The sequence below is a fragment of the Notolepis coatsorum genome, assembly GCF_963971535.1.
Source record: "Notolepis coatsorum genome assembly, chromosome: 13".
In the NCBI taxonomy this organism is placed as follows: Eukaryota; Metazoa; Chordata; class Actinopteri; order Aulopiformes; family Paralepididae; genus Notolepis; species Notolepis coatsorum.
Genome location: NC_140177.1, coordinates 9,397,179 through 9,469,267, shown reverse-complemented (window position 1 = coordinate 9,469,267; position 72,089 = coordinate 9,397,179). Strand labels below are relative to the sequence as shown.

Genomic DNA, 72,089 nt, shown 5'->3' with positions numbered 1-72,089 from the left:
GAGCCCCACGATTCCCTGGAGACGTATATGAATATGATATAGGCTATACATGGGTCTGTCAGCGAGGAGATTTGGCCATTTGAGAATAGGCTATTGTGGCCAAACGAGGGCCTATAGCCTATAAATATTATTAAATGTTTTCATAAGCGTAAAGATACAAGGACAATGCAGGCATCGCGGGGCTCCGTGTGACATGTCTGTGCCATGCTGCGTTATGTGCAAATTACTGTTGCTAATGTAGGCTATGTAAGGGATAATGTATAGCTACAAGGTCATTGTCGCAAAATAATTGACCGACACAGAGTTTAAAATACCGAGCCGCCTCGGCGAGGTGTTTTAAACGTCAGTGAAGGTCAATTATTTTGCGATGATGACCGAGTATAGCATAACAATGATACGAGAAGCCATGAGACGTGATAATGTTACCTAGTGATTTAGTTACGCCTCAATTTACATGACAGTCTGCCATCCTTTCCTTCCAATGCTCGCTCTGCCTCTGATTGGCTCTGACCCTCTGGAGGGGCACAGGTTCACCCACCACCACAGTCTCACTAAATCCTGTGGGAAACACTGAGGATTCACATTTAGTTACGGCTGTGGATAGGGCGTTCCACATTGTTGTGGCATAATTGCGAAACGTGTTTAGTCCCTTGTTTGTATGATAACAAGCTTTTTAGTTCATGGTTCAAAGTAATGGGAAAAGGGTGCTAGCTCGCCATCAATCAGAAGCTAGCCACAAGACTTGCATTCACGCTCTCCAGCACACAGCCTCCCTGCCTGGCACAACAACCACAACAGTAGGGTCTATAGTCACAGTCAGGACAGTAGGCTCTACAAGTAGGCTCCCTTAAAACACTAACGCTATTAAAAAAAAATACAGTGGAGGTTAAAATAAGAACAGACTTGGCCACATAGAACTGCTCCACATGGATTTTAATATATCATGCTTTAAGTACTGTAGTTTTAATGTAGTTGGTGTTTTTTTTATATAGTGGTCTTTTTACTGTAGTTTTAACGAAGCTTGTGTTTTTTATAGTAGTGAGTGTATGTATTGTGACTGTATGTTTGTATTTTAACCACTGCACAAATTAAGTTCCGAAAGGAAAATAAAGTAATTTGAAATTTAAGTTGAATCTGTCTGTGCCGAGTCCGACCTCATCTTAAATAACAAACGGCAGCTTGTTGTAGTTAACAAAGAGAGGCAGAGTTAGAACGTGAACGTGAACGTGCTCTTCATTCTGGGCCGCTCCTCGTAGAGGGGGTGAGAGGGGTTCTCCAAGATGGCTTCTAGCTTTTTCCTCATCCTCCTGTCAGCCACCACCTCTAGGTTATCCAGCTCACCACCCACTACTGAGCTAGCCTTCTTCACCAGCTTGTTCAGCTTGCTGGAGTCCCTCGAGTTGATGTTGCCCCCCCAGCACACCACAGCAAAAAAGAGGACGCTGGCTACAACCGACTGGTAGAACGATGGCAGCAGTCGGCTGCACACGTCGAACGACCTGAGCCTTCCCAGGAAGAACGACCTACTCTGTCCCTTCCTGTAGAGGGCCTCAGTGTTGTCCGACCAGTCCAGATTCTTGTTCATGTGAACCCCAAGAAACTTGTAGGACTCCACCATCTCTACCTCCTCCCCTCCAAGGATTATGGGAGAAGGGGGACCCTTCCTGCCTCTCCGATAGTCCACCACCAGCTCCTTTGTCTTGCTGACGTTGAGTTGGAGCTGGTTTAGGGCTGGGCGATATGGCCTAAATTAGGGGTGCACCGATATATCGGTCGGGTATCGGTATCGGCCGATAAGTGCCTTGTTGACTGCTATCGGCCTATCGGCCGATAAGCTCAAATGTGCCGATAGCAGTCGCCGATAAATACCCATCAATTTGTGTAGCGTCAAAAGGCAAAAAAAAAAAAGTTCACTCGCGACCTACCTGCACAACGCCCGCCGTCCCCCACACACACACAAGCTACTGCATCAAAGTAACTACTTATGATTAACAACGCATTCGTTTTGTGGCATTAACGTTATATAGTTAGTGTTACACGGACAATAACATCAGCATATTATTATTACCCATAGCAGCAAGGCATTACTCCGAGTCCGTTCATTAGCTACCGGGAGATGCAAGACTAACGTTACTGGTGAAAATGTGATTTGCGTTGGAATACTCCTTTGCCAACTTGCTGTACTTTGCTTGCAGGTCTGCAGCCATTATTGCTGCATTATGAATAGCCCCAACTTTAGCCAAGGTAACGTTATGGCTAAACCTTTAACAATAGTTAACGCTAGCTTTCGGTTAGCTGTTCAATGCTATTAATAACACAACTCCCCGTCAACACCCTCTCTCGGGAAGATGGCATTTAAGAAAGTATCTGCTGTTAAAATGACACAAACATTCGTTTTGTGGCATAACGTTATATAGTTAGTGTTACACGTTCAATAACAAGCATATTATTTACCCGAAGATAGCAGTAAACAAGGCATTACTCCGTTAGCCCGTTCATAGCTCGGTTCCATTCCGTTGCTCATTCCGTACCCAACTACACATTCTGCAATCTGTTAATAAAGTTTTCAACCAGACAAATGTATAGAAAGGCTTTGTTTTATTATAACATTTGTTGCAGTAAAATCATTATGTCTCATTTGGTCATGATGTGGAGCGCCGGTCGGCGGGCCGGGCAGCTAACGTAGCTACGTTAAGTGTGTTCTGCTCTCGCAAACAGAACAATGGCGGCATGCCCGAAAGTAGAAACGCTTGCCGATTGGTGGTAAGGACAGCAGGAGGTGGGTGCTAGCGGTGTGGCGTAATTGGCCGAATCGACTGTCAATCAAAATGGTTCCATTGCATTGGTTGAAAGCTCTGGTTGAGAGAATAGTATCCCGCTGCAGGCCGCAAGAATGGTTCCATTGCATTGGTTGAAAGCTCTGGTTGAGAAAATAGTATCCCTCTGCAGGCCGCAAGACGATACTGGGAGAGAGATAGTGATACCATAAACATATTTCTTGATGTTTCCTTTTTTTAAGTAAGTAAAGAGGCCTACAAATACAAACATACACATACAAATATACAGTAGTTTCATTAAAAATATATATATATATTTACAAATACTTATATACAAATATCGGTATCGGCCGATAGTGTTAGTTGAACAATCGGTATCGGCGGCCAATTTTCATATCGGTGCATCCCTAGCCTAAATATGATATCACGATATTTTCTGACCTTTCGGCGATACGCGATACGCATCACAATGTTTTTCTTTTTTTCCCCAAACAATTCATTATGAGGCTTACCAAGACAGTATTTGAGTTTGCAAGCTAACATTAAAGACAAAATAAAATACCCATGCATTTATCATTTTTATATTATATATTAGATTTAGATTATTGGATTATTAGATTATATATTGCATATATTTAGCAATGAGATATTATATGATTTAGATATGAAATATGATTAATTGAAAATGGGGGACCCTGATGTAAACAAGATGAAAGTCTTTCTCTGGTCTGCATCTTCCAATCTGTTAATAACGTTTTCATTCATTCAGACGGCAAACAGAATCATTTTGATTGACAGTCGAGTCTGCCAATTACGTCACACCGCTTGTACCCGCCCTGCTGTTCTTAGCACCAATCGACAAGCGCGTATTAATTTTTTACTTCCGCTATATCCGCCATTGATTTTGACGAGAGCTCAATGACAACAACAATGGTAGAGCCAGCCACTCCCATTCCTGCGAGGGCTGAGTGTGGTATTGTGCTTTGTCACCAGATAAAACATTTGACGCTATAGGAGAGGAGACTGTTGTGGTCTTGGTCCATGAAACAACTATTACTTGGCATTTATAGGACAGCACGCCTCAAAAAGAATTAAATAAACCAGACAAATCATCTCTGTCAAACGTCTTTAATTTTGCAAACGCCTCGTCAACAGGTACAAGCCGCGCCGGTTCACGAACGGCAAGTTTGTTGGTAAAAGACGACACGCCGCCGGCTCCTTTGCAGCAGCTTTGGATTCGCAGCAGCTCAGCCTTTAGCTGCTCGCGCGCCGTCGTCGGATTCTAATACACCATCGTAGCGGTGGTGATGTTTCAGGTGACTTATTAGGTTGTTGCCCCTTTCCCTCCTCGTGAAACTTCTGCATTTGTTACAAATGGCAAGCGAACTGTTTTCCTCTGAAACTTTGAAAACGTCCCACACTACCGACGACGCCATGTTTGTTTACCATCTGTGCTGCTTCTGAAACTACGTCACAGCCAGGCGTGAGAAAGGGAGCGCTGGATTTGTGAAAAACTCCCTCTTCCTAAACCACACGCTATCAGTCGTACCACAGTACTGGCAAAACGGGAGGAGCCTACAGTAAAAACAAACGCCCTTCATCCCAATCCACCCACACCGCATTTCTTTTAACCAAAAAATTTATTATAGGAGCTATCAATAATGTTATCGGGTTTATCGGGATGACGTCATAATTGCTGATATTGGCCCGATAATTATCGTGCATCCCTACTTAAAATAGACTCCCCCTTCCACCTGATGGACATATACAGGCATTAAAGCGTTCCGTCTTGAGACGGATTTCCGTCTATTTGATTATATTTATATAATATTTTAATTAATTAAAAAAAAAAAATTGGTGCAGGGGTTAGGGGGTAGGAGTTTTTATTTTAAATGAGGCAAGGGGCAAGCCAATGCGTGTAATTGGCAAATAATTTAAATTTATGTTTTATGTGCATTGTAAGCCTGTACCTGTGCCTTTTCTTCCAAAAAATGTAATAAAAACAATATATAAAAAAAAAAAACGATAAGAGTAGCGATAAAGTACCGAACCGTTAAGCAGTATCGATAAGAGTAGTAGTATCGATAAAATCCTAACGATACCCATCCCTAGTGTCTAGTCGATTTTGTGTTTTGAGCACAAAGATCATCAGGCCTAACAAAATTAATAGTTGGTTTCAGGTTGCCGACCGACCCTACCGATTTAGGTGCGACCCAATATATTTTATGAGTTTTTGAAAAAAATTAAAAAAAAAAACATTTTTTTTTTAATAAAGTTTCATAGAAATCTTAGTCAAACATTTAGTATTATGGATATTAAACATGCTGGCAGAGTACATGCATCCATGTTGTTGTGAACATTTTAATTAAATAAAGAAATTCCCTATCCATAGTCGCCGTGGGAAAGAATAAAATAAAAAAATAAAATAAAATAAATTCCCTACCTACCCATGGCCAAACTGACAACCAACCTGAAACCAACTATTAATTTTGTTAGGCCTCATAGATCTAGCCTCTTAATTTTGCTCTCAAAGTGCACCAGATTGATGCATTTAACTTTAAAACGTAAAAAAAAAAAAAATCCGAGGGGGCATGCCCCCGGACCCCTCTGGAGGGGCACAGGTTCACCCACCACCACAGTCTCACTAAATCCTGTGGGAAACACTGAGGATTCACATTTTGTTACGGCTGTGGATAGGGCGTTCCACATTGTTGTGGCATAATTGCGAAACGTGTTTAGTCCCTTGTTTGTATGATAACAAGCCTTTTAGTTCATGGTTCAAAGTAATGGGAAAAGGGTGCTAGCTCGCCATCAATCAGAAGCTAGACACAAGACTTGCATTCACGCTCTCCAGCACACAGCCTCCCTGCCTGGCACAACAACCACAACAGTAGGGTCTATAGTCACAGTCAGGACAGTAGGCTCTACAAGTAGGCTCCCTTAAAACACTAACGCTATTAAAAAAAAATACAGTGGAGGTTAAAATAAGAATAGACTTGGCCTGAAAAAAAGTTCAGTCAGGAGATTTTTTTTGCTTTAATCCCTGGACATATATCACCTGTACTACTATTATTTATTATTTATTTACACATAGAACTGCTCCACATGGATTTTAATATATCATGCTTTAAGTACTGTAGTTTTAATGTAGTTGGTGTTTTTTTTATATAGTGGTCTTTTTACTGTAGTTTTAACGAAGCTTGTGTTTTTTTATAGTAGTGAGTATGTATTGTGACTGTATGTTTGTATTTTAACCACTGCACAAATGAAGTTCCGAAAGGAAAATAAAGTAATTTGAAGTTGAAGTTGAATCTGTCTGTGCCGAGTCCGACCTCATCTTAAATAACAAACGGCAGCTTGTTGTAGTTAACAAAGAGAGGCAGAGTTAATGAGGCATATGATGTTCGTTGCATTGTATCTGGCATTGCAAGATTAATTTATTTTATTTTTTTATATATATATATATTCAAATTTTATTTTCCCATTCGAATCCCATGCCCACCGAACAAGGCTTTGAAGTATTTAAGACGGGCCTAAACTAATTTAAATCTTAAATTTTTAATTCAAAAGATGTAATAATTAAATATTTTTTTTTGTTTTTTCAGCAATTCTTTGTCGTTGCCACCATCTTTAGTGTTACAGCCCCTCACACTCCAGTTCTCAGGCTGCAGCTGGTTTGAAAGCGAAAGTAAACGGGCTTCTCTGCTGGCTGTGGCTCCAGGGGAGTTTTGAGACCACAACATCAGTAAGTACAATTATTTATTTGATTGTTTCCATTAGGGATGCCCCGATCACGTTTTTTTGCCACCGATACCGATCACCGATCGTCTTGAGCCATATCGGCCGATACCGATCCGATACCGATCGTTTTTGATTAAAAAAATATTAAAAAATTATTTTATATAAAATATATATATATATTTTTTAATAAAATATATATATTATATAATTAGACTTGTAGTTGTATTATCTGCGAGACATCGCCACCACGCAACAAGTCAAAATGCTCGCTATCTGCAAACAGCTCCACTGTCTGTGTGTACTGAGTAGCCTCCAGCTACGGCCAGGATTCTCCGGCGCTGCAGCTGGACCCTAATGGTATAAATCACATTCACAAGCCCTCAGCTCGAATACGCATCATAATACGCGTTATAAGACATTGATATCAGGAGCTATCTGTAGCTACTGCTAGCCGACTAGATAACGTTAAGACAACGCCTCAGTGAACTATTAACTATTTTAGTTTCGAGCTAACGTGAGCTAACGTGAGCTACCGAGTCAACGGAGGTAACTTATCATGCACTCGACTATTGCTGGAGCATTTGTTGATATCAGCAGCTATCAGTAGCTAGCCAGCTAGATAACGTTAGACAATGCCTCATGTAGTCACTGGGTGATTTAGTTTAAACAGTAACGTTAGCTCGGTAGGTAGCCAACGTTAGCTCACATCGCATGCACAGTGACCAGACTATAGCAGACTGCGAGGCATAGCCTCTTGTTTACACGAGTGCGGGAGGGGCTGGGGAGGAGGAGTCCGTACGCTGCAGGCAGCTGTGTGTCTGAGAGAGAAGTCTGCAGTGAGATCTCTGCTAAGAATTGGATCATGTTTTTCGATCGGTTTTGAATTTTTGAATCTGTTGTTTATTTCTCTTCAATATATGTAAGATAAGATAATCCTTTATTGATCCCCTAGGGGAAATTCAGGTGTCAGAGCAGCATGGGGGGGGGGGGGGGGGACAGTGTGGGGGATGCATAGATTCACAGTACAGTACAATATAGTAATATAAAATATAATAATAATAATAATAATAATAAAGTACTATAAAAAGTAATAAATAAAGTAATATAAAATATAAAATAGTAATATAAAGGTACAAACACAAGAGAGACCAGTGTTATGAGTCTCTAGCGCAAAGAATCAAGATAGAACCAAGGTAGTCGTTGAGTCTCTAGTTCTCATGTCCCGAGTTGAGACAGTGATAACTCTGCAGCAGAACCGGCCGCCCGAGCCCTTGGTTGTGGAGCCTGATGGCTGCCGGTATAAAGGACCGGCCCAGGCGGTTTGTGGTGTGTCGGGGGGGGGGGGGGGGGGGGGGGATGAACGTGCTCTTTATTCTGGGCCGCTCCTCGTAGAGGGGGTGAGAGGGGTTCTCCAAGATGGCTTCTAGCTTTTTCCTCATCCTCCTGTCAGCCACCACCTCTAGGTTATCCAGCTCACCACCCACTACTGAGCTAGCCTTCTTCACCAGCTTGTTCAGCTTGCTGGAGTCCCTCGAGTTGATGTTGCCCCCCCAGCACACCACAGCAAAAAAGAGGACGCTGGCTACAACCGACTGGTAGAACGATGGCAGCAGTCGGCTGCACACGTCGAACGACCTGAGCCTTCCCAGGAAGAACGACCTACTCTGTCCCTTCCTGTAGAGGGCCTCAGTGTTGTCCGACCAGTCCAGATTCTTGTTCATGTGAACTCCAAGAAACTTGTAGGACTCCACCATCTCTACCTCCTCCCCTCCAAGGATTATGGGAGAAGGGGACCCTTCCTGCCTCTCCGATAGTCCACCACCAGCTCCTTTGTCTTGCTGACGTTGAGTTGGAGCTGGTTACTGTCCCACCATCCTACGAAGCTCTCCACCAGAGCCCTGTATTCAGCCTCATCGTCATCCACAATGTAGCTGACCATGGAGGAGTCATCGGAGAACTCCTGCAGGTGGCACGTCCTTGTGTTGTAGCGGAAGTCGGAGGTGTAGAGGGTAAACAAAAATGGTGACAGCACGGTACCCTGGGGAGCGCCGGTGTTGATCACCAGCATCTCTGATTGGCTGCCCTGAAGTCTCACGTACTGAGGTCTGCTGGTGAGGTAGTCAGTGATCCAGGCCACCATTCCCTGGTCCAGCTGCATCCCAGTGAGCTTCTCCTCTAGCCGCAGTGGCTGGATGGTGTTGAATGGTCTCTCCCAGGTGTGTATAGGCCCTGTGGAGCATGTAGGTGATGGTCTCTCCAGGTGTGTATAGGCTCTGTGGAGCATGTAGGTGATGGTCTCTCCAGGTGTGTATAGGCCCTGTGGAGCATGTAGGTGATGGTCTCTCCAGGTGTGTATAGGCTCTGTGGAGCATGTAGGTGATGGTCTCTCCAGGTGTGTATAGGCCCTGTGGAGCATGTAGGTGATGGTCTCTCCAGGTGTGTATAGGCTCTGTGGAGCATGTAGGTGATGGTCTCTCCAGGTGTGTATAGGCTCTGTGGAGCATGTAGGTGATGGTCTCTCCAGGTGTGTGTAGGCCCTGTGGAGCATGTAGGTGATGGTCTCTCCAGGTGTGTCTAGGCCCTGTGGAGCATGTAGGTGATGGTCTCTCCAGGTGTGTATAGGCCCTGTGGAGCATGTAGGTGATGGTCTCTCCAGGTGTGTATAGGCCCTGTGGAACATGTAGGTGATGGTCTCTCCAGGTGTGTATAGGCCCTGTGGAGCATGTAGGTGATGGTCTCTCCAGGTGTGTATAGGCCCTGTGGAGCATGTAGGTGATGGTCTCTCTAGGTGTGTGTAGGCTCTGTGGAGCATGTAGGTGATGGTCTCTCCAGGTGTGTATAGGCCCTGTGGAGCATGTAGGTGATGGCGTCCTCCACACCAATGTTTGCCTGGTAAGCAAACTGCAGGGGGTCCAGGGAGTCACTCACCAGGGGCTTGAGGTGCTGCAGGACCAGCCGCTCAAAGGTCTTCATGACGTGTGACGTCAGAGCGACCGGCCTGTAGTCATTGAGGGCACTTGGGCGCCCCTTTTTGGGCACCGGGACAATGCAGGAGGTTTTCCATAGCTGGGGCACCCTCTCCAGTCTCAGGGAGAGGTTGAAAATGTGCTGGAATGGTGCCTCCAGTTGTCCAGCGCACACCTTGAGCACCCTGGGGTTGGTGTTGTCAGGTCCTCTGGCTTTGTTCACGCTGATTTTGGAGAGCTGCCTTCGGACCTGGTCATTAGTGATAATCAGCGGGGGAGGGGGGGTGGGGTGGTCCGCCTGTCGTTGCTGGTGGCGGTGGGGGTTGAAAAACCGGTTCAGCTCATTTGCACGTTCAAGGGGCCCCTCCACGGCCGTGCTCTGTTGTCAGAAGCCTGTTATTTTCCTGACCCCTCCCCACACCTCTCTAGCGTTGTTTGCCTGTAGTTGGCCCTCCAGCTTGTCCTTATTGATGTGCTTGGCGGCTCTGAGTTCCTTTCTGAGCTCCTTCTGTACAATCTTGGCCCCCTCAGTGTCCCCAGCCATGAAGGCTCTCTTCTTCCTGTTCAGGAGGTATTTGATGTCCCTATTGATCCAGGGTTTGTTATTAGGAAAGCAGCGTACCTTCTTAGTGGGTACGATGCTCTCCTCACAGAACCTGATATAATCAGTTCTACATTCGGTGAGTCCATTGATGTCCTCACCGTGGGTCCGTTGGAACAGGTCAGTCTGTGGAGCTGAAGCCCTCCCTTAGCTCTTCCTCAACATCCTCCGACCACTGTGGGACAAGCCTAGTTGTTGCTGGCTGTCGTTTGATCACAGGCTTATATATTGGATCAAGTCTGACCAGGTTGTGATCTGAGCTGCCAAGCGGGGGGAGGGCAGTGTGGCCGTATGCTTCCTTGATATTTGCATACAGTAAGTCCAGGGTCTTGTTGTCTCTTGTTTTGCAAGTGACATACTGCGTGAAATTGGTCAGGGATCTGGATAATAGGGTCTCATGCTCAGGGCCAACAGCTCAATGTCCGGAGAACATATACGCTCTTTAACCGTGATATGACCGGGGTTACACCGCTCTGTTTATTCCTGTCAGCTCGCACCACGGTGAACCCTGTTGTTCCACGCTGCTGTCCGGGATGTTGTCGTTCAGCCAGCACTCCGTGAAGCACAATAAACTAGCTTCTCTGTGTTCCTGCTGGTTATTAACCAGGGCTGAGAGCTCATCTGTTTTGTTGACCAGCGCCCGCACGTTACCCATAACAACGGAGGGCAGGTAAGGCTTGGATCTTCTCTTCTCCCTGGTCTTCCTCTCCTTCACGGTCACACCAGCTCTATTGCCCCGTCTGTGAATCCTCATTTCTTTAGGTAAATTCCTCTGTGGCTCTATCCTTGAAACAGAGTAGCTCCTCTCTCGAATACACAAGTGTTGCTGGCTCTGTTGTCGTTGGCAACAACAACAACAATATCGTTGGCGTCGTCTTGTTGTTCCATTTTCTGGCTAGACCTAACTTAAACTAACTCTTAGCTGTCTAACTTCATGGAAGTGTTTAGCCTAAACAAACCAAGTACTGTTACAAAGTGTAAAAGATAAATGAGTTAAAAAATAAAGAGTATAATCAAAGATAAATGAGTTAAAAAAAAGGTAACGATGGGGAGAGGGGAGGAGCTGCTCTAACAGGCTGCCACTCTCTCCAGGCGCCATGACAACGTAGATGTATGATGTATATGTAAAGGTATATTTGTACAGTAACAACCACAATGACAAATTGCAGATAACTGTCCATGCAGTTTTCAATATCCATCCATGGAGCAGATTCACTTCCAAAGGTAGAATCTGTAATGCCACCAAACAGTGACCTCTAGGTAACAGAGCCCTGCTTGATACTGCACTGCCCATTTAATGCTCTAAAGATAAAAGATCTCCCAAACAATCTGATTATGTATAAAAACATAATTGCTGGACACACCTCAGGCTCTGTCAAGAAACTCACACTATAATAAGTTACTAAACTCCAACCCACACATCAGACCAAAACTATATAAACAATACGGAATTACAGATCTGAAATCTTCAATGCAATGTTTCTCTCTATTCCAGATACAATTGTTCCCCAACAACAAATACAATAATGGCTGAGTCAAGGCCTCACTGCTGTGACCAATGTGGAAGTAGCTTCAGTCGCTCTGGATACTTAAAGAGACACCAGCGTATTCATACAGGAGAGAGGCCCTACCGCTGTGACCAATGTGGAAGTAGCTTCAGTCGCTCTGAACACTTAAAGATACACCAGCGTATTCATACAGGAGAGAAGCCCTACCACTGTGACCAGTGTGGGGAAGGCTTCAGTCAGTCTGGAGACTTAAAGAGACACCAGCGTATTCATACAGGAGACAAGCCCTACCACTGTGACCAGTGTGGGAAGAGCTTCAGAGACTCTGGTACCTTAAAGAAACACCAGAACATTCATACAGGAGAGAAGATCTATCCATGTGATCAGTGTGGGAAGAGCTTCAGTACATCTGGTAACTTAAAGAAACACCAGAACATTCATACAGGAGAGAAGATCTATCCATGTGACCAGTGTGGGAAGAGCTTCAGAAAGGTTGGTAACTTAAAGAAACACCAGAACATTCATACAGGAGAGAAGATCTATCCATGTGATCAGTGTGGGAAGAGCTTCAGTCAGTCTGGCAGCTTAAAGAGACACAGAACATTCATTCTTGAGAGAAGCACTATCCCGTTGACCAGTGTGGGAAGAGCTTTGTTCACTCTGGAATCTTAAACAAAAAATCACCAGCGTATTCATACAGCTGTCAACATTTACATATTCAACAGCGCATTCATACTGGACATAAATCAAACATTCCTCTCTCTATTGTATAAACCTATGCATTTAATTTGGTTTTATCTGTAAATCTCATAATTACATGACTATTATGCTGTTAGAACAGTGTTATGTTTGTAGATTGAATATTTAATGTTCTCTTGGTCATTTTCATGTTTAACAACCAGGAAATGCATGAAAGAACATTGTATATACTTTATTTGAAATCTAGTAATCCATTCATGAAATTGGTATTTTCTGTTTAGTTCTCTAGTTATGTTTATACATGATACAATGATCACTTTAGTGAGACAAAACAAGGCTTTTGCTTTGGGAGAAAGAGAGGCAATACTTTATTTACAATGGCTCCTTGCTGCCCTCTACTTGTCTGAAAATTATTATTGCAGCTTTCATATTATTTTGTAATGCACATTTCAAGAGGTTAATGCATGTACATATCCAACATTGATTTTCTTTTTGGATTTGTCAATAGTTCGATTAAATTTTTTTAAAGGAACATTTCTTCCATTTGAAATGTTATTTTAAAGGTACAATATGCAGTTTCTGAGAAAGTGTTTTTTGTTTGCAGAGCCTGCAAAATACATTTACTGTTTTTCTTTATTTTTTCTCCCCATTTTCCCATTTTTTCTTTTCTTTAAATTTTTTTCTCCCATCCCAATTGAGTCGTTATGCCAATTCCCTTCCTGGTCGTTGCACGCCTTTGCCCTCTACTGTCTGGGGAGGGTGAAGACTACCACATGTCTTCCTCCGATACATGTGGAGTCAGCCAGCCGTTTCTTTTCACCTGACAGCGCGGACTCTCACCGGGGGAGTGTAACGCGTGGGAGGATCACACTATCTTCCTCAGATCCCTTCCCTGCTGAACAGGCACCCCGACCGACCAGTAGGAGTCGCTGTTTACAACGGCCAGGACACATACCCCACCGGCTTCCTACCCGCTAACACTGCCAATTGTGTTAGTAGGGACGACTGACCAAGCCAGAGGTACCGCTGACAGCTGGATTTGATCCCAGAGTCTCTGCGGTGGTAGATGAACGCTTAGTCCACTGCGCTACCCAGCTGTTTTTCTTCTCTCGTGTTATTATAAATTAAAACAAATCTCCATAGTGGACCTTTATGCCAAATAACCGTAAGATCACATATTTGAATATAGAAATCGTTTATACCCACAAGTTGTACCTTGTAGATGTAAAATATGTATTTTACAATGGTTTCATTATGTTACTCAAAATATGATGCTTATCATGAGAGAGGCCCTACCACTGTGACCAATGTGGGAAGGGCTTCAGTCACTCTGGAAATGGTTCAAATGTACAGTATTTTTCAGACCATGTGCTATCAGAGGCCAGTCTTATTATTCCATTTATTTATTTTTGTTGGCCCATGCTTTACCTCTGTCTATTTGATGACTGTATGCAAATAAAAAAGTATTACATCAATACTGTCCTGTCAGTGTTATTTTTAGATTAAGTATTTAACATTCTCTATTGGCCATTTTCACCAAATGCCTAAGAGAAGTTTCAGGTCTCAGGGTGAAGAGGGTTTGTCACTACAGAATGAGATGCACTCTGCCTTCCTAGGACAGGTGGAGGACTTGTTAAGCCTCACATTTATTCATTATGTAAAATTACATAATTGATTAATGATATGTTCTTGGTTCTTCCATTGAAAAGTCTCAACTCAGTGTTACTAGATTTAGGATGAAAATATGTAAGTACTATGTTGAACAAGTTAAAGATTCCATTAGATTATTGTTGTTTTTTTAAAGCATTTTTATTTGTTTTGGTTTTGTTGAGATGATTGATGGGGACATGTTCAATCACATGTATTTCCTTCTAAAAACACAACAATACTGATGACATACCAGAGCCAATGGCCCAGGCATAACGTAATAAGCATTTGTATAGCAGTGGGATACACTCCTTAATTTATTTGCAATTGAAAAGTCAATGGGAGCAGACTGGAGCACCCTACAGATGGTTTGATGGCACTGAAACCAAACCAGGCTGAAATGGTGGTAGCATTGTTCTCACTGAAAAGCTACCCAAATACCTCTGATGGGCTTAACGTTACGCCTCAATTTACATGACAGTCTGCCATCCTTTCCTTCCAATGCTCGGTGCCGCGCCCCTACTCTGCCTCTGATTGGCTCTGACCCTCATCCCCGGGTGGGATGACAATAGGGAACATATCACGTCCTGTATTGATTCTAAACGGAACTCCAGATTTAATTGTCAAAGACGGACAATTCTGTATTTTATGAGACGGGTGGAAACCCTAAACCTCCTTGGCCTGTATTGCCACATGCTTCATTACAGAGTCTTTGGAGCAGAGTGTCCACATAGTTTGCAATAGCAGCAGCTTTCATAAATCTTGAAATTAAATCTGCAACCAGATTACTCCCTGGTAGACAATATCTTGGTCTGACAAATTAATTTTTTTTGTAATCTGATGCCATAATCCAAGAATCACAATTTCAGTCACCAGCCAACTGGATGGTCAGTAATGTAAGTAATGTCAGACTCAATGTTTATAAAAAAAAAAAACATGGCATACATCAAATCAATACATTTCCTAAAGACACTTAAATGTCCCACTGAGGATTATGTTTGATTTGGAACCTGAAATATGTCGATATTTAAGGATTTGGGCAACATTCTGATCATCCAGTATCTTGTAAGGGAGAGGATATTGAAATAATGAAAGTACAAAAATATATGCAGGTGTAATACTGATTGTACAAAGTGTACCATAGTTGTCTTCCAAGGTGATTATAAGAGGACCTATCACCTTGTGTTTGATGGATGGGGTGTCTATTCTGATTGGCCAATCAGTTCAAAGCAGCTAACTGCTCAACTATTGGCTCAGTTGTATAAGAACAGGCTGTTTTCCAGACTGAAGTAACTCATTCAACCAGAAACACTGGATAGTCTGCTGGTTGACTTGAACCCCTCTCTGTGGCAGAACACATTCTCTACTGGAACAAGACTTTATACTAAAACCATCTGGATCCAAACTTGCTTCTGATAACATATATCAGACTTTTGACACCACAACATCAGTAAGTACAATTATTTATTTGATTGTTTCCATGGCATTGCAGAGTCTCTTATTTTCTGTCTAAATATGCTGTCTAATATTTTGAATCTGTTGTTTATTTCTCTTCAATATACGTATATGTAAAGGTATATTTGTACAGTAACAACTGTAAATATTGTAGTCTACTATCAACCAGACAGACGTTAGATCTTTATGCTTCAGCCAGCTGTTTATTGTCTGCAGGTTGTACACAGGTGCCCTAATTATATAGCCCTACCAGTAACCATAGTAACAGCTTGCATGATGTTATACTGCCACTTAGTGGTAGCAGCTATGATAGCACTTATCATTACACCCTCTTTCCAAACAGGTGAGCATAACATCAGTCAAATAAATCACCTTAACACTTTAGTTGCCAAAGGACGAGTTTAGGCGTCCTTCCCCGCCATGCTCAAGTTGCCGAAGACGCCGTAACTCGTCTTTGATATCAATATTTCAAAAATCTGTGATCGGAATCATATTTTCCATCCGCAGCCTTCACACACAGTTCAGAGCTCCTCTCAATCCTCTAGCGGTTCAAGAGCGCCATCTGGTGGCCGATCGGCAGACCACTGGTGGCCACTCTCTATAGCTCCCGCGACTCCATCTTGACACAATACATAGCGATCCGTTGCCAATAACTCGTTAAACATGATTTGGACGTATATACCATTATACAACCTGAAAATGGACCGGGTATTTTTACATCCCATAATGGAAAACTGTCTACCCCACGCTGATCGCCCAACGGCCCGCGGAGACTGGGGTGAGTTTTAGCGTGTAATATTTCCGTGTTCGATACTAACTGATCTGATGAACATATGTCCCACATTAGATGAATGGTATAACGCTGCCCACGGAATTATAAACGCCCCCTAGCCCATCCGGTCAACATCAGATGACGTGTAGTAACTTCCAGAAGTACTTCCAGTTGGAATTTTTTATATCGCGCTGATTGCTATCAAACTGTATTTCATCATCAATATAATTAATTTGGGGCTATAAATCACGTTCTGGAGAAAGCTGCAGAAAGAGATGAAAACATACTTATACTTTAGATCATATTTTAGTATGAATATGTGAATGAAAAAGTTTAACGTTGCTACACAATGAACAATACATATAGGACCTTGAATGGGCCCTAATAATGGCAATCTAGCAATAGAATTTAAAAAGTTATAGCCCTGCAAATAAGGGGAACTTCTCCATGTTAAATAGAGCTGGCAACGGATGGTATATCATGAATTTAGCCTTAGGCAATCAAAGTGTTAAAACACTGTCAACCATACAATAATACATAACCTTCTCCATCACCAATGTAACTGAGGGGTACAATTCCCTGACTGTATTGATAAGTATGGTATCATTAAACCACTACCGCTTTATGTACTTTAATTACTGGCCATACAGTACATGATATATAAATATGATGAACACTTCCCACAATGAATCGGTTCCACACAAAGGTGTAATCAAGTATTTATTGCAGCAAAAGGTACATAATATACTTCTCTGTATTTTACTTTGGATGCGCTTATAAGGCAAAGGAATGTGCGTAGGCAAATCAATAATGAATGTCCATTCTCTGGTTACGCAGGAGGTAATTATACAACCTGAATCTTAGGGAATTATATCTATGGTACACTAGTAATATATAGCGGGAGATACTGGAAGGGTCCCCCCGGTTGTAAGCCAGCAGGGGTAGAGGATCTGTCGGTAGTAGAGAGTCTGGTCAACGATGACTAAGGAGACTCCAAGTACAGGAGACGGTGCAATAGCCTCTTGATCCACAGACGAATACAGCTGTTCTCCGTAGACTGTAGCTCCACAGTGAAGAAAGCTAGCCGGCCTCAGGCTCTCTGAGGCGCAGACTCGACTGGTCTCCTCACAGGGTAAATCCAACACGTGTAGGCGTCGGCGATTCTCCGCTCCATAAATCACAGGACCAAAACAAATATAATCCAGCCGCAAAGGGCTATGTAGTCGTCGGGTAGATTAATCCAGTGTACATGTCCACACGGTTCTCGTCTAGGTCTCCTCGGGTGAAAGCGCCATGAAAGCAGCCCAGCCTGGATAAGCACTCTAGCTGATACGAGGAAGCGTTGGTGATGCTGGTCACTGTAGAACTTTAGCCGCACGATACACTATACACAAATAGACTATTACTGACTTAATAGAAATATGTCGCACTCGACGGTATAGCGCCAAACTCTGACAATTCAGTTATTAATTCGCATGCGGTCTCAATGCTCTATTTTGGGGCCAAACAGGCCATACTTCACCGCACGGAGTATCGTGGGTGAGGCTTCAACTTATTGGGTAACTCTACTTCTGTATTCACCTGCGCCATATTTATATGCACGGCGAACAATCTAGTGCCAACCTCATTTCTGTCTCGTATCCCTGGGCAAGGCCGGGCATGTACAGACATGTCTTGACGGTGGCCTTGAACCTGACTCTGGAGGCACAGCCCCGGCGCCTGTGGACCGCTGTCCAATAGGAGAATGAAATACCATGGTCTGCACTAGGCTAAAGGGATATTCCGTGTATATGTACAAGGAATATACAAGGGATATCAAACGATATACAAATACTATGCAATATATATCAATCAATAAATATATATATTCGGTTTAATCTGATCCTTTGTAACAGCCGCCTCCTAATTAGTCCCACCTAATTAGCTAAACAGAGACAGATTAACCGCACTGTCCACTACTCAATGTCTGTTGTGAGGGGTCGGGCAGTTCACAAAGTCATGGGGTCATGGTCGTCATCGATAGTATCGGGGAGCCTTGGCAGTTCTATTAGCCTCGCCACGGGTCGGGTGTAGATCCGTCCTTGGACGAGCACTTCGGCTGCTCGGACCTTTCCGTCGGCACCGGTGATCACTTTGCTTACGCGGCCAGCCGGCCACATAGCTCAGGGTAGTGACTGGTCGATAATCATGACGACTGTTCCTTCTGTCAAATTGTCTCTCTCTTTCACCCATTTCTGGCGGGTCTGTACAGACGGTAGATAGTGGAGTAGGAAGCTGTTCCAAAACTTGTCAGCCAATACTTGACTGTACCTCCACATTCTTCGGCCGTTCGCTTCTTCAGGCCTGTACATTGTCTGTGGTAGCGCGGGGTCCAGCCGCCCCATCAAGAGTGTGTTGGGGGTGACTGGGTCGACATCTGCTACATCACTTGAGACGTAACCGAGGGGCTTTGAGTTCAATACTCCCTCGATCTCCGTGAGGACTGTCATTAGGACTTCTTCCGCCACGGTCTGGGCCCCAAGCACGGCGTACAGGGCTGTCTTTATTGAACGTACTTCTCGTTCCCAAGTTCCACCGAAGTGAGGTGCGTTCGGGGGATTAAACTGGAAGTCAATCTGGGATGGAGTGAGGTGGGTCTTAAGTTCTGGGCCCATAGCTTGGAAGCTCTCTCTCAGCTCTCTTTCTCCGCCTTTGAAGTTTGTCCCGTGATCAGACAATAATATAGACGGTTTGCCTTTCCGCGATGTGAATCTTCGGAAGGCCATAAGGAATGAGTCTGTGCTCATGGTTGGAAGGAGTTCTATATGCATCGCTCGGGTGGTCATGCATTTGAATACAATACCCCACCGCTTCTCGGTTCCTCTTCCTTTCTTTATATACAGCGGGCCGAAACAGTCCATACCGGTGGAGTGAAACGGCTTGTCGCCGAGTCGGAGGCGACAGGGAGGTAGGTCAGCCATCCGGGGTATACTGGGCTGCGCTCGCCACTTACGACAGTCTAGACAGGTTCGCTGGAAGCGCCGCACTGCTTCTCTCCCTTGCAGTATCCAATAACGACGTCTGATCTCCGCGAAGACTCTCTCTGCCCCGGCGTGATGCACATCCTCGTCGTATTTCTTTATGATCAGCTCTGTGACCTTGTGTCGGCTGTTTAAGACTATCGGGTACTTGACGTCATCCGGTAAGTGGAGCTCTCCGCAGACGACCACCCACTCTGATGAGACCATGGGCGTCGCTCTCGGGGGCTAGGTGGAGCAGTCTGCTGTCTGATGGGACGGGCTTTGCTCCCTGTAGACAGTCTAGCTCATCGGGGAACGAGTCTCTCTGGGCTCGTTGTAGTAGAAGAAGTTCTGCTTCTTCGTAGTCAGCTGCTGTAATGTCAGTAGTGAGCTGAACCTCTGGGTGGTGCCACAGGAATGTCTTTAGCTGCGCACTCTCTAGGGTGAGGCAATCGTCTATGTCGGGGTCTGTGGAGACGAGTGTGTTCAATCCACAGAACATAGATTTCTTGTTTTCGGCCTCCTCTTTACTCGCTTCCCGTGGGGTGGGTGTAGGCCACTCTTCTTCCGGGAGCTTGAGGAACTCTGGCCCGTCACTGTATAGGTTGTGACGGGTGAGGTCATCTAGGGACATTCCCCGGGTGATGACGTCAGCTGGGTTGTGTTTTGTGTCCACATACCTCCAGCTTGCTACTTCTGTTAAATCTTGAATCTCTGTGACTCTGACTCCCACGAAGACCTTGTATCTGCACGAATCAGACCGGATCCATGTGAGTACTGTCGTGGAGTCTGACCACAAGATTGTTCTTTGCACCGGAATGGTGAGTTCACGTTGGATTAACGTGGCGAGTTGCGCTCCTGCTAGGGCTGCGCAGAGCTCTAGACGCGGGATAGATTGTTGCTTTCGTGGGGCTATTCTTGAGCGAGCCAGGATGAAAGCAGTATGTATTTCTCCTCCCTCCTCTCGGGCACGCAAGTAGGCCACCGAACCGTAGGCTACTTCGGAGGTGTCGCTGAAGACGTGCAGGTCCATCTGGCACGTCTCCGGCCTCACTGTGGGTGGGAAGTAGCTGCGGCGTATGTTGACACCTGGGAGTGAGCTGAGTTCCGTCTCCCACTCTCTCCATGTGGATGCAAGGTGTTCGGGTATGGGGTCGTCCCAGCCCTGGTCCTTGTCCCATAACGCTCTTACAATCATCTTTGCCCTGGTGGTGTAAGGTAGAATACATCCCAACGGGTCATATTGTCTGGCGAGTGTTCTGTATACACTCCGTCTGGTGGTCGGTAGTGCAGTCGACCTTCCCTGCTCCTTGGTCAGGGGTGTGTGTTTATAATGGAGCGAGTCTGTTTTGAAGCGCCAGACTAGTCCTAATGTCATTTCTTGGGCTTCTCCTGGGATGGTCGCCATCCAGGTCTCGCTGCTTGCTGCCTTGTCCTCGGGGGAGAGGCTGCGCAATACTTGCGGGTCGCTGCTGGCCCACTGCCTGAGATCAAAGCCGCCTTTGATCAGGGAGGCGCGGAGCTTGAGTAGAAGGGCCTCGGCTTCTTCTGGCGTCGAGACGCTTTGCAGACAGTTGTCCACGTAGAAACTATTTCCTACACTTTGTCGGACCTCTTCATCAGCTGCTGGGTCCTCTGCGACGTGTTTTTGCAGTGCAAACGTAGCACAGCATGGGCTGCATGTGGTTCCGAAAGGGAGGACTTCCCATTGATAGATGGCCGGTTGCTCATCCCCGATCCTCTCTCTCCATAGGAACCGCAGCAGGGGCTTGTCCTCCTCCACTAGTCTCACCTGCAGGAACATCCCTTTGATGTCACCGCTGATGGCCACCTTGTCTTGGCGGAAACGTAGTAACACGCCTAGTAGAGAGGGGCCGAGTGTTGGGCCGGGCAAGAGCTCTTTATTCAGATTTTGTGATCCGATGTGGTAGCTGCAGTTGAACACAATACGATCCTTGCCGTTGTGGTGGACTTTGTGGTGCGGCACGTACCATGATTCGGTCGTCTGATCGGCCTCTTTAATGTCAATTTTCTTTATGTGTCCCGCTGTGATTAGCTTGTTAATCTCAGCGCGGTACACAGTCTCTTGAGCGGGGTCTCTGGCTAGGCGCCGCTCTGTGTTCAATAGATACCGCTCCGTCGCTTCTTTTGGGGCGTGGAAGGTAGGCATACCCTCTCGCGCTCGGGGCACCTTGAGGTGCTTCAGTAGGATAGCATACTTGTACGGTTCATCAGCTACATCGGACATCATTGTCTCTAAGCACATTCGTAGCTCCGTGTACTGTGCTCTGTTCTCGTGGGTGAAGTCCGGAAACGTCGGTGTGCCAATGTATGATGCCATGGATGGCTGGCACATCGGTGAGCGTTGGAAGAGAGGCCTCCTAGGCGAGTCTCCTCTTACGCCTCTTGGTGGGCTGGTACCTGCTGGGTACCATGGCCCGCGTATCCAGGTGCTGTTCCTCGGGGCTGGTCGTGCGTCAAGTTCACCCGTGAATTGAGTCGGGGGTCTGTAGCGCAGAGCCGCGGGGGTAGAGCCTGGGCTGTACTGGACCTCCTGGTCCTGTGGAGTACTGTGCTGCTGTCGGGCTTGACTCTCCTCCTCTCCCTCTTCTTCTTCCTCTGGCAGGTCCTCTAGATCCTGTAGTCGTCTATTTAGCCTCTCCGCGGTGTAGACCGTTTCTTCCTTGTAGCTGGGTCTCACTTGGACCGGTCGGGGAAGGGGTTCGGAGGGGGGTATAGGCTCTCTCTGGTGGTCGGGCTCAGGGTCGCTTGATCGGGTAGGGGAGGGTGCCCTTGACCCTTGTCTTGACGAGGCCCTGGAACCCCGTGCGGAGGGAGGGGGTGTTGCCCTGGTGATCAGCTGCTCCATTATCTGCGCTTGTAATCGGTCGCGCTCGGCTTCGCGCTTGGTGAGAGCGAGGTCGCGCTCTGCTTCTCTTTGGGCACCGGCAGCGGCGCGCTGGGCTTCGGCGGCGGCGCGCTGGGCTTCGGCCCGGTCCCTTACCATATTCTCTTCCGTCTGAAGGCGTCTAATCTCTAGACGTATACGATCTTCGTCGCTCCGTTGCTGCGCTTGAAGGCGTTCTCTTTCCATGGAAGAATGTTCGCGCTCACTAAGCGTCTGTGCTTGGAGTCGATCGCGCTCTGTTGAGGCTGCTAGGCTGGCGAGGAATGCCTGTGCCAGCATCTTGTCCGCCTCGCTGGGGGAAGACGCTGGTTGAGGTGATCCGCTCCCGGCAGTACTCGTTGGAGATCTGTTCTCCTGTGGCGAGTCCTGGAGATCCATCTCCGGGGTGCTCTCCTCTTCTTGTAGCGGGTAGAGTTCCATCCCTGGAGAGCTGTCTTTATCCTGGAGCTCTCCGGGGACTACTTCTTCGGTCTTGGCGGGGGGTAAAGTCATGTCGGGTCCCTCCTGGTCCCTACCGTGAGCTTGGTCAGTTACGTTAGAACCCACTAGGGCCTCTATTGGCGGGGTAGCCTGGTTGATAGGGTCGGACATAATTTTACTATCTACTTTTTCCGCGTTTACCGTCTGTAGAAAGCTAGGTAGTATATTGGCAACGTAATCCTCTAAGTACTGAGGTGTCTGCCGTCTACGCTGCGGGCGATCTACTTTAGGAGAACCGTTTTGTGGAGTGTTCATCATAGGCCATGTCAATATTAATACCACTATATTAATATTACGCTAGTTACCCTCCGGATCGAAGGACCAATTGTAACTGAGGGGTACAATTCCCTGACTGTATTGATAAGTATGGTATCATTAAACCACTACCGCTTTATGTACTTTAATTACTGGCCATACAGTACATGATATATAAATATGATGAACACTTCCCACAATGAATCGGTTCCACACAAAGGTGTAATCAAGTATTTATTGCAGCAAAAGGTACATAATATACTTCTCTGTATTTTACTTTGGATGCGCTTATAAGGCAAAGGAATGTGCGTAGGCAAATCAATAATGAATGTCCATTCTCTGGTTACGCAGGAGGTAATTATACAACCTGAATCTTAGGGAATTATATCTATGGTACACTAGTAATATATAGCGGGAGATACTGGAAGGGTCCCCCCGGTTGTAAGCCAGCAGGGGTAGAGGATCTGTCGGTAGTAGAGAGTCTGGTCAACGATGACTAAGGAGACTCCAAGTACAGGAGACGGTGCAATAGCCTCTTGATCCACAGACGAATACAGCTGTTCTCCGTAGACTGTAGCTCCACAGTGAAGAAAGCTAGCCGGCCTCAGGCTCTCTGAGGCGCAGACTCGACTGGTCTCCTCACAGGGTAAATCCAACACGTGTAGGCGTCTGCGATTCTCCGCTCCATAAATCACAGGACCAAAACAAATATAATCCAGCCGCAAAGGGCTATGTAGTCGTCGGGTAGATTAATCCAGTGTACATGTCCACACGGTTCTCGTCTAGGTCTCCTCGGGTGAAAGCGCCATGAAAGCAGCCCAGCCTGGATAAGCACTCTAGCTGATACGAGGAAGCGTTGGTGATGCTGGTCACTGTAGAACTTTAGCCGCACGATACACTATACACAAATAGACTATTACTGACTTAATAGAAATATGTCGCACTCGACGGTATAGCGCCAAACTCTGACAATTCAGTTATTAATTCGCACGCGGTCTCAATGCTCTATTTTGGGGCCAAACAGGCCATACTTCACCGCACGGAGTATCGTGGGTGAGGCTTCAACTTATTGGGTAACTCTACTTCTGTATTCACCTGCGCCATATTTATATGCACGGCGAACAATCTAGTGCCAACCTCATTTCTGTCTCGTATCCCTGGGCAAGGCCGGGCATGCACAGACATGTCTTGACGGTGGCCTTGAACCTGACTCTGGAGGCACGGCCCCGGCGCCTGTGGACCGCTGTCCAATAGGAGAATGAAATACCATGGTCTGCACTAGGCTAAAGGGATATTCCGTGTATATATACGGTTTAATCTGATCCTTTGTAACAACCAATATCAATAATTCAACACTATCAACACTTCTCTTTCCAAACAGGTGAGCATAACATTATTATTATTTATTATTATTATTATTATTATTATTATTATTATTATTATTATTATTATTATTATTATTATTATTATTATTATTATTATTATTATTATTATTATTATTATTATTATTAAAATAAACACCAACCACAATGTGTCCACCATACAAACCTTCTCCTTCAACACTATCAACAATTCAACAATGTTCTATGAGTCTCTCAGGTGGTTTCTTAGGTCTAGAAGACCTTCTCAATGTCTCAGCCATCGTGGAAGGTGAGGAGGCTCAGTGTGTTGCATGTCTGCTGGTGAAGGAGGCTCAGTGTGTTGCATGTCTGCTGGTGAAGGAGGCTCAGTGTGTTGCATGTCTGCTGGTGAAGGAGGCTCAGTGTGTTGCATGTCTGCTGGTGAAGGAGGCTCAGTGTGTTGCATGTCTGCTGGTGAAGGAGGCTCAGTGTGTTGCATGTCTGCTGGTGAAGGAGGCTCAGTGTGTTGCATGTCTGCTGGTGAAGGAGGCTCAGTGTGTTGCACGTCTGCTGGTGAAGGAGGCTCAGTGTGTTGCACGTCTGCTGGTGAAGGAGGCTCAGTGTGTTGCACGTCTGCTGGTGAAGGAGGCTCAGTGTGTTGCACGTCTGCTGGTGAAGGAGGCTCAGTGTGTTGCATGTCTGCTGGTGAAGGAGGCTCAGTGTGTTGCACGTCTGCTGGTGAAGGAGGCTCAGTGTGTTGCATGTCTGCTGGTGAAGGAGGCTCAGTGTGTTGCATGTCTGCTGGTGAAGGAGGCTCAGTGTGTTGCATGTCTGCTGGTGAAGGAGGCTTAGTGTGTTGCATGTCTGCTGGTGAAGGAGGCTCAGTGTGTTGCACGTCTGCTGCATCACCACCGTGTTGTGATTGTTCAGATTCCGTGTCCTCGCTTGGTTTCTCTGTGTCCTCCTGAGTCTTCAACAGACTCCTCCCATTTCTCCTAAACACTTGTCCGTTCTCAGTCTCTACGGTGAATGACCTGGGACCTACTTCCCTGAGGACTGTTGCTTTCCTGGTCCAGAAATCAGGACCCTCGATCCTCACAACATCGTTTTTCTGCAGGGGCTCTAGTCCCCTTGTTGTTTTGTCATAGTTCAGTTTCTGTCTGTGCTTGAGTCTCATCCTCTTGTGGGACAGTTCTTTGGTGTCCCTGCCCATGTCCTTTTCATCTGGAATGTGTGGAAGCGTGGTGCGCAGCTTGCGATGCATGAGGAGCTCAGCAGGGGGCGCTCCACACTCCAGAGGTGTTGCCCTGTAGCTTAGCAAAGCCAGGCATGGGTCAGTGTTACTGTCTCTTGCCTTTTTAAACAGCCTCTTAACAATCTGGACCCCCTTTTCAGCCTGTCCATTAGCCTGTGGATACAAGGGGCTAGAGGTAATGTGTTTAAACCCATACTGCTTTGCAAAGTCTCTGAACTCCCCACAGTCATATTGTGGACCATTGTCACTGTATTTGTAAATCTGATATGTCATAAATGTATAGATGTAGCAGTACTGTCTATCTGTATGTCATGTATGTCATATATCTTATGATGAATTGAAAATGGGGGACCCTGATGTAAACAAGACGAAAGTCTTTCTCTGGTCTGCATCCCCTTAACAATTGTATGTATTGGGCGGCTACGTGGCGTAGTGGGCAAGGCGCTCGCCACAAAATCTGGAGACGCTGGGCTTGCCTGTTCGAGCCCAGCGCTCCACATTTGCTTTCAGTTTAGCTGGTCGTCCGTACTAATACACATTGGCCGTATTAGGGGGTGGGAAACTGATGGGTGGGGATCGGGCGTTGTGGACAGCGACTCCTACAGGTCGGTTGGTGCGCCTGCGCAGTAGAATCAGGAAGTGTCGGGGGCAGCGTGAGCCTCCCACGCGTTACTCCTCGCCACTGAGAGATCGAGCTGCGCAGGTGAAAAGATGCGACTGCTGTTACCTCAAGTAACGGAGGGGACTTGTGCTATGTATGACTTAGTCCACATTGCAGCCGGCTTGTGGGAGGCAAGAAACAGCGTTCGTGACGGGGGAGGGTTGAATTGGATGATACGAAATTGTGATAGGAGAAAATATAGAAAATGGGAGAAAAAGTGGATAAAAAAACAATTGTATCTATTGTGCCGTACTGTACTGTATTGTACCCATTCTGCAATCTGTTAATAAAGTTTTCAATCAATCAATATCCGGCTTTTGCTTTTCAGAAAGATCTTTCAAACTTGTTACACACCTCTCGCGATATTACGATATGTGTCGCGGCTTCACGGAGGAAAGGAACGAGATCTCGCGAGGTTTCCACCACTCGACGCCACGTCACGAAGCAGCAGCAACACAGACAGACAGACAGACAGACTGCGACCTGCTGCTCTAACTGCACATCACACACATCTACTGAACCCTGCAGCAGGAGCAACACAGCTCACACACAGGTGAGCACCGACGCCGACCCTCTGTGTTCAGCAGGACCTAGTTAACACCTTGCTGTTGTTGTTGTGAGCGAGTTGTTGTTAGCGAGCTAACGTTAGCCAGCGAGCTAAAGATGCTAACTCCATCAAAGTGCTGATTCCAAAAGAGAGGACACTCTGCCCCAGCCTCAAGATACCTAAAGTGGACATGTCTGGGCAAAAGAGGACGTTTGGTCACCCTACCATACACAACTATATTATTATATATATTTATTACTTGGCGTGTTCACATTCGCTGAAATGCTTGCTTGTGATTGGTCAATAGCCCCCCAACAGCGGTCATTATCAGACAATAATGACCGCTGTGGGACAATAATGACCGCTGTGCGCAGCTGTTCGCAATCAAGCCCACTGACACACACTGTTTCAGTGCAATTAGACACTGCCGGTGTTCTGCTGCCGGCGATGACAGGGGGCGGAGCGACGAGCGGAGCCAGAACGCAGCCAGAACCAGTGTTGCGAGTCGATGTAAAATGAATTAGGTATATTGTTAGTAAGTTAGCCATGTAATAAGCGGGATAATGTATAGCTATACTCGATCATTGTCGCAAAATAATTGACCTTCACTGACGTTTAAAACACCTCGCCGAGGCGGCTCGGTATTTTAAACTCTGTCGGTCAATTATTTTGCGACAATGACCTCGTAGCTATACATTATCCCTTACATATATATATGTACAGGCATATCTGGTCAATAAGTTAACGTTAGCTACGTCACGTCAGCCGAAACTAGAGTTCACCAGATCATATCCTGCCCCCCCCCCCCCCCCCCCCCAATGTACAGTTTCTTCCCTTTGATTGATTGATTGCAAACTTTATTTAACAGATTGCAGAATGGGTACAATACAGTACAGCTCAATACACACAATTGTTAAGGGGATGCAGACCAGAGAATTTCTTCTAAATAGAAAATGTTCTGGACCTTTCTATATGTCGCTATGTGTTGTTGTTGTTTTGCTAGTATTGTCGTGGTTCGCTCTGAGTGGTATTAAAAAGGTCTTAAAAAGTCTTAAATTGAACTTGCAGATACCCTTCATATGACATGGTAAATACAGCCTGTGCAAATAACCCCTATATTTCCCTTTTCTTTTCTGGTTCATTCCCATTAATTCTCATATATTCCCATGGAAAGTTTCAACCTTTGAATATAACCCTACAGGTACAGTATATACATGTCTGCCTAGTGACCCCAAACCAGTGGTCTCTAAGGCTACACCGCTGAGTAAAGTACTCCGTATCGGACTACAATCAAAGGTTATGACTCCGGTATCGGCAGTGGAAACACGGGTTTGATGTGTTCAAGCTCACCTTTCTGAATCCCTGTGTGGATGAGGGTGGAGGAGAGGCTAGCATGCAGTTTGATTAGGTTTTTAAAGAACATTTGTACCTTAGGTAAACACACTCAATTGTATTCTATGCTTTTATCCACCAATGATAGACATGACCATAATACATGCTTCAAGTAGTCGCTTCACCCTACCTCTGCCTAGAACCAACGCTCTAAAGAAAACTGCAATGTATAGTAAAGAGCCATAACATACTGGAATAGGATCCCATTACATATCATACGGACGGAAAACAGTTTCAAAAATAAACTTAAAGGAGCCATAATCCGGAAGGAAATTAATATATGTCATCATGCATGAGTGTAGCTGCAGCCATGTTATCCAAACTCCTTCTGTTTACTTTGTGCTTTTTTTAAAGGTATGGTGAAATGGATTCACCTATGACCTTTTGTTTTATTTTCTATTGATTATGGATGTGATATATGACTGAGTTACACTGAATGTTTCATATTTGTATGTGTTTATCTGTGAGGACCCCAGGAGGAATAGTCAACACGTTGATGATGACTAATGGGGATCCTAATAAACATAAACATAAACCCTGGTCTCTTTGTTTACCTCTCTAGGCCATTGGAGCCACTCTGCTGATCAGCGCCGCGCCCTTCCTCATCCTCTTCCTCATCCCGGTCCAGTCCAACACGGACAAACACCAGAACCTGCTGAAGGTGCTGCTCAGCTTCGCCTCCGGAGGACTTCTGGGAGACGCCTTCCTCCACCTCATCCCCCACGCTCTGGGTAGTAATAATAATAATAATAACTTTATTTGTATAGTGCTTTTCATTAGGGCTGGGCGATATGGCAAAAAATCATATCGCGATAACTGAGTGTTGTTGTAGCCGGCGGGTAAATCGCGATTTTTTTAATTTGTTTGTCATGACAAACCAATTACATAATCCAACATATGTGTAAAGGCACAACATATTCCAGTTAACGGTATATTTTTTTAATGATTTGTTACGGCGTAGTCGTTCTATATGAATTGAAAATGGGGGACCCTGATGTAAACAAGACAAACGTCTTTCTCAGGTCTGCATCCCCTTAACAATTGTGTGTATTGAGCCGTACTGTATTGTACCCATTCTGTAATCTGTTAAATAAAGTTTTCATTCATTCATTCAGTCAATACTTCCATGCGTATAAATTGAGGAAGCGAGCGAGTCCGCGGTGGATAGGGGGGCGGGTCACGTGGGGGTCGCGGCCAATCAGAGGAACCCGGAAACCGAATTCCGTTGCGGAAAGGATTCACGCAGCCTGGCCCTGTAGTGCATCAAGCAGTAAACACAAATAAAGTTTATTATTATATATCTGTTTGACCTTTTCCTCTCGTTTGTTCTTGCAGCACCCCATTCTCACACAGGAGATGAAGGACCTGGCCACTCACACGCCAGTGAAGAGTCACATGACCACGCCCACGGTATGGAACTGTTATTGGATCGAGTGGTAGAGGTGGAACACTCTCTCATTTAACCCTTTAGCATCCGCAGAGCTAATGATGCTAATGATGGAGCATCGCCGTCGGAACACGCTCCCATTTAAAAAAAACACAAATGGATAAATAGGACTCTTCACTAATAATAGTAAAAAATAGTACTAACCTGGTTACTACCAAGTCTCACGGTATAGTCCTCCCTGTTGAGAAATATTGCTTAATTATCTAATGAAGGTTGCAACACTGAAACGTGAGAAGGGTCGTAATTCCTTGTTCTGCATGTTTTAAACCCTGGATCTCCTGTAGAATAGAATAGAATAGAAATACTTTTATTATCCAGAGGGAAATTTGGCAAATCGCTCAACATTAAACATTTAGACGGAACAGGTCACGAATAAGAATAACAAAACAAATCAAATTGCCTAAGATAAGAGTAGAATAAAATAGAATAGAAATGCAATAAAATATACAGTAATGCTTTTTAAATAAAAAAATAAATCTAATTTCAAAGATACATTGAAATTGTGATGATGAAACGCTCTACTTGATAGCCGACTTATTGACATTTAAACTACAAACAACTACATCTTCATATGTCATGCTTTGCTGATCTTGCTGCCTGTCCAAACCCAGTAGATCCAGAACATAGATAAGATAAGTTATTCCTTTATTGATCCCCTTGGGGAAATTCAGGCATCATAGCAGCATGGGGAGGGGGGGGGGGGGGGGGGTACATGTACAGTGTTTCACCTAGGATTTTTTTCAGGGGGGGTGGTAGGCCCCCAAAACTACTAGTAAGGCGGTTGTTAGTATCGGTGCATTTCTCTACACTGAGCTGAAATGAAATGATTGCACATAAATTAGGTGAATAAATATTAACAAGGTGATTGATTGAATGAAAACTTTATTAACAGATTGCAGAATGGGTACAATACAGTACGGCTCAATACACACAATTGTTAAGGGGATGCAGACCAGAGAAAGACTTTCGTCTTGTTTACACCAGGGTCCCCCCTTTTCAATTCATAGTGAATTGTAAGTAAGGGTGCAATTAGCAGCACCGTGCAATCCATTCTTTGTGGATCTAGCCCTGAGACTTGTTACGCGCGACGCTAGTCAGTCTCGGAGTTGTCTCGGAATGGATTTGGTTTCTGCGTCTCCGTAGACCGCGCTGCACCACCGGTTTAATGTCTTAGTGAAGATTGATTTATATGAAAACCGATTGATGTATAATTTAGCTGATTAAAGCAAACTTTAATAAAAAAAAATATATATATATTTTTTTTTAAATATATTTGTTCTGGAGGGGCGGGGCGTCCGGTTGGCGGGGCAATGGTAGGGGAAACACTGAGGTGGTAAAAACAACACAAGCAGTGTAAACAAATAGGTCAATATAATTTACTATCTAACTACCGGTAACTGAACAAATACAGTATTCACATAAGGTGCAGTATGCATAAGGTAGTGTTATAATTTACTATCTAACTAACTGAAATATACAGTATTCACAGTATCACAGTATTCACATAAGGTACAGTATGCATAAGGTAGTGTTATAATTTACTATCTAACTAACTGAAATATACAGTATTCACAGTATTCACATAAGGTGCAGTATGCATAAGGTAGTGTTATTGTCCTCCTTGGGTTCCTATTAGTTCTAGTTGGATGTCTGGCAGCAGTCCCTGCCCACTGTTGTGGAGCCTGATGGCCGCTGGTATGAAGGACTGTCCGAGGCGGTTAGTTGAGTGTCGGGGGGGGGGGGTTATGAGTCTGTGGCTGAGATGTTATTCATACAGAACGTCTCTCCTGCTTCTCCACAGGCGCCGCTCACGACCACATGATGTCCGTCGGCCTGTGGGTTCTGGCCGGGATCGTGGCCTTCCTGGTCGTGGAGAAGTTTGTGCGCCTGTTGAAGGGAGGAGGCCATTCACATTCACATGGTAGGTGTCTGCTGGGAACACAAGTCATTCACATGGTAGGTCTCTGCGGGGAACACAAGTCATTCACCTGGTAGGTCTCTGGGAACACAAGTCATTCACCTGGTAGGTCTCTGGGAACACAAGTCATTCACATGGTAGGTCTCTGGGAACACAAGTCATTCACCTGGTAGGTCTCTGGGAACACAAGTCATTCACATGGTAGGTCTCTCTGGGAATACAAGTCATTCACATGGTAGGTCTCTCTGGGAACACAAGTCATTCACATGGTAGCTCTCTGCTGGGAACACAAGTCATTCACATGGTAGGTCTCTCTGGGAACACAAGTCATTCACATGGTAGCTCTCTGGGAATACAAGTCATTCACATGGTAGGTCTCTCTGGGAACACAAGTCATTCACATGGTAGCTCTCTGCTGGGAACACAAGTCATTCACATGGTAGGTCTCTCTGGGAACACAAGTCATTCACATGGTAGCTCTCTCTGGGAACACAAGTCATTCACATGGTTGGTCTCTGGGAACACAAGTCATTCACATGGTAGCTCTCTCTGGGAACACAAGTCATTCACATGGTAGGTCTCTGGGAACACAAGTCATTCACATGGTAGCTCTCTGCTGGGAACACAAGTCATTCACATGGTAGCTCTCTCTGGGAACACAAGTCATTCACATGGTAGGTCTCTGGGAACACAAGTCATTCACATGGTAGCTCTCTGCTGGGAACCGATCTATTCCTCTCCTTTCTATTTTCCTCTATTCTCTCCATTCCTCTCTTTATTCTTCCTCTCCATTCCTCTCTCTATTCTCCTTTATTCCTCTCCTCTCTATTCCTCTCCTCTCTATTCCTCTCCTCTATTCCTCTCCTCTATTCCTCTCCTCTCTATTCCTCTCCTCTCTATTCCTCTCCTCTATTCCTCTCCTCTCTATTCCTCTATATTCCTTTCCTCTCTATTCCTCTCTATTCCTCTCCTCTCTATTCCTCTCCTCTCTATTCCTCTCTTCTATTCCTCCTCTCTATTCCTCTCCTATATTCCCCTCCTCTCTATTCCTCTCCTCTATATTCCTTTCCTCTCTATTCCTCTCCTCTCTATTCCTCTCCTCTCTATCCCCCTCCTCTATTCCTCTCCTCTATTCCTCTCCCCTCTATTCCTCTCCTCTATTCCTCTCCTCTATTCATCTCCTCTCTATTCCTCCTCCTCTCTATTCCTCTCCTCTCTATTCCTCTCCTCTCTATTCCTCTCTATTCCTCTCCTCCATTCCTCTCTATTCCTCTCCTCTATTCCTCTCCTCTATTCCTCTCCTCTATTCCTCTCCTCTATTCCTCTCCTCTCTATTCCTCTCCTCCATTCCTCTCCTCTCTATTCCTCTCCTCTCTTTTCCTCTCCTCTATTCCTCTCCTCTCTATTCCTCTCCTCCATTCCTCTCCTCTCTATTCCTCTCCTCTCTTTTCCTCTCCTCCATTCCTCTCTATTCCTCTCCTCTATTCCTCTCCTCTATTCCCCTCCTCTCTATTCCTCTCCTCCATTCCTCTCCTCTCTATTCCTCTCCTCTCTTTTCCTCTCCTCTATTCCTCTCCTCTCCATTCCTCTCCTCCATTCCTCTCCTCTATCCCTCTCCTCTATTCCTCTCTTCTATTCCTCTCCTCTCTATTCTCCTCCCCATTCCTCTCCTCTATTCCTCTCCTCTATTCCTCTTCTATTCATCTCTATTCTCATCCTCCCCATTCCTCTCCTCTATCCCTCTCTTCCCTTCTCCTCTTTATTCTCCTCCCCATTCCTCATCTCTATTCCTCTCCTCTATTCTCTCTATTCCTCTCCTCTCTATTCTCTCTATTCTCAGTCTCTGTTCCTCTCTATTCTCCTCTCCTCTATTCCTCTCCTCTATTCCTCTCCTCTATTCTCCTCCTCCTCTATTCCTCTCCTCTATTCCTCTCCTCTATTCCTCTCTATTCTCCTCCTCCCCATTCCTCTCCTCTATTCATCTCCTCTATTCCTCTCCTCCATTCTCCTGCACTCCCCCATCCAACCTCCCCTCCTCGCCCAATAGTTGCTGAATGTCACTACATCTGAGCCCATTTCAAATTATATATTTGTTATGGTTGCTCTTAGCGAAGTAGCATTAAATGATGCTTTGTGTTTGTCCTTCCATCGCCAGCCGCTCCCAAGGCAAAGGAGAGCGACGGAGAGGAAGACGAGGGGGAGGAGATGACGAAAGAGGGGAAGGAAGGCAAAGATCAGAAGCCACCAAAGAAAGAGAAAGATGAAGAGAAAAGCCCGGGTGAGGAGATAATTTATTCATCCAACATGAGTCAACTTGGAGACCTTCTTCTTGGTATTATTACTACACACAGTAGTAATTAATGTACATGCTGTCATCCTGAACGCAGACTTCAGTGTGTTTACACTGATGTCTAACTGAATTATAAACCCAACACTTTTAAGAACTGAAAACATAAATAAAAACAAGCATTAACACTGATGCACCTTTTAGTAGACAGAAGGCACTTGAAACAGTTTCATACTTTACTAGATAGTAGGGCTGTCCCCGACTAAGGATTTGGATGGTCGACTATGATTGGCCAAAATTTGCCAATCATAATATTTCTTAAATTTATTAAATTATTATTATTATTATAATTTTTTTATCATTCCATTTGGGCTGTGGGGGGTGCTTAATGTCTGAAGGAGTCGACTGAAGGCTTCTTGTCCTCTGCAAAAGCATGCAATTGGTCCACTGATGGATACATCTTGATATTTGTCTAGTCTAGTGTGTTCATTAGATGGGTGAAATCCTCTTTCAGTGCCTCTGTGCCTGTTTTCTTAGGCAGTTAGCCTCTGGTATGCGTGCCATTAGCGTTAGCCACGCTTCTAGGCCTCTTTTCTTTTGGAAAGAATGGAAAAAAAATAATAATAAAAAAAAAAAAAAAAAAATTACTATAAGACTAAGAGTTTGGTTAGTCGACTACGGCCCCTTTCGACCGATTAGTCGACTAATCGACTAATAGGCGTCAGCCCTACTAGATAGTGTAGATAATACTCTGAAGTCTGCAGTTGTAGCTCTTGTGCGTCTCATTGGCTGATTCTCTCACTAACTATAGACATCAAGGTGTCTGCGTACCTGAATCTTGCGGCCGACTTTACCCACAACTTCACCGACGGCCTGGCCATCGGGGCGTCCTTCCTGGTGGGTCCTGCGGTAGGAACGGTCACGACCATCACCATCCTCCTGCACGAGATTCCCCATGAGATCGGAGACTTCGCCATCCTCGTCCAGTCCGGATGCACCAAGAAGAAGGTAACGGTTCAAGCAGTAGCTGTGGTGCAGAGAGCAGTGTCTATCATCCAGGACACAGAGCTGTGGTGCAGAGAGCAGTGTTTCTATCATCCAGGACACAGAGCTGTGGTGCAGAGACAGTGTTTCTATCATCCAGGACACAGAGCTGTGGTGCAGAGAGCAGTGTTTCTATCATCCAGGACACAGAGCTGTGGTGCAGAGAGCAGTGTTTCTATCATCCAGGACACAGAGCTGTGGTGCAGAGAGCAGTGTTTCTATCATCCAGGACACAGAGCTGTGGTGCAGAGAGCAGTGTTTCTATCATCCAGGACACAGAGCTGTGGCAGATTCCTGTGTTCATGAGCCTGGATCCCTGCTTGAGATTGAACGGTTTGAGATAGGGTTGCAAATTGTAAGCACGTTCCTTACTCGATCATTGGTAACGTTAACGATCAATAACCCATTAACTGGTTCTGCGCCGTTTTTATGATCGTTATTTCTTTTATTCGCTATATCTATTCATAATTCATGGCTGCAGCCTCTGCAGACCCTGGTGAATGTGTCTGAGCTGGCAGACGGTCAACGTTGATCTGATATTTCTTTCTCCCGCGATCAAAGCTATCTGTGTGGACCGTGTTGTGCTTTCTACCGTTGGCTGCCGTGGAAGGGGGGGGGGGGGGGGGGGGGGGGCATTTCATGTATGCACGAGGAGAGACATGATAATAATCTAGCGTAGATTTCAGGATGATTCGATAATCAGCCGAAAAATTACAACGTGATAACTGGATTACACTCAAATGCCTTTTCCTCGTCTTTTCCTGGAATTACTCAGAATCACTCAAACTATACTCATATTCAAAACGGTATAAAACGGAAATTTGCGGATGAAAAAACAATCCGTTTCTTGCATGTTGACCAGAAGCAACTCACTGACAGTCGACGGTGTTATTAGATCCATAGCTATAATATAAAATATAATTTTAGGACTCGCAAGTTTGGCATTCTGGCAAAACTATATCCATTGAATAAAGACCTGGCGCTGAAGGGGGATCAGCGCCCCCTGCTGCTGGCGGTCAATGTGTTCATTGTAACAAAAGATACCAAATTTACCAAACAATAATGTATTTCTTTCCTCAATCAAAAGGTTTATTTCCACAGCATTGCATGGCATATGAAACACATAGAAATGCAGAGGCCTACACATGCTTTGTGTCAACTTAAAGAGGGCGAGCTGTATGTGGCTACAAAAAAAGAAAACGTCAGTCGCCACTTAAAAAATCTAAAGCATGTATTTAACAAACTCAAACATTTTCTTAACCCCTTATGCTGAGGGCACATTTTGCATAAAACGCCTGACGATTGCATACCCAAAGTTATTAGCGATTTATTACTTGAACCACATGCATGAGTCTGGTCTCTTTTGAAAGGAAACATTCTGAACTTTCTTCCACAAGGTTTGAACACTGAAATAAAAATACAAGTGACTCACGTTGTGTTGACTTGTTGCCAGATGCCTGTTTGAGTTCCAGCTGAGAGGTAGGAGCTGGAAAACATAACTTGTCCATAACCTGTAGTCTTATCTACAGTACAGGTCCAAACATAACAATCCCTGGGAAAATTAGTGTTTTACAGATGTTTTTGTAATCCTTGTATCGGTAATAATTCGTCCAAAATGGCGGACTGCTCATTGATTTGGACGGCGAATGAGGAAACATCTTCTTCTCTCCGTTTACCATAGGAATCAGCCCTCATGTAAGATACCGTTGGCTCCAGAATTTCATTGGCTACAAAGGTGGTCGGTCAATCATTTTCGCCATCAGCGGTAACCGATCCATTCAGGACCCGGCCAAACCGGACGTGGTCACTTGTCCGAATGGCTCGTCAAATGACACTCGTCAGAGGTTTCGTCTTGTAACTCGAGACAGGAAGCACGCAATAGGTTGAGTAGGGTGACGATCGAAAGGCGGCAAATTCATCTTTCCATCAACAATATACAGCGCTGTAATGTAAACCCCTAGTTATGGTTAGGGTTAGGGCTGGGCGATAAAACGATAACGATAATCATCGCGATAAATTATTTCCTCGAAATAAACATGAAACGTGGTCGCAAAGTTTCGATATATCGATTTCCCAAGCTTGGACCAAACAGAGTTCCATTCTATGCATATGATCCAGTGGTGGTAGGTTGCCCCCTGGTGGAATATAATAATCTATGCACTGGGCCGTGTGTGTACAGCGTAGGAGAAGGTGCGCGGACTGATGACCGTGATGACGACATCAACTCGAGACAAGACATTCAGTTTTGGTGTTTTGAAATCACGCGGCATAATCACAAGAGAAAAAACATTCATTCAGACTGTGTTGGAACAGTTGTATATAACAAAATGGATTTATATGGATTATGGACTTGGACACATTCATGGAGAATTCAAGCCGGGACCACGACGCTTCTCAAAGGGTTGACTTGGCTCGACACGCGAGTCGCAACGGCTCTCCAACTCGTCTCGTAGTGACCGGCGCAGCAAACAAAGTGAGTCTATTAATAGCCCGTCCGTCGGCGCCGGCATAAGAAGTTAATTACTGACAGAAATGTATATCGACGATAATTATCGATATCGAGTTATATGAAAATAATTTTATCATTTTATCGCGATAACGTTTTTGGTCATATCGCCCAGCCCTAGTTAGGGTTAACCCCTAGTTGGCAACACAGCAGTGGTGACTCGCCAGTCCTCATGATGTAGTGGCTTCTTCTCCAGACTCCTCCTCGTCATAGTTATATATCGTATTTGCATCGCGTCCCGCTCTGAGCCTTACGAGATACTCCTATCTCCTGTGATACTTAATGTATCTCCCACGAATAAAAACACATGCACCCCACCTGTATGGGGCCCCGCCCCTTATGGTGGCACCACCCATATAACCATGACTCTGGTCATGAAACACCCTTCCTCTGTTTTCGTCCCAGCGTATTGGATGCGTGCACCATACGAGACTAGCGGAATGAAAAGATTAAGGAAGATTAATAATGTTGGAAGCTTACCGGAGGTTGCTGGCCCCTGGCATCTTCGACGCATGTTTTCGGCGACACGACGGGCCTGTGTTGATGTTCCTCGTTTGATGACTGCACATCGAGGTTCAGCTGTACAAGGCTGGCTGTCGGGCCAGCTTGTACTCAGGTAGGCCCTGTGTCTTCAGGCATGGGTATTAGTGTTAGTAATGCTGGTTTGTTTTGTTAACACAACCATGTTGTGTGTTGGCGCCGGGGGCAGGATGGTTTGGTAAACGTTCTCTGCAGGGAACGGTTTCCAAGCTGTCTTGGGCGTGCTGATAAAACATCTAAAGCTATGCTACATGCTATCGCTACTGCCGCATGCTATTACTACTGCTAATTGCTATGCTGTTTTAATGTCTCCGCCGTGAGATGTTGTCACTCTCCCGCCTCTTGCCCGGTTCATCAATGAAGGTCAGTCGGTAGCTGTTGTGGGTTTTTTTGAGTTCTATTTACCTTTTTCGGGTAAATGGGTTGACAACGGGGTAGGTCGTGGCTAGGTTCCTAGCCAGGTATTTTACCTTGTGTTCCGGCGGGGTTTGTTGAACGGTGTTCCCATCTGGGTTGGCGTCGGGTAGTGGGGCTATGGGTCCAGCCGACATGATAAACATGTTGCGTGTCTGTGCACAGGCAATTGTTGTCTTGGGTCCCACATTGCCTGGCGTTAGGCTGCAGTAGTATAAGGGCAGGGCCGCCTGGGAGAAATGTGAGGCCCTGTGCGTTTTTAGACGCGAGGCCCCCCACCTCCTGGGGCGGCCCTGTGTAGGGGGCTATTGTTTCGTTTTGTCACTCTGCTATGAGAAGGTCTGTCTTGCTACAGCTTTCTCTCCTCTCAAACCATTCATACTGACGGTCAATCGGTATACTGGGGGAGTAGTGCGGGGGGGGGGGCTTTGTTTACCTTTTTTGGTAAATGGGCTAAACTAGGGCTGGTGTTCTGTTGTGGATATTTTGAATGAAGACGGGTCTGGTCCGTCTCCCCTTAAACTTTGTGTGTATGGGTTTGCTCATTCTACAGTTTTTTGTGGTTTAGCTCTTTTATTCATTTAACCCTTTCATGGTGCACACCACAGTGGAGGGTGCTGTTTGCAATCACCACTGGTGCTCCATGTTAACGTCAGTCCTTTGTTTTTGATATATTGAAACAATGCCCCGCCCGGCCGACACCATGGGTGGGTCGGCCTGGCGAGTGGCTGGTGGGCTGTTAAGGCTTGTACCGCCACGGTATGGAATTGGCAACGATTAGAACTGTGTTCGAATTGCTGTTTTTTCTATTAAAAAAATGGTGTCTGGTGGAGGGGCCTTGAGGGCCAGCCGACGTCGACACATCGCGCGAGGTTGTTGACGTTATTAGCTTTGACCCAGCCGCAAGCTATAACCGCTCAGGGTTCCCCTCTCCGCAGGGGATTTTGGTCTTCTGCTGGAGCGCGGGCGGTATTGTCCTAGGCCCTACACCGCCTCACACCGCGCAGCCAGAAGAAGAGAGAGCACGGCCTCGTCAGCGGCGATGACGGGGCCCTCGACAGGCGGCCATGTTTTTCCCCCACCAGAGGTATCCTGGGCGTTGATTCGACAGGTGTCCACAAGGCCGACAGCCTTGGCGGCCGAGGGATCGGCCATGTAGGATGGGTTCGGCTTGAACAAACAAGCCGTCACCGTCCTGCCGTGAGCAGCCCGCTCTCCGATCACTCACTTCCCCAACACCAGCGGAAGAAGTGGGCTCTGATTGTTTCCTTTGGCTGCGGGCCGCGTGCCTTCGTTGATGCGCGGCCGGCCCCCCTTTTTCGCTTCTCATGGGGACAGGGGCTGACACCCAGTTGATGGCTGAGCCTGGGTCTGTCCGTGAGAATGTTGTGCTGTCAAGCGGCTCCCACACCTTGAACTGTGTTGGTTGAGCCTGGTGTTACGTCTGTCAACTTAAGTGTTGTCAGCAGGGGGGCTCGAAACTTTTTGAGGCACACAGTGCGGGCTTCCCCGGCCTCGCCTTCGCCAGGCCAGGTATAATGTTGGTGCCTCCCACTCCTGAAATAATGGCAAGTGGTCGCAGCTCACATGGTTTGGGGTGGTAGTAATATCACTGCAGGGCTACGGTGTGTAGGAACCCATGGGGGCCTTACACCTTGCATGTCCGGCTGCAGAACAACTCCTTCAGCATGTTCTGGAGGGGTGTTCAGTGGGGGGGCTTTTTTCATCGGAAGCCCCCCGTATCAGATCGGCCCTTTCTGTCGGGGTTCTCCCTTGGGTGCGTTTGCCTCGTGGGTGTGTCAGGGTCAGGTGTTCCGACATGGAACGCGCTCCTCGCACGGTTCCGGGGTTGTCTACGCACAGCGGGGGGACCGGGCCAACTATCTACAGTTCCTGGCGGACCTGCGCCACGTGACGGCGGGTGCGTTGGGAGTGTCGTTACATATGACTACGGCAGTACCATATGTCGAGGTAGATGGAGAGAACGGTGAGGCGGGGACTTGTGTTTTCACAACCCCACCCGTTTTCAGGTTTGGTACAGACCCTGTTGTCGGGGTCTCCAGCAGGGACAGCTCTGGTCAATGAGATCCAATCTCTGTGGACGAAGCAAGCCATCGTCGTGGCGTTCTCCTCCCGGTGTTCTCAGCCCGAGAAGTCGGGAGGGAGGGGTGTAAGACCCAGGCTGGACCTGTCCCATGGGAAGGTTCAGCATTTTTTGGATCGTCTCCTACCTGTTGAACACTGTCAGGTGGGGGTCTGGTTCTCCTCCATAGACCTGTAGGATGCGTATGCGCATCCCCGATCTTCCATCCTAGGGCTTACCTATGCTTCCTTTGCAGGGTTAGCGTATGAGTACCAGAGGCTGCCGTTCGGTTTTCTCTGGCTCCCCGCATCTTCACCAAGTGCGTGGAGGCCGCACTGGGGCCTCTGCGTAGTCCGGGGTTACGGAGTGTTCTGCCCTGATGACGTTCTGGTCCTTCGCGGTCAAGGTGGATCGTCAGGTCTCATACCAGGCAGGTCTCTACCAGCCTGGGGTTGCTGTAGACTGGATGTAGAGTATTCCTCTTCCCAGTCAACGGTTGGAGGGCTATGGGCATCCATCTCAGAGCGTGTTGTCAACACGCTCGGGAGGTTCCGTCCTAGGACGGTTACGCCGCTGTCTCACGTCGCGTTTTCACCGACGCCTCCCTCGCTGGTGATGCGTCGGGCCAACGCAGTAGGGGGCAGCTGGCAAACCATGCTGCCCGGTCTGCGCTACGTTCAATGTGTTGGTGTTGAAAGCGGTCCTTCTGGTCCACAAATGGTGTTGATCAGGACGGACGATACGACGTCAGTGTCGTGTATCGACAGACAGGGAGGAGTACGCTCCCCCTGTCTGCACCAGGCGGCGGGCGGCTGGCTATGGGCGTCCTCCATCTGCGCGGCCTGAGGGCTCCCCACATCCCCGGCCGGGAGAATGTGGGTGCAGGTGTACTGTCGCGGGGTGGCCCTCATCCTGACGGGTGAGGATTGCGTCTGGACATGGCCAGGCAGGTCTGGGACCGATGCCGTGCCGCCAGGGATTCTTCCCCATACATCTGTTAGGTCAGTTGTTGGGACGGGTACGTTGAGGGGCACAGGTTCTTGATCCTGATGGTGTTACCATCTGGAATGCGCATGCTCCCTCCACTGTCGCGCTTACGCGGGCAGATGACGTATGTTCCAAGTGTGGTGTAAGGCGGGGGGCCGGGACTCAGTCTCCTGCCCCCTGGATGCTGTCCTTGGTTACCTCCAGTCTCTCCTTGATAGACTGTCGGCTTCGACGGTGAGGGTATATGCAGCAGCTATATCCTCCTATCATGAGGGGTTTGAGGGGATGTCTTGTTCAGCCACCCTCTTGTGAAGCGTTTCCTGCTTGGCGCTCGACGCGTTAAGCCGGTGCAACGCTCCTTGGCTCCGACTTGGGATCTTCAATTGGTCCTCGGTCGGTTGTCCTTGGCCCCGTTTGAGCCGCTCGAGCAGGCGCCGTGGGGACAGCTGTCCTTCAGGACCGCGTTCCTTCTGGCTGTCACTTCCGCTAAACGCGTAGGTGAGCTCTGTGCTCTCTCGGTACGTCCAGAGTGCCTGTCTTTTCGGACCGATTGCGGTGTCACTCTGCGACCTGATCTTGCTTTCGTGCCTAAGAATATCCGGAGTTCCTTCCGCTCCCGGGATATTGTGGTTCAGGCGTTTCGTCCTCCTCCTCACACTAGTGAGTTAGATGCGGGCCTTCACCTGTCATGTCCAGTCCGTGCTTGGGGATTTACCTCAGCCGTACTCAGGATTTCAGGGTTACCGTCCAGCTTTTTGTCTGTTACGGTGGGGCTCGTGCTGGTAAGGCACTGTCGGAGCAGCGCCTGTCCCATTGGTTGTGCGAGGGTGTTACCCGCTGCTACACGTTGGCTGGGCAGGATCCCCCTGGGGGCGTCAGGGCGCACTCCACTCGTGGGGTGGCTGCCTCTGCCGCTCTCCTGGGTGGGGCCTCGGTGGAGGCCATCTGTGCTGCAGCTTCATGGTCCTCCCCGGGCTCCTTTGTAAGGTTTTTCCTCATGGACATGACCGGGGGTTCTGTCTCCCAGGCGGTTCTGGGGTCTGTGGCCTTTCCTGCTTCCCGTCCTTTGGTCGGGTAGCAGGAGTGTGTGGGTATGGGCCACAGTGTGTTGGGTCACACGTGGTTCCGCCTGTACGGTGTGTTCAAGGGGTTCTAGTTTCCCTCTTGTTCGCATTCAGGTGGAGTTGACTGCGCCCCCCCTTCGTTAGGAAGGATGGGGTGACAGGGCTCCCCGCACCCCTTGATGTGGGCTTACGGGTCCTCAGGGGGTACATCTGTCGGGTCTCGCGCCCGCTCTTCCCCATTATCTCGTAAGGCTCAGAGCGGGACGCGATGCAAATACGATATATAACGATAGGTTATGTAGATAACCTAGTTATATTAGTATTGGCTGAGCGTCCCGCTCTGCGCGGCCCTGAGTTCCCTCTTGAGGGATCTTTTCCTGGGACGGGTTTTGGCGAGGAAGGGTGTTTCATGACCAGAGTCATGGTTATATGGGTGGTGCCACCATAAGGGGCGGGGCCCCATACAGGTGGGGTGCATGTGTTTTTATTCGTGGGAGATACATTAAGTATCACAGGAGATAGGAGTATCTCGTAAGGCTCAGAGCGGGACGCTCAGCCAATACTAATATAACTAGGTTATCTACATAACCTATCGTTATCTGTCCATTGAAACATGCTTTGAAAAGACATCATTCTACTGACAGCTACAATGTGATAAGAGACAGACAACATTCTAACACGTCATTGTTTGATAGTAGATGGAGTAAATGTCATGTGTTCGAGTAAATCCTTAACGATCAATCAATCGATCTTCGATTAATTGTTAACATCCCTAGTTTGCGAACATGTCGTTTAGAGTCGACGTTGGGATGTCCTGTCTTTGAAATGAAACTCCTGCCACTGTGTTGTTTTTAGTACGATTCTGTGGATATTGTTGGTTAACCATCTCATGACTTCTGAGATTAATATGAACACAGTTTATTTATGAATGATTCCCTATCTGCTTCATATAGAGATGGTAACTGTGGCCTCTGTCCCAACACAGGAGTACGATACGGACTGGGGATGAAAAAAGCCCAGTAGCTTTACATTTTAAAAAGGCACACCACAATGTCTCATCACTAAGATACCTTGGAATAGAGGGAGTGCATCTTCCAAGACGAGGGGGAGATATAGATAATCTCCTACTGAGGAGAGAAGTATGGTGGATCCATTATCTTAAAACTATGGCACCAACAGGACTCAATGAGGACTTTGACATTAGACCTTATTTGTAAATGTAACTCAGAGGGAGACAGTCGATAGATAGACTTTGTTTTTTCGTTTTAGATTGTTTTCAGTGGCTAGGACCTGGACCGGGTCCAAAGAAAGTACCTCACTGCTGCCTATCTTTAAATTATGTCTAATACTGTGTTTAATATATATATATATATTTCTCTAAAAAAATTCTCCTTCTAAAAAATGTCAAATGGAAAAGATAAATTGTTACTAGTGCTGCTCAGGCGATTAAAAAATGTGTATCTAATTAATTACAGGATTTGCAATTAATTAATCTAATTAATCGCATAACCATTTTATGCCTGCTATTCTATAATCACATTTAAAATTGCATGTGTCCGGATGGCAGAATTCAGTACTGTATCTACAAAACCTTCTGTTTAATCCTCTTCCATCTATTAATTTGCTTAGATTTTTCAGGTCTGGTAAATTTTAGCATGGTGTTATTCACAGTCAAAGATAAAAAAAAATTAAATAATGTAATTGATATTCTCATTTGGTTCATTACAATTTACTCAAGCCTAGTAACAGACACAGTATTTCGCGATAATTTGCTGTGTAATTAATTAATCTAATTAACGCGATAAACTGACAGCCCTAATTGTTACTTAATCGTGTATAAAATGTATAAATCACGCAAGTCTTGGGACCGCCCCTGATCACCAGGTGGGGCTGATATGTAATCTATTTAATTTCCTGTATTAAAAGATGTCATTTTTTGTGTTGTATTTATACTTGAAAAAGAACGGAAGGGTCGTCGAAACGTTGTATCCACTGCTATTATTTAGTCAATTAAAACACCTTGGAGCATCAAGTGAGTTGCGAGCCCCGCTCTGTTCTCTGTCCCACCAGGCCATGTGTCTACAGCTGCTGACAGCCGTGGGCGCTCTGGCCGGCACAGCCTGCTCCCTATTGGCTGAAGGTGTGGGCGCCGCGGCGACCGCCTGGATCCTGCCGTTCACGGCCGGAGGATTTGTTTACATCGCCACGGTGACCGTGCTTCCAGAACTGTTGGTGGGACGCGCCAGCTTAGGCCAGTCGGTGATGGAGATCCTGGCCTTGCTGCTCGGCGTGGCGATGATGGTGCTGATCGCAGAGTACGAGTGAGGAGGAGGAGCGGGGGGGGGGGGGACTCGTGGGGGGCGTGGTGGTGGGAGGAGAGGAGGAGAGGAGGAGGAGAGGAGGGGGGACTCGTGGGGTGGGGGAGGAGAGGAGGAGAGGGTGGGGAGGGACTCGTGGGGGGGGGGGGGGGGGGAGAGGAGGTGGGGGGGGCAGAATTGGGATGGGAGAAAAAGTGGATCAAAAATGTTTTTAGCATTAAGAAATGTACCTTAAATCTCAAGTTCAATAGTTTAAAGTTGATGTCAGGAATAACTATTGCCAGAATATCAGCACTTGAGGGGGAAAAGGGTTTTGGCCAAACCTGGCTCGGGTCAAATGGAAAAGTTTGAGTTTTATTAAATGTACATACTGTCGCATTTGTGGATCAGAATACTGTAGGTCTATTGCTTTGTAACTACAGACATTCCAATGAAATGTTCTATGACACTGTATATAGTGATACTGTGCAAGTCTTTAATTGACTCATGTCGGACATTTGACAGCAAAGAGACCAAAATGCCATTGTTGCTTCGTCATCAACTTGGGGAATGGAATCTGGGTTTGAAAGGAAGATGGGAGGATTTAAAGGAAAACTCCAACATTTTGGGAAATTAGCTTATTTGCCATCTACCCTGGAGTTAGACAAGAAGATACATACCTTTTTTCTTCTCTGTGCAGTAGGAGTAGGAAGACACGCACCGTTAGCCTAGCTTAGCGTCAGTCACTGGAAGTAGGTTCCTCCATTAGCCTAGTTCTCAATGTCTTCCTACTCCTACTGCATGCACAGAGAAGAAAAAGGTATGTATCTTGTCTATCTCCAGGGTTCCCAAAATGTTGGAGTGTTAAGATACATACCTTTTTCTTCTCTGTGCATGCAGTAGGAGTAGGAAGACGTGCACCGTTAGCCTAGCTTAACGTCAGTCACTGGAAGTAGGTTCCTCCATTAGCCTAGGTCCCAACGTCTTCCTACTCCTACTGCATGCACAGAGAAGAAAAAGGTATGTACTGTATCTTCTTGTCTAACTCCAGGGTAGATGGCAAATAAGTGTTCCTTTAAAGCTCCATCTCCGAATTGCCACACATTTGTAGTTCTGCGTTGTTGTAAACATTATGATAAAACTGTCAACCAAGAATGTTGTGTGCTTTTCCCTTCTCATAGAAATATACTGTATGTCAATGTATACATGTAAGTAAAAATATGTTGGCTGTAAATTGAACAGAAATTGTGATGAATTAGAAATGCGTACTATACACAGAGAGAGAGAGAGAGCTTCCTGTCAGCTTCCTCTGGACATGGAGACAGTGTTAATTTTGTCAACTAAAATGATGACGAAAGATGTTCGTCAACGAAGGTTTTTTTCATGACGACAACGAGACATGACGTCACGCTAACGAGACTAAATAGTTTATTAAATATCGTTGACCACAACTGAGGACACAAAAATGTAATTTACAAAAACCAGGACGAAATTTCTCTTCATGTATGTTGATATTGTTGACTAAAACAAGACGAGACAAAATAATTATAACTTTTCTTAATGCCATCGTCCCGACAGAGCAGTGTGACGGGGAGCTCTGTTATTAGCATTAGCTGAAGAGCTATTTGAAAAGCTAGTTTTAGCTTAACGTTACCTTGGCTAAAATTGGGACTATTCATAATCCAGCTGCAGACATGCAAGCAAAGTACAGCAAGTTGGCAAAGGAGTATTCCAAGGTAAATCACTTTTTCACCAGTAACGTTACATCGTTTGTATTTCCATCTAGCTCGCGTTAACTAGTGGCTAACCTAGCTCATGCTAACGTGGTCACTGATCGACCTCTGCTCTCGCACACAATTAATGACGTAATGCTGCAGACACCCATACCGGTGACAATGTTTAGCTTTTAGTGCCAAATGATAAGAGTCTGAGGCGGAGTCTCAAAAGAGAATGTTGAATATTTATTGTGCATTAAAAATCACAACAGAGCCTCTGCTACTAGCTGACCTAAACAGAGCCTTCTGGAAGCAAGTGCAACAACGTATAATGTCCGTGTGGAACAACCTTTCTGTGGGTGAAGCATAGTTGAGCATAGTTGTCATTTAATGATACTAATACTAATCTATACAATCACCTGTTGTTGAATAAATACCATTACTTTCTAGTTATTACTAAAAAACAGTATATATAAAACTAGCTGTAAAAAAGAAGAAAAGAAAACGTTTTTTTTAGTACATTAACTAAAAATAGACAAATGTCAAACGTTTTCGTCGACAAAATCTAGACTAAAACAAAAGAGACAAAATTGAGACAAAAACTGACTGAGACTAAAATGCTCAGACCTGTAGTTGACTAAAACTGACTAAACGAAAAATAAATGAAGATGACTAAATATGATGAAAACAAAAAAGGAGCACTTGACACATGACTAAGACTAAAACTAAAATGAAAATAGCTGCCAAAATTAACACAGAGAGAGAGAGAGAGAGCAGAGCTTCCTGTCAGCTTCCTCTGGACACAGAGAGAGAGAGAGCAGAGCTTCCTGTCAGCTTCCTCTGGACACAGAGAGAGAGAGAGAGCAGAGCTTCCTGTCAGCTTCCTCTGGACAGCGTGATTTTTTTCCCGTAGCCTCTGTTTGCGAAGACGCTCTCTGATTGGCTAGCCCGCGTACAGCGAAGAAGAAAAGACCCTCTCTGATTGGTTTAGCTCCGAAGGGTCTCTTTCGCCTTGTACATATATTCTCTGCTTCGAAGTGGTTATGCTTTGGCCCTCTTTCTCTAAGCATAACCCACTTCGAAAGAGGGCCAAAGCATAACCACTTCGAAGCAGAGAATATATATGTACAAGGCGGACATTTCTATCCCAGAGACCCTTCGGAGCGCTAAACCAATCAGAGAGGGTCTTCGCTGTACGCAGGCTAGCCAATCAGAGAGCGTCTTCGCAAACAGAGGCTATGGAAAGAAATCACGCCTCTGGACACAGAGAGAGAGCAGAGCTTCCTGTTAGCCTCCTCTGGACAAGGACATTGGGATTGGGCAGCACAATTAACATTTAACAGTGTTTAAATCGTTGATCGCCATTGGGTCTTTTGATTGATTGATTGAAAACTTTATTAACAGATTGCAGAATGGGTACAATACAGTACAGCTCAATACACACAATTGTTAACCGGCTGTCGTGTGGCAGTGAAAGGGTTAAGGGGATGCAGACCAGAGAAAGACTTTCGTCTTGTTTACATCAGGGTCCCCCATTTTCAATTCATCATAAAATGTATGACATACGCGACATACAGATAAATAGTACTGTTACATCCAGACTGTTATGACATACAAGATATACAAATATACAGTACTGTTTAAGAGACGGCTTCTAAAAGAGAGTATATACATTTGAGGGGGAAGAAACTGTACATTGGAGGGGGTTGGGTTTGGACATTTACAGGGGCCAGTTTTGAATGGCAGCCTCCCGTAGGTGCTCTTTGAGAGCGGTATTCACTGACGGTACAAGCTTGGCAATAAGGTTGTTGTGCACAATCGCCGTAACAAATGTGTGCGATGTCGTGGCGTAAGTATTAAACATGTTCAATACGTAAATACATATCACTAGCTTTTGAATGAAAGCCGTGGGTTGCCAGGTCGATGGAAAATCTCATGAAATATTTTACGTCATTTTAAGTCATATGGGGTTGAACGACTTATTGGTGAGTATGTATAAACCATGCTTCAAATTATATATGCTGTATTCCGCCCGCATACCGAACTGAAAAGTAGTGGTAGTATGTGTGCCTAAGTCATAAGGGGGTTATGTACCCATGTACATGTCAAAATACTTTCCAAAGGTCAGTGAATACCACGACCACAACACCAGAGGGAGCTCCACAAATCATGTTAAACCCAGATTCGGCTCAAACAAGGGACTAAACACGTTTCGCAATTATGCCACATCAATGTGGAACGCCCTACCCAAAGCTGTAAAGGAATGTGAAACACTAACTACTTTCAAAACCACTCTCAAAGAGCACCTACGGGAGACTGCAATTCGAAACTGGCCCCTGTAAATGTCCTAACCCAACCCCCTCCAATGTACAGTAAATGTCCTAACCCAATAATACACGAGACCCTCTTCTTGGGACCAAGTAAGGTTTTGTCGATATTCCAATGTACAGTTCCCCCACCCCACCTACCCAACCCACCCACCCTCAATGTACAGTTCCCCCACCTACCCAACCTCCTCCAATGTACAGTTTCTACGTCAAATGTATATACTCTCTTTTTTAGACGCTTTTTGTATCACAAACAGTACTGTATTTGTAAATCTGGTATGTCATAAATGTATAGATGTAGCAGTACTGTCTATCTGTATGTTGTGTATGTCATATATGTTATGATGAATTGAAAATGGGGGACCCTGATGTAAACAAGACGAAAGTCTTTCTCTGGTCTGCATCCCCTTAACAATTGTGTGTATTGAGCTGTACTGTATTGTACCCATTCTGCAATCTGTTAATAAAATGTTCAATCAATGAGCGGCACAGTGGTGTAGTGGTTAACACTGTCGCCTCACAGCAAGAAGGTCCAGGGTTCGATTCCCGCTTGGGGACCAGGTTTCCATGATGCCAGTTACCCAGGTGGGGTATCTCCCAGGCCTTTCTGTGTGGAGTTTGCATGTTCTCCCCGTGCTCGCAAGGGTTTCAACCCCCGATAAGATAAACCCAATGGAAAAACATGCACAATAACAGATCGCTAATGCTGTGGCGTCCTTGACGAAGACGGACAGGAGCACTTGGATTGGTCCCCTAGTTATTATTAGTAAGACACAACATTTCCGTAGTAATTGACCACCAGACTCTTTCTCTTAAGGCATTAACTGGGTTAATTAATATAAATGTTATATTGTATATTGTCTAGTTACACATTGGTTCCGAAACATGTATGTTCCAGGCTGCAATTAAAACTTTGAATCTGAGAGAGCTCTGGTCAGCGAAGCCGGCGCCGTTCGCGACCTCCATGTTTTGGGGCTATTCATCAGAAAACTCGGATCCGCGATTCGGCTCCCATCCGTCGGGCAAGAACTGTGGGTTTTCAGCCTCTCTCTCTGGAGCTTAACGGAGTTTCGAGTTTGTGATTAACCGTGTTGAATGGGGCGTCTGAACTAAGCGAGGACCTCATGCGCATGCGCGGCGAAGAATGCGGAAGCGCTCTTGCACTCTTCGGCTGGGATTAATATAGACGCTTCCTGTCGACTTGATTTCAGCGGGACAGAACGGCACGGCTCTGGGCAGAACTAATTATACGGCTCTGCTACTACTGTTACAGCAATTTTTGGTACTTATTTACACAATATGCATTGATCACTGTTGCGTTATATCATTTACATGTCTTTATATATATATATTACTTTATATCACTAGGCGATGACTGCAATTTCGAACGTTAAATGCTAGCTACTGATGACTTATTTTACATTAGCCATATCACCAGTTGTTACACACTCAAGCATAATTGTATTAATCAGCCCACATTACAGTTATATGTTGACAACACTTTATATTCAATATATATAATAGCATTTCAGGGGAGTGGCAGAGAGACTTGTGCTTCTATGGTCATAAATACACACATCCTAATGCTATCTATAAGACATTCATACATGCACATGTGGAAATGCAGTGAATATCATATCTCAAGCTGTTTACTCTGCATTTCTTAGCATTTACATTTCATACTGTAACCATTGATACTACTCAATTAAGCCAAGAAAGAAGTTTGGTCAACAGTACAAAATATACAAAGCAACCAATTGCATTCCACAAATTTTTTATTATTATAGGCCTATAATATGTCCAATGTCCATGTAGAGGTCCAGTCTTCCACTCCTGTTGTTTGTAGTGCTAGGGCCTTTCTGTCACGACTGCTGCTCACCTCAGACTGGACACATGCACGTCATTATAGTGGTAATTTATCCTAGAAAACAAAACAGGGAGATAGAGAGTTATGGAGTTGCTCATGCACTCTACAACAACGCACATCTTGTATCTTCTCATCTCTAACATTTCCATTCTACAGCATGCAAGCATCCTGCTTCAAGAGGTGTATGATTGTGTATGTGACAATAAAACTATTTGATTTCAATATTTTAGAGGGTTTAGAGTTCACCCACCAGTTTTTAAATCGTAAATTTTTATCGTTAAGGGTTAAAATCGTATTGGTCGGATGTGTTGTTTTTTTAATCAACACGGCTAGCACAATTAACCCCTTTAATCCAGAAAGCCTGCAGAGATTTGAGTTATCTTGGCAGGCTTGCACATGGAAAGAAGTCAGAGACATTTGTGCCTCGAATGCAAATGGTTATCTTCTAATCTATCAAAAAAAAACATATATATAAAACATATATATTTTCAGTATATATATATTTATTTATATATACTGTATTTCAGAATAAGGGAAAATATGTTTAATATGCCCTTGTGCCATGAGATAAGATGTCGCTCAACACAAAATTTGATTAGATTAGATTAAAATGCATTGTCATTATACAGCACAAGTACAGTACAACGGAAATAAGTTTGGCATCCAACCGGAGTGCAAATATAGCAGTAAAGTGCAATAGCAATATTCAATGTACAGGTGATTAGACTGGATACAAAATATATAAAGAGTACTACTGAGTAATAATTATAACCAGATGTAAAACAAAAATGTATTATCTACAGTGATACAGGTTTAAAGACACTATGGTAGTAAGTCATACTGGCCAGCGGTATAACTAGTAAGAGTACGTAAGGGATATGTACAGATATAGATATAGTAACTACCTAACTGCTACCTAACTAAGGGGTAGCAGTAAGGGATATGTACAGATATAGATATAGTAACTACCTAACTGCCCTACCTAAAGCTGTAAAGGAATGTGAATCACTACCCACTTTCAAAAACACTCTCAAAAAACACCTACGTGAGACTGCAATTCGAAACTGGCCCCTACAAATGTCCTAACCTAGTTGTACAGTAAATGACCAAGTAAGGCTTTGTCAGTATTCCAATGTACAGTGTAAAATGTGTGTGTGTCCCCTACCCAACCCCCCCCCACCTCCAATGTACAGCCCTCCAATGCTGGACCTACAAAAGGCCTTCGACACTGTCAATCACACCATTCTGATTGACAAGCTAAAAGCAATTGGTTTTGATAGTTTATCAGTGAGCTGGATACAATCCTACCTGGAGGGGAGGGAACAGATGGTGGAAGTAAACGGTACCCTATCCCCCCCCCCTCACAGTGTGAGCTGTGGTGTTCCACAAGGAAGCATACTAGGACCGCTACTATTCCTAATTTATGCAAATGACATGTCGTCAGCTTGTGACTGCAACTTGTTCCTGTTTGCGGACGACTCAGCCCTGCTGGTCTCTGACAAGAACAAGTTACAGGTTGAAAAAGCCCTCAGCTCGGAACTAGGCAAAATCTGCATATGGCTCGCCGACAACAAACTATCATTACACATGGGCAAAACAGAGTCCATTCTCTTCGGTTCAAATAACAAACTCAGCAAGACCGACGGCTTCTCGGTTACAGTGGGTGACAATATTATCACAAGGAAAGATGAAATTACCTACCTGGGTTCCATCCTAGAGGCTAATCTTTCCTGTGACAAAATGGCATCCAATGTAATAAAAAAAGTCAACCAACGAACGCGATTCTTGTACCGGATCTCCTCTCTGGTAAACAAGAATACCCTGAAGACTCTAGCAGGAGCACTCATTCAAGGGTACTACGACTATGCTTGCACCTCATGGTACCAAAGCACCTCAAAGGCACTAAAAAACAAATTACAAACATCTCAAAACAAGCTAGTCAGACTACTACTTGACCTGACTCCTAGAACCCACCTCACCCCTGCCCACTTTGACAACCTAGGATGGCTTAGAGTAGACGACAGAGTACAGCAACTTGCAATGGGCCTGGTCTACAAGATACACTACGCGACCAAGGTACCCATGTACATGTCAAAATACTTCCCAAAGGTCAGTGAATACCACGATCACAACACCAGAGGGAACTCCACAAATCATGTAAAACCCAGATTCGGCTCAAACAAGGGACTAAACACGTTTCGCAATTATGCCACATCAATGTGGAACGCCCTACCCACAGCTGTAAAGGAATGTGAATCACTACCCACTTTCAAAAACACTCTCAAAAAACACCTACGTGAGACTGCAATTCGAAACTGGCCCCTACAAATGTCCTAACCTACAGTAAATGACCAAGTAAGGCTTTGTCAGTATTCCAATGTACAGTGTAAAATGTGTGTGTGTCCCCTACCCAACCCCCCCCCCCCCCCACCTCCAATGTACAGCCCTCACCCAACCCACCCAACCCCACCCCACCCATCCACCTCCTCCAATGTACAGTTTCTACGCCAAATGTATATACACTCCTTTTCTGGACACTTTTGTATCACAAACAGTACTGTATTTGCAAAATCTGATATGTCATAAATGTATAGATGTAGCAGTACTGTCTATCTGTATGTCATGTATGTCATATATGTTATGATGAATTGAAAATGGGGGACCCTGATGTAAACAAGACGAAAGTCTTTCTCTGGTCTGCATCCCCTTAACAATTGTATGTATTGAGCTGTACTGTACTGTACCCATTCTGCAATCTGTTAATAAACTTTTCAATCAATCAACTACAGGTATGAAAAAAGGATTATATGCAGGTATATACCGACAAATGTGTATAAATATATATACGGTAAATATATGTATACGGTATTGATATCATACAGAGTTGTATGGGTTATATGCAGGTGTAGTAGTAATATGGTAGGCATATTCACCTTATCAGTCTTCTAGTTGAACCTGGAATGATGTGACAAATAAACCTCTTGATTCTTGGTTGTAATCAGATGTACTAATACGAATACGATCGAAACTAGTGTTGCTCACTTTACCAACGTCAGTATGGTTTTGAATTGATTGATTGAACACTTTATTAACAGATTGCAGAATGGGTACAGTACAGCTCAATACATACAATTGTTAAGGGGATGCAGACCAGAGAAAGACTTTCGTCTTGTTTACATCAGGGTCCCCCATTTTCAATTCATCATAACATATATGACACACACGACATACAGATATACAGTACTGCTACATCTATACATTTATGACATACCAGATTTGCAAATACAGTACTGTTTGTGATACAAAAAGTGTCCAGAAAAAGAGTGTATATACATTTAACGTTACATGGTAACGTTATCTAACTGCATTTAGAATCTAACAAGCTATTAACTTATGATAAACATTAACTAAAGATTGCTACATAAAATACCACTATTGACTACATCCATGAGTGGTCTGCTAATGCGTTAAAATGTAAAAAATGCAGTAAGTAAGTAAAGTAAAGTAAACTTATGAGCGAGTGCCGCCTCGGCAACAATGAAATGAATGGCGATGTCGCGAGCGATGAGCTGAAAGCTTGAACTAGTACCCATAGATATATATAGAACATTATACAACGGCATGCAAATTTCTCTATTCTGATTGGCTGAAACAGTCCATTTACACGTATGTATCCTTCATAATCCACGCTCCTGGTCCCAGGACCCGCCCACCACCGAATCACATCACTCCGCCGGATCACTCCGTCGGAAAAAACAAGATGGCGGACAATAATCTTTAACAAATGGATATGTTGATAGCGTCATAACGACTAAATATAAAGCGATTCTGTCAAGGGGAACGTGTTAGTATTTTAAACAATGTTGGATGATGTAATTGATGGGTCTTGACTCAATCTAGAACAAAAGAAAAATCGCGGATTGATTGATAGATTAATTGATTGATTTAAATTTCTTCCTTCCTACTTTCTTGCAGCGTTCTCTCTCACACTGTCCGACGCTGGCGTACCCACAAACACACACACACACATACACACACACACACACACACACACACACACACACACACACACACACACACACATACACACACGCACACACACACTGTGACACACACACACACACACACACACACACACGCACACACACACACACACACTCCTGTCTGCAACAGCAGGGGAGTCAGACTGAGAGAGAAGCAGCGCTGTTTTAAGTGAGCATGGTCTATTGAATTGATTGATTGGTTGATTGCTAATTTTATTACTGTACCCCTGGTTTCCAACTGGTTAAGTTTAGGCTAAAAGAAATAAATAAAAAAATAGGGCGAAGAAAACGTTTTTTTCCTATAGGGCAAAGAAAACGTTTTAATAAATTTTCAATCAATCATTCCAATAATACACAGTTGGATGTGTTAGTTGGTTGGATGCACTTCAAGCTGCTTCCACATGAGGCAACTTCTCTCAATCATTCCAATAATACACAGTTGGATGTGTTAGTTTGGTTGGATGCACTTCAAGCTGCTTCCACATGGAGTTGTGGGAACTACTTTTTCTGGCGGATGGTTTTTTCAATAAATCTTCGATTAATGTGTGTTTATTGTATAGAAATAAGGTTGGATGAATCTGGCAGTTGTATAAAAGCTTTACACCACGTGCAGTCGTGGTTTGTGACCAATAAACCATGCCTAGGGGGGTCTAACGACCCTCGGCTGCGCCTCGGGCCTAACAACCACCCCTAGGCATGGTTTATTGGTCACAAACCACTCCTGCGTGTGATGTAATGCTTAACTAGATAGCTTAAGGCGGAGTCACCAGCGTCACTGAACCGCCGCCATCTTGCGTAGGTCAGCCTTGAGTGAGAGAGCTGCACAGACAAAAATACTCATAACTCGCTGAAATATTGACGGATTTACAAACGGGTTGGTTTATTACAAGCATTATTAACGTGGCTATGATTCAACATCAAACATCTTTAATTTCTTTTTTTTTTACAAGTATGCAGTATCATAACTACATCTTTGATGTTTATAGCAAACCAACCCGTTTGTAAATCCGTCAATATTTCAGCGAGTTATGAGTATTTTTGTCTGTGCAGCTCACTCACTCTCACTCAAGGCTGACCTACGCAAGATGGCGGCGGTTCAGTGACGTCGCTCTCCATTGGCCGGCAGCGCGGGCAAGCTATCTAGTGTTCTATATATATCTATGTACGTACCCCCACTGAGCGCTTTACTTCCGCATTCCACGATAACAACACAAGCTGGTGGGAGTGTCTTAACTTTCTCTCTACGGCTTTGTACCAGAAGAAGGCATTCAGTCTCCGGCGTCTCAGGAGACACGTCACGGCTGGAGGGAGAAGCAGAAGCAGAAGATATCACATCGCCGCTCAACCTTACGCCAGAAGTACACAGGTAAATCAAACGGGACTTTTGTTTCACTAACTAACACTGAATATTAAATTGTGACTTATTTGTATTTCAGCTTATTGTTATTGTTTTGTTGGGGAGACATGTCGCGGCCTTACAGGTAGCTGGGTGTCGAGGAGACGAGCTTTAGCTGCTAACTGTTAGCTCTGTTAGCTCTGCTGGCTAACTGTTAGCTCTGTTAGCTCTGCTGGCTAACTGTTAGCTCTGTTATCTACTGTTAGCTCTGTTAGCTAACTGTTAGCTAACTGTTAGCTCTGTTAGCCGGGAGACCAGCAGACGGTGGGCTAAGTGAGATGGACCTGCCGGGTCAGGAATATACCAACACGCGGTCTCAGTTTATAGCTAACGTTACCTCAAGTCGGTTAAATGTTTGACGAATGCAAGCAAACCGTCATCTTAACAGCCGTTAGCACGTTAGCTGCTAGCTAAGCCAGTTAGCAACCACCGTGGAATTTCCCTCGGCATGAATAAAGTATTTATTTTTTCACGAAAGCGTGCTAACGTCGGCTACCAGCGCAGTGTTATCGTTTGAACTTTGGATGCAACACACCTCCGTCTGTTATAATAACGTGATGTATAAACGCTATAGATGTTCACTTTCCACAACGGTACGTACTTGTCTTTAGTATAGAATAACGGTTAGCTCCTTGAAACACACAGACTTTCGGCATAGAGGAACATTGTGAATGAATGAATGAAAACTTTATTTAACAGATTGCAGAATGGGTACAATACAGTACGGCTCAATACATACAATTGTTAAGGGGATGCAGACCTGAGAAAGACGTTTGTCTTGTTTCCATCAGGGTCCCCCATTTTCAATTCATATAGACATATATGACATACATGACATACAGATAGTCAGTACTGCTACATCTATACATTTATGACATACCAGATTTGCAAATACAGTACTGTTTGTGATACAGAAGGAGTCAAGAAAAGGGAGTATATACATTTGACGTAGAAACTGTACATTGGAGGAGGTTGGGTGGGGGGGGTTGGGTACATTGGGATATTGACAACCATACTGGGTAATTTACATTGGAGGTGGTTGGGGGGGCGGGGGGCACACTGTATAAACAAGTAACACTGTACATTGAGGGGGGGGGGAGGAGACACTGTACAAACAAACACAATTGTACATTGAACTATTGACAAAACCATACTAGGTAAATGACTGTACATTGGAGGGGGTTGGGTTAGGATATTTACAGGGGCCAGTGTTGAATTGCAGTCTCCCGTAGGTGTCCCTTGAGAGAGGTTTTGAAAGTGGGTAGTGATCCACATTCCTTTACAGCTTTGGGTAGGGCGTTCCACATTGATGTGGCATAATTGCGAAACGTGTTTAGTCCCTTATTTGAGCCGAATCTGGGTTTAACATGATTTGTGGAGCTCCCTCTGGTGTTGTGATCGTGGTATTCACTGACCTTTGGGAAGTATTTTGACATGTACATGGGTACCTTGGTCGTGTAGTGTATCTTGTAGACCAGGCCCATTGCAAGTTGCTGTACTCTGTCGTCTACTCTAAGCCATCCTAGGTTGTCAAAGTGGGCAGGGGTGAGGTGGGTTCTAGGAGTAAGGTCAAGCAGTAGTCTGACCAGTTTGTTTTGAGATGTTTGTAATTTTGTTTTTAGCGCCTTTGAGGTGCTTTGGTACCATGAGGTGCAAGCATAGTCGTAGTACCCTTGAATGAGTGCTCCTGCTAGAGTCTTCAGGGTATTCTTGTTTACCAGTGAGGAGATCCGGTACACGAATCGAGTTCGTTGGTTGACTTTTTTTTATTACATTGGATGCCATTTTGTCACAGGAGAGATTAGCCTCTAGTATGGAACCCAGGTATGTAATTTCATCTTTCCTTGTGACAATATTGTCACCCACTGTAACTGAGAAGCCGTCGGTCTTGCTGAGTTTGTTATTTGAACCGAAGAGAATGGACTCTGTTTTGCCCATGTGTAATGATAGTTTGTTATCAGCAAGCCATATGCAGATTTTGCCTAGTTCCGACTCAACTCAATTTACATGTTCGAAAAGGAGTAGGAAGAAGTACACTTATTTAATCCTACCCCTTTCCCACTACTCAAATGAGTGCACTAATTTAAAACAAAATATATATATATATGCAAAAAAAATAAACTATGTAAAACATGAAAGAAATAAAATAGAAATGTAAACACCCGTGAATGTCAAGTCCCTTCCTCATCGCTGTACCTCGTGAACATCATTTCCTTATAAATCAGTTTGAATTGTCTCATATCTGGACATTGCTTTAGCACCACATTCTGACCTGACGTTACATTTTCCTACTCGATACTAAATTAATTTATTGTTTTTGTTTAAAATCCAGACATCCAACTGGCGTTAGCAGGCTAGCTAGCTCAGTGTGTGGAGGGGTACAGCTGTGCTGAGCTAATGTTAATGTTAATCGTCCAAGGACCCTCATCTGAATATCTATTTGTTATCACATAGGATTAGAGATGTTCCGATACCATTTTTCCCTTTCCGATCCGATTCCGATACCTAAGCTTTGGGTATCGGCCGATACCGATATTTATCCGATACCAGTGCATAAAATTAAAAAAAAATTATATAAATTATACTTTTTTTTTTTTTTTTTTTTTCAGATACGGTTATACTGTTTTTTAGTAATAACTAGAACGTATGGTATTTATTCAACAACAGGTGATTGTATAGATTTGTATTAGTATCATTAATCAATGAGTATGGGCTGCAGCACTGCAGATATACCCTACTCCAATGATCCACACGGACATTAAACGGTGTTGCACTCGCTACTCAGTGGCTCTGCAGATATACCCTATTCAGTCTGTAAGCTAGTGGCAGATAGAACGTTGATGTTGTGGTTTTTGATGCAAAATAAATATTCAACATTCTCTTTTGAAACTCCGCCTCAGACTCTTATCCTTTGGCACTTGCTGTACTTTGCTTGCAGGTCTGCAGCCATTATTGCTGGATTATGTGAATAGCACCAACTTTAGACACGGTAACGTTATCAAGCTAAGCTAACTGACCTAGCTCGCCTTCCCGCAGATAACGTTAGTAATAGTCCGTAGCTACTTAACTTAAATACAATTCACCGTGGGTGCATTATTGTTGATAGACGGTCACGGACAGTGTTAGGTCCTGGAGAAAGGACAGGCGATCATCTGATTATCGATATGAATTACACGCCAGCTGGCGGGCAGACTATTATTTTTAGACGCCAGATGGTAAATCTACACGCATTTGGCGATGGGCGCCCAGTTATTTTGTTCCCTGTCCACAAGAAACGCACAGTTAAAAAGGCCTCCCAAATAGTTGTAGATAACACACACCCTTCACACCCATTACAAACGAATGCCCTCAGGCCGTCGATACAGAGCTTCATCACTGAACAAAAGGGGCTTTACATTACATTACACATGGGCAAAACAGAGTCCATTCTCTTCGGTTCAAATAACAAACTCAGCAAGACCGACGGCTTCTCAGTTACAGTGGGTGACAATATTGTCACAAGGAAAGATGAAATTACCTACCTGGGTTCCATCCTAGAGGCTAATCTCTCCTGTGACAAAATGGCATCCAATGTAATAAAAAAAGTCAACCAACGAACTTGTTTCTTGTACCGGATCTCCTCTCTGGTAAACAAGAACACCCTGAAGACTCTGGCAGGAGCACTCATTCAGGGGTACTACGACTATGCTTGCACCTCATGGTACCAAAGCACCTCAAAGGCGCTAAAAACAAAATTACAAACATCTCAAAACAAACTGGTCAGACTACTGCTTGACCTTACTCCTAGAACCCACCTCACCCCTGCCCACTTTGACAACCTAGGATGGCTTAGAGTAGACGACAGAGTACAACAACTTGCAATGGGCCTGGTCTACAAGATACACTACACGACCAAGGTACCCATGTACATGTCAAAATACTTCCCAAAGGTCAGTGAATACCACGATCACAACACCAGAGGGAGCTCCACAAATCATGTTAAACCCAGATTCGGCTCAAATAAGGGACTAAACACGTTTCGCAATTATGCCACATCAATGTGGAACGCCCTACCCAAAGCTGTAAAGGAATGTGGATCACTACCCACTTTCAAAACCTCTCTCAAGGGACACCTACGGGAGACTGCAATTCAACACTGGCCCCTGTAAATATCCTAACCCAACCCCCTCCAATGTACAGTCATTTACCTAGTATGGTTTTGTCAATAGTTCAATGTACAATTGTGTTTGTTTGTACAGTGTCTCCCCCCCCCCCCCTCAATGTACAGTGTTACTTGTTTATACAGTGTGCCCCCCGCCCCCCCCCCCCCCAACCACCTCCAATGTAAATTACCCAGTATGGTTGTCAATATCCCAATGTACCCAACCCCCCCCACCCAACCTCCTCCAATGTACAGTTTCTACGTCAAATGTATATACTCCCTTTTCTTGACTCCTTCTGTATCACAAAAAGTACTGTATTTGCAAATCTGTTATGTCATAAATGTATAGATGTAGCAGTACTGACTATCTGTATGTCATGTATGTCATATATGTCTATATGAATTGAAAATGGGGGACCCTGATGGAAACAAGACAAACGTCTTTCTCAGGTCTGCATCCCCTTAACAATTGTATGTATTGAGCCGTACTGTATTGTACCCATTCTGCAATCTGTTAAATAAAGTTTTCATTCATTCATTCATTCAGGTAGCTTCGTGCCAACCTCCATCAGACTGCTGAACACCTAGGTCTGGTGGAGGCCGGACTGCCCAACAGGAACCAAAGAATATATTTTTTATGCCTATAGGTCGAGGCCGTTTAATATTTCAGAATTCTGTATTTTGCCTTTTACGCCCATTTTACCATCAGAAATAGTGTCTAATAAGTGGGAATGAATAAATGTCCACAATTTAATAAGATATAACAGTCCATTTAATGTTTTTAAGTGCTGCAACTCAGAAATACAGTTAAATTTTATACAATATGCTTCAAATAATATTGTGACAAAATAAAAATACACATTTCACGTGTAAACAAGATACAGCTAGCTACTTTTATCACAATGTCAGTAGCCTAGCTATATCTATTTATGCACCTTTAGTTTATTTAATTTATAAAGGACAGTGTGTAGGCCTACTGACAATCATTTGCAAATAGATGGGTGCACCAGATTTAGCAAGAAGCTATAATTTCCATAACGTTACATAGCTACTTAATCACAATAGTGTCAGTGATTAGCCTCGCCCTCTAGCTGTATCTATTGTGATCACCAGAGATCATCGTTAGAGAGCTGGTGTGTTTTGGGAAGCACAGTCCTTGTTCCTGACATGGCTTTTGAAGTGATCTTCGCACGTGTTTTTGCGGGTCCAGTCCCCACGGTATGTTGACAGAATTTGCAAAACACCTTATCGACTGAAGCATATAAATCATAGGATACTGCTCTGCTCTGAATTTAGGGCTTATTGCGGAATTTCTTAGCTTCTTGGCGACGTTAACACCGAAGCAGCCAGACGGCAGACGCTTGGTCACCGCTGTGTTGTGTGTAACACGCAGCGGTCCCCGCCTCCCCGGTCATGTTTGCTTTGCAACAAACGTTCCACCCAAAAACGGAATTTCAGTCCAGATTAGGCCAAATTCTGCAATATTCCACGTTCCATTTTTATTGGTAAATTCCGTGATTCCGTCCGCGATTCCGTGAACGTGGATTTCATATGGCTCTAGTCGAGGGCCTTGAAGCGGATTCGTGCCGCAATGGGGAGCCAGTGCAGGTCCCTAAGAAGTGGGGTGACATGGGCCGACTTCGGTAGGTTTGAGATGAGGCGGGCCTCTGCGTTCTGAATGAGTTGAAGAGGCTTGGTGGCAGTGGCCGGGAGGCCAGCGAGCAGTGCGTTGCAGTAGTCGAGGCGGGAGATGACTGTTGATTGGACGAGGAGTTGGGTGGCTTCTTTTGTCAGGAAGGGGCGGATCCTTCTGACGTTGCTCAGGAGGAATCTGCAGGTTCTGGTTGTCGCTGCGATGTGAGCAGAGAAGTTCAACTGGTTGTCGAGGACGACACCAAGGTTCTTGGCGGTCGGGGACGCGGTCACAGCTAGGGGTGCACCGATATATCGGTCGGGTATCGGTATCGGCCGATAAAGCTCAAATTTGCCGATGGCAGTGGCCGATAAATATCCGTCAATTTGTGTCGCGTCAATCTGGTCCACACGTTCAAACTTTGAAACAAGTTTCAGTCAAGCGACCTGCACAACCCCGCCCCCACACACACATGCTACTGCATCAAAGTTACTTATGATTAACAAAGGCATTCGTTTTGTGGCATTAACGTTATAGTGACACGTTCAATAACATCAGTGTTCTGAAGGATCAGATTAAACCGAATATATATATTTATTTATATATATTTAATTGTATTTGTATATCCCCTGATATCCCTTGTATATTCCTTGTACAATATGCACTGAATATCCCTTCTAGTCTACTGAACATCCCATAATAGTCTCCATTCTACCATTGGACGAGACCTTGGTGCCAGGTCGCCATACCCCTCAGACCAGGTTCAATCGTACCGCTCAACATGTATGGACAAGTCCTAGTTCCGCGTAGGAATATGTCTACCGCACCACTAATGGTACTATTTGTTCATAGTGCGTATATATACTGCGCTATTAAAGTAGAGCTTTCTTTTAGTCCAGTTCCTTACCCTCCAACAGAGCGACAGACGCAAAAGCCTCCCCGCGAACCACGTGTGGGCAGTAAGGCCAATTCGGCCCAGTATCGGCATTGAGACATCGTGTATATTAATATTTGAATAGTCATATTTGGCACTATATCGTCGAGTTGGACGTATTCTATTAAGCTAATAATAGTCTATTCATATATAGTGCCTCGTGCGGTAAGAGTTCTATAGTAATCAGCACCCCCATCGTTTCGGGCATCAGCTGGACGCTTATCCAGGGTGGTTGACCCCACGTGAAGCTGCACCCGAGGAGCTCCAGGCCAAAGAGCGAGTGGACCTGTATATTGGATTATTCTACCGACGACTGCTAGCCTTCCCCGGCTTGGATTATGCTTTGAGTACTTTGATTATTCTATGGATAAAGGCCAGCACTGCGGTGTGTTGGAAATACCCCCCCCGGAGAGGACGACAGGTGAGAAGACGCTCTACACGACGAGGTCGCCTCACGTCTCTCCATCGTGGACCGGAGGACGCCGGCCACAGAGAGTCCAACTGCTTTCATCTGTGGATCGAGGATCGCTGGGCACCGGGTCGCACGACTGTGGGCTCTCCCAGGATACCCTCGGCCAGACGGGATACAGCCAGACTCTATACCCCCCCCCCTCCAGCTGTCCTACAAGCAGTCGAAACCTTCCCCTAGTGTATCCAGCTATATAATCATTCAAGTATCATTGCTATTGTTCCCTAAATATTCCAGGTTGTATATTTGCTTCCTGCGCAATCAGAGATTGGACATTCGATATTGATCTACCTACGAATACTCATTTGCCATAAAAGTGCATACTATTTCAAATCATAAATGTAATTAAGTGATCGTTGTACATACCTTTTGCTATGTATTAAAACTCAAACTTTCGATTTGGTACATTTGTGTTGGATCCGTTTCATCAGGTGGGAGTGTTTATCATAATTATTTATACCTAGTACTGGGTGGCCAGAGTCTAAAGTACAAGAGGTAGTGGTAGTAAGTATCATATCTAACAATACAGTCAGGGAATTGTACCCCTCAGTTACAATCAGCATATTTACCCAACCATTATAGCATTGTTGTTGGTCATTCATATCTCAGTTCCTTCCTTTGCTCAGAGAGCCCGTACTCAATTGTACCCATTCTGCAATCTGTTAATAAAGTTTTCAATCTGACAAATGTATAGAAAAGCTTTTATTATAACATTCGTTGCAGTAAAATCATCATGCCTCGTTTGGTACTCTTGCGGAGCGCTGGTAGTCTACTCGTGGCCGGCGGGGAGCTAACGTTATTAGCTACGGTATGTTTGTTATTGATTCTCTCGTGTAAATCAATGGCGGACTTCCCGGAAGTAAAAAACGAATAAGCGCTTGCCGATTGGTGGTAAGAACAGCAGAGGCGGGTGCAAGCGGTGTGACGTAATTGGCAGAATCGACTGTCAATCAAAATTTTTCTGTTGCAGTCTACCTGCATTGCTTTGGTTGAGATAGATGGTGCTCTCTTATTAAAACTCATAAACAAATCTTGAGCAAGACAAGTTAGTCTGCTAGGTTATGAAAGCCAGTGACTTACTTGAAGTAAGTAAAGAGGCCTATGTTCATATCGGTGAGCACAATTTGTAACACAAAAAGAGAGACGTGTAGCCTATTTATTTATTTAATATTTTATTTATTCATTTGATTATTATTTCATTTGTTGCCATGCCTAAAATAATAGTCAAGCATAGGGCTAAAACATTTTTATAAACAATAATATAATCTTTTGTTATATCGTTATAATAAAAGCTTTTCTATACATTTGTCTGATTGATTGATTGAACACTTTATTAACAGATTGCAGAATGGGTACAATACAGTACAGCTCAATACAACAACAGTGGACTGGAGGATGAAGACCAGAAAAAGACTTTGGGCTTTTTTACATAAGGGTCCTCCATTTTCAATTAATCAAAACATTTAGAGACATACAAATATACAGTAGTTTCATTTAAAAAATCGGTATCGGTTTCGGCCGATTGTGTTAGTTGAACTATCGGTATCGGCGGCAAATGTTCATATGGGTGCATCCCTAGTCACAGCTGCATTCTTCACTGTGATGAAAGGTGAGTCAGGGGGGAGGATTTGGCCGGCAGGTGGAGCAGTTCTGTTTAGCTTCTAGTTTGAGGTTGTTGGTCGTCATCCAGGCGGAGATGTCAGACAGACGGGCCGAGATCCGCTCGGAGACGTGGATATCTGAGGGAGGGAAGGAGAGGAAGAGTTGAGTTTCATCGACATAACAATGATACGAGAAGCCATGAGACGTGATAATGTTACCCAGTGATTTAGTGTAGAGGGAGAAGAGAAGGGGTCCTAGGACTAAGCCCTGGGCGATAAAACGATAACGATAACTATCGCGATAAATTATTTCCTCGAAATAAACATGAAACGTGGTCGCAAAGTTTCGATATATCGATTTTCCAAGCTTGGATATGAGCACACGCACTAACAACCAATCAGTGAAGGAGATGGCCGACAGCGGAAGGAGACCTCTGGGTAGAGAGGTAGGACTCAAGTAGTAAACAAGGCTGGCTAGGATAATTAGCTTGCACGGCGCTATTTTATAGTTTGTGCCGAGTGGGTGTGTGGCGTGAATTCTGAGGCCACGGTTATAGTAGTGTGGGGTATACGGTGGACGTCGTTGCAATGTATTGGGGCGGAACGGAGTATTTTAGGGTCATATTTAGTACATAGTCATGGGATACACTGCTCGCTCTGGCTAACTGCTAACGTGCGCGGACTGATGACGACATCAACTCGAGACATTCGCAGCAGCAAAACAAGTCTATTAATAGCCCGTCCATCGGCGCCGGGCATAAGAAGTTAATTAAACTTGACAGACATTATATCAACGATAATTATCGATATCGAGTTATATGAAAATAATGTTGTAATTTTATTGCGATAACGTTTTTGGCCATATCGCCCAGCCCTAATATATATTATTATATATTATCGGAGCTATCAATAATGTTATCGGGTTTATCGGGATGACGTCATAATTGCTGATATCGGCCCGATAATTATCGTGCATCCCTACTTAAAATGTATTATATATTATAGAATAGAATAGAAATACGTTTATTTATCCCGTAGGGAATTTGACACTGCAAATCGCTCAACATTTAAACATTTAGACAGGACGGGTCACAAATTAGAATAATAACACAAATCAAATCAAGTTGCCTAGGATAAGAGTAGAGTAAAATAGGATAAAATGAAATGAAATAAAATATACAGAAATAAATACAGTAAGAATATACTGAGCATGGGGTAAACAATTTGGTCAATATAATTTAAATCTAACTAAATGAAATATGAAATAATATATATTATATATTCACAGTGTCACAATGTGCAGTGCTTCAGGTAGTGTATTGTCCTCCTTGGGTTCCAATAAGTCCTAGATCTATGTCTGGCAGCTGTCGCTGCCCCCTGTTGTGGAGCCTGGAGGCCGCTAGTCGCGGCCTCCTGCCCCTATTGAGCTATCAATAATGTTATCGGGTTTATCGGGATGACGTCATAATTGCTGATATCAGCCCGATAATTATCATGCATCCCTACTTAAAATAGACTCCCCCTTCCACCTGATGGACATATATCACCTGTACTACTATTATTTATTATTTATTTACACATAGAACTGCTCCACATGGATTTTAATATATGCTTTAAGTAGGGCTGGGCGATATGACCAAAAACGTTATCGCGATAAAATTATAAAATTATTTTCATATAATTCTATATCGATAATTATCGTCGATATAATGTCTGTCAAGTTTAATTAACTTCTAATATGCTGCTGCGAATGTCTCAAGTCATCATGTCGTCATCAGTCCTCGTACGTTAGCAGTTAGCCGACAAGCGGAGTATCTCATGACAATAAATATGACACTAAAATACTCTCTTCCGCCACAATATATTGAAACGACGTCCACTCCCACACTACTATAAACGTGGCCTCAGAATTCAAAACACACACATACTCGGCACGTAAATATATAAAACAGTGCCGTGCAAGCTAGTTAACCTAGCCAGCCTGTTGCTTCTACGCGGTGTATTCCATGACAATGTGCTAAATATCACACTAAAATACTCTCTTCCGCCACAATATATTGAAACGACTTCCACTGTATACCCCCACTACTATAAACGTGGCCTCAGAATTCACCACACATACTCGGCATGTAAATATATAAAACAATGCCGTGCAAGCTAATTAGCCTAGCAAGCCTTGTTGTTGAGTAGGGCTGCAACTAATGACTAATTTGGTAGTCGACTAATCTGCCGATTATTTTTTCGATTAGTCGACCTTTTTTTTTTTTTTTTTTATTACCTATCTTTGTGAAAGTGGCTTCTCAGCTCTGGTCCAGCTGAATACAGAGCAGAGGAACAGATTGGACATTGAGCATGACCTCAGAGTTGCTTGTCTACCATCACCCCAGACTTTGAGACTCTTGTCAGGACCAAACAACAACATCATAACATGATGATCCCATAGCAAATTAAAATAATGACTCATGAAACATTTGAATTTGGATCTTTAAGCCACTTTAAATGAAAATGTATTTGAAGAACAATACAGCAATCACTCATAACAAGATAAATAAATTAAATAATACAAATTAAAGTGGAAGTGTACTTTAAATAACTTTTGTTTGCTGTGTGTGAGAGGAGTCCGTGTGTGTGTGTATGTGTGTGTCTTACTCTGATCGCTGTGTGAGTGAGAGGCAGGGTTAGAAATAAAAAAAAAAAAAATCAAGGGCTTTTTTTGCCCCCCTTAATTGCTTTTCGGGGGCTTTTTTTTGTATTTCGGGGGCACAACATTTTTATAATGAAAATTAACATAAAGATTATAAAACATTGTTGACACTTTTTTTACAGTCTTCGTCCCTATGTTTGATAACGTAATGTTAATGTCTCCATATATAGGGCTCTACGCTAACCTTTTTCCCAAGGAGCACATGTGCTCCTAAATAAAATGTTAATAAATAAAATCTAAATACAAATTTAGGAGCACACAGAAATTTAGGAGCACAGTGACAATTGTTCAAGTAACACACACACGCACACGATGTGTGACATCATGGCTTGGTTTCATGTTTTGAGGTACCTTCAATTATCTGTAAATAATACATACATACTCTATCTAAATAGATTAAATATTATTGTCCCTGAGTGAGGGCAAGTTGTGTTGTTGTCTTGATATAATAACCGGTTGCCTCTGGATCAACGAATGTCTAATATTGAATAATATTATTAGATATTTTATTTTTAACATCCCTAATTCCAACAGTCAAGAAGCTTGTTTCAAATTGATGAAAAACCCCACACACGCAACGTTTGTGAGTATAGGCTCTGGCCAGATCGATCAATGAAATACGTTGCGCGCTCAGCGCTGTGGAATGAAGGAAATGCGCATCGGGATCGGATTTGGATGTTATTCTTTTGGAGTTGTGTTACAAATGGAATGGTCTTTCCCCGCCGAACACAAGTTACTTAACGTTACACAGAACACAGGTCGCGCTATGCAGATGCTTAGCTTGCTAACGTTAAGATAGCAGTGTAATGCTTGATGAGAGCAGAGCGCTCTCTCTGTGTTCGCAGGAATCGCAGCACCTCAAGTGCCTGTAACACGCAGCGGGCCCCGCCTCCCTCCTCCTTGGAACAAACATTCCACCCAAAAACTGAATTTCAGTCCAGTTTCAATCTGAACTATTAACAGCGGAGCTGTTTTGTAATCTTCACAATCACTCGTCTGTCTCGCACACTGCAAGTAAATGATTTTTCCGGTTTGCACACACACATATTATTAGGGGCAATACGAGGGAAATGCTCGCACTGTAGAGCATATATATAATTATATATATAATTAGTAAACTGTCTGGGGCTTTTTTTGCCCCCCTTAACTGATGTTCGAGGGCATTTGGTAAATTTTCGAGGGCATTTTGCCCCAAGCCCCCGTTAATTTCGAACCCTGGTGAGAGGAGTGTGTGTACTGTGTAATTTGTGTGTGTGTCTTACTCTGATCGCTGTGTGAGTGAGAGGTGTGTACTGTGTAATTTGTGTATGTGTGTGTGTCTTACTCTGATCGCTGTGTGTGAGTGAGAGGAGTGTGAATGTGTCTGTGTCTTACTCTGATCACTGTGTGTGAGTGAGAGGAGTGTGAATGTGTGTGTGTCTTACTCTGATCGCTGTGTGTGAGAGAGAGGAGTGTGAATGTGTGTGTGTCTTACTCTGATCGCTGTGTGTGAGTGAGAGGAGTGTGTATGTGTGTGTGTCTTACTCTGATCGCTGTGTGTGAGAGAGAGGAGTGTGAATGTGTGTGTGTCTTACTCTGATCGCTGTGTGTGAGTGAGAGGAGTGTGTATGTGTGTGTGTCTTACTCTGATCGCTGTGTGTGAGTGAGAGGAGTGTATGTGTGTGTCTTACTCTGATCGCTGTGTGTGAGTGAGAGGAGTGCGTGTGTAATGTATTGTGTGTCTAGTCTGATCATCATCTCCTGCAGGGGAACAATGTTTTCAATGTCCAAAATTTGCTATGGGATCATCATGTTATGATGTTGTCTGGAACCCTGAGAAGCCACTCTCACAAAGATAGGTAGTGCACAAAAAAAAAAAAAAAAAATTAAATAAAGTTTTTTTTTTTTTTTTTTTTAATGACTAATCGACGCAACAATTTCTCGTCGACGATTTTTTATAATCGACGTTGTCGATTATGTCGACTAATCGTTGCAGCCCTATTGTTGAGTGAGTCCTACCGCTCCGCTCTGGGTCTCCTTCCGGGTCTCCGTCGCTCTCGGCCATCTCCTTCACTGATTGGTTGTTAGCTGTTGTGCGTAGCACGTCATCACGTAAGGTTGGTTGTTGTTAGTGAGTGTGCTGAGCCGAGGCTGAACGGAGCCAAGCTTGGAAAATCGATATATCGAAACTTTGCGACCACGTTTCATGTTTATTTCGAGGAAATAATTTATCGCGATCGTTTTATCGCCCCGGGCCTAGCTTTAAGTACTGTAGTTTTAATGTAGTTGGTGTTTTTTTTATATAGTGGTCTTTTTACTGTTTTAACAAAGCTTGTGTTTTTATAGTAGTGAGTGTATGTATTGTGACTGTATGTTTGTATTTTAACCACTGCACAAATGAAGTTCCGAAAGGAAAATAAAGTAAGTTGAAGTTGAATCTGTCAGTGCCGAGTCCGACCTCATCTTAAATAACAAAGGCATTGCTTGTTGTAGTTGACAAAGAGAGCAGGGCGACCATATTGCGACCATATTGCAAAAGCACACATAAAAATGTGTGCGAACCTGCAAAATCAAGTACTCACACGGCGTGCGAGTGGGGCCGGCGAGTGCAGAGTACAGCCTCATTTGTCCTTTTTTTTTCTCCGCTACGAGAATCGTTAAACTACAAGTCCCACAGTTCACAGCCGCATAAACGTTCCAATCACAGTAGAGTTTCCTGTGGTCACGCGACTGGAAACTGAAAGTAACGATCAGCGTCACTGTCTGAGTCAGACAATACAGCCATGTCGAAGCCCATTCACTTTTATTTTGCGCGAAAGATACCGGAGAATGAGAAGTCAGGCGAGGCAGCTCATGTTACAGAGGTGATGGTTAACGTTAACGTTAACCAAGATACTGACGCTAGCCAGCATGCTAGCGAAGTTGGCCAAGCTAGCAAGGCTACACCCACTGTAGCACCCAATGTAGCCACTGTAGCTAGCGAAGCTACACCCACTGGAGCCGGAGGGAAGACATACAAATTTAACGTGAATTGGCTAAACATTTTCCCATGGCTAGAGTTCGAAAACAATGTCATGTTTTGTAAATATTGCAAAGTAGGATCGATGCATTGCGATGCATTGTTACACCCCTACAACTGGCCCACTGTGTATGTGTGTACAGCTAACTTGGCTAGCGTTATCAACCGCAGAGGTGGGCAATGGGTCCAGCTGCAGCGCCGGACGGCCAGAGTGCAAGCGGTGTGACGTCGTAATTGGCAGAATCGACTGTCAATCAATGGTCTACCTGACACGCAAACTCATAAACAATGTTTCTGTACTGGAGGTGTACAGTATTTCAATAGGCAACCCTGAAAGGATTATTTTTCTAGAAGAGCAACACTAGCTCCCCCCTCTACTGATGGCCCTGGTTGTAAAGCCAGTGTCTCCTTTTTGTTCAATGTCACTGCCTTTCTTATTAGGCCTAGTTGTTGGCTACAACTTTGCCACAGTAGGCATTAATCACTTAATTAATCGTTCAAATGTCTGTGTCCCATTCCCGTTTGCACACAGTGGGCCAGTGACTTTGGTGGTATGTGCTATTGCACAGATGTGTCCCGTTCCCGTTTGCACGCACAGTACAAATATACATTTATAAAAAAAAAAAAAAAAACTCTGTTACTTTAAATATTTTCACTGTGCTCCTAAATATTTTTGGGTGCTCCTAAATTTCTTTGTGTGCTCCTACATTTTTTCATTTAGGAGCACCTGTGCCCCTAGTGAAAAAGGTTAGCGTAGAGCCCTGGAGAGGCAGTTAATGAGGCGTATGACGTTCGTTGCATTGTATCTGGCATTGCAAGATACATTTAAAAAAAAAAAAATTATATATATATTCGAATTTTATTTTCCCATTCGAATCCCATGCCCACCGAACGAGGCTTCGAAGTATTTAAGACAGGCCTAAACTAATTTAAATCTTTGATTTTTAATTCAAAAGATGTAATAATTAAATTATTTCTTTTGTTTTTTCAGCAATTCTTTGTCGTTGCCGCCATCTTTAGTGTTACAGCCCCTCACACTCCAGTTCTCAGGCTGCAGCTGGTTTGAAAGTAAACAGGCTTCTCTGCTGGCTGTGGCTCCAGGGGAGTTTTGACACCACAACATCAGTAAGTACAATTATTTATTTGATTGTTTCCATGTCTCTCTTATTTTCTGTCTAAATATGCTGTCTAATATTGAATCTGTTGTTTATTTCTCTTCAATATATGTAAGATAAGATAATCCTTTATTGATCCCCTAGGGGAAATTCAGGTGGGGGGGGGGGGGGGGGGTACAGGGTGGGGGATGCATAGATTCACAGTACAGTACAATATAGTAATGTAATAATAATAATAATAAAGTACTATAAAAAGTAATAAATAAAGTAATATAAAATGGTAATATAAAGGTACAAACACAAGAGAGACCAGTGTTATGAGTCTCTAGCGCAAAGAATCAAGATAGAACCAAGGTAGTCGTTGAGTCTCTAGTTCTCATGTCCCGAGTTGAGACAGTGATAATTCTGCAGCAGAACCGGCCGCCCGAGCCCTTGGTTGTGGAGCCTGATGGCTGCCGGGATAAAGGACCGGCCCAGGCGGTTTGTGGTGTGTCGGGGGGGGGGGGGGTGGTGTGTGTGTGTGAGTGTCTTAGGCTGAACCTGCTCTTCATTCTGG

At 44.5% G+C, this 72,089-nt stretch overlaps 1 protein-coding gene across 1 annotated transcript; it reads left to right on the top strand.

The window, feature by feature from the left end:
- Positions 1 to 24,437: 24,437 nt before the first annotated feature.
- Positions 24,438 to 44,618, top strand: LOC311238893 (zinc transporter Slc39a7-like; the record flags this gene model as incomplete). Its single annotated transcript, XM_084327091.1, has 7 exons — positions 24,438 to 24,458; positions 28,566 to 28,734; positions 29,339 to 29,413; positions 31,252 to 31,371; positions 33,524 to 33,646; positions 34,467 to 34,663; positions 44,364 to 44,618. The coding sequence occupies 7 exons, from the start codon at positions 24,438 to 24,440 to the stop codon at positions 44,616 to 44,618; spliced, it is 960 nt and encodes a 319-aa protein (XP_084183217.1).
- Positions 44,619 to 72,089: the final 27,471 nt, after the last annotated feature.